The sequence below is a fragment of the Tamandua tetradactyla genome, chromosome 3, assembly GCF_023851605.1.
Source record: "Tamandua tetradactyla isolate mTamTet1 chromosome 3, mTamTet1.pri, whole genome shotgun sequence".
NCBI classification, from domain to species: Eukaryota; Metazoa; Chordata; class Mammalia; order Pilosa; family Myrmecophagidae; genus Tamandua; species Tamandua tetradactyla.
The window spans coordinates 6,249,797-6,321,885 of NC_135329.1; the positions used below are offsets into that span (position 1 = coordinate 6,249,797).

General features: G+C 42.2%; 1 long non-coding RNA gene across 2 annotated transcripts; it reads right to left on the reverse strand.

Annotated features, from left to right (window-relative positions):
• Window positions 1-15,478: 15,478 nt before the first annotated feature.
• LOC143675940 (uncharacterized) lies at window positions 15,479-28,212 on the reverse strand. 2 transcript variants are annotated; one of them, XR_013171707.1, is made up of 4 exons: window positions 28,054-28,212; window positions 26,921-27,082; window positions 24,729-24,806; window positions 15,479-15,799 (listed from the first exon to the last, which is right to left on the reverse strand). It is a non-coding gene; the product is annotated as an uncharacterized LOC143675940 (long non-coding RNA). The 2 variants fall into 2 exon arrangements; XR_013171706.1 differs by lacking the exon at window positions 24,729-24,806.
• Between the last annotated feature and the right edge of the window lie 43,877 nt (window positions 28,213-72,089).

Sequence of the window (72,089 nt, forward strand, 5' to 3'; positions counted from 1 at the left end):
TCAACATTGTGCTACAAGTTCTGATTAGGGTTCAGACAGGACAAAGCAATAAAAGGCATTCAAATTGGAAAGGAAGAAGTAAACTTCTCATTATTTGCAGATGATATGATACTATAATTGGAAGATCCTGAGAAATCTACAGCAAAGTTACTTGAGCTAATAAACAAAGTCAGTAAGGTAGTGGGATATAAAATTAATGTGCAAAAATCAGTAACATTTCTACATACAAAGCAATGACCTAGCTGAGGAGTCTGTTAAGGAAGAATTCCATTCAAAATAGCAACTAAAAGAATCAAATACTTAGGAATGAACTTAACTAGGGACATAAAGCACTTGTACACAGAAAATCCATAACATTGCTAAAAGAAATCAAATAAGTGGAAAGACATTCCCTGCTCATGGATCGGAAGGCTAAATATAGTTAAGATGTCAGTTCTCCCCAAATTGATCTACAGATTCAACACAGTACTAATCAAAATTCCAATAATCGGCTTTGAAGATTTGGAAAATCTAACTGCCAAATTCATTTCAAAGGGAAAGAGACCCTAAAAGCATCCTAAAAAAGAAGAACAGAGTCAGAGGATTAACACTCCCTGACTTTAAAACCTATTATAAAGCCACAGTGGTCAAAACAGCATAGTCCTGGCACAAAGACAGAAGCACTGACCAAGGGAATTGAATTGACAGTGCAGAAATATACCACCAACTCTATGGTCAACTGATTTTGACAAGGCCCCAAAATCTTCTTGAACTGGAACAAAATAGTCTTTTCAATAATTGGCCATGGAAGAACTGGATATCAATAGCCAAGAAAATGAAAGAGAACCCCTATCTCACACCCTGCACAAAAATTAACTCAAAGTGGATCAAACACTTAAATATAAGAACTAGCACCATAGAGTTTCTGGAAGAAAATGTATGAAACATCTTCAAGACCTTGTAACAGGAGGTAGCTTCCTATACTTTACACCCAAAGCACAAGCAACAAAAGAAAAAATAGATAAATGGGAACTCCTCAAAATTAAATGCTTCTGCATCTCAAAAGATTTTGTGAAAAAGGTGAAGGGGCAGCCAACCCAATGGGAAAAAATATTTGGAAATCACATATCAAACAAAGATTTGATTTCCTGTATATACAAAGAAATCATATAACTCAACAACAAAAGAATAAACAATCCAATTATAAAATAGGCTAAAGATATGAATAGGCATTTTTATGAAGAGCAAATACAGATGGCTCAAAAGTACTTGAAGAGATGCTCATTTTCACTGGCTATAAGGGAAATGCAGATCAAGACTACAATGAGATACCACCTCACACCTATAAGAATGGCTGCTATTAAACAAACAGGAAACTACAAATGTTGGAGAGGATGTGCAGAAACTGGGACACTTCTGCACTGCTAGTGGGAATGCATAATGGTGCAGCCTCTATGGAATACTGTTTGGCCATTCCTTAGGAAACTAAATATCAAATTGCCCCATGACCCAGCAATAGCACTCCTTGGTATATACCCAGAAGAGCTGAAAGCAATGCACAAACAGACATTTCCACACCGATGTTCACAGCAGCATTATTCACAATTGCCAAAAGATGGAAACAAACCAAATGCCCATCAACAGACAAGCGGATCAACAAAATGTGGTATATATATACAATGGAATATTATGCAGCAGTAGACAAAATGATGTCCTGAAGCACATGCCAAGATGGATGAGTCTTGAGGACATAATGCTGAGTGAAATTAGCCAGATACAAAAGGGCAGATACTGCATGATTCCACTTTTATGACCAGCATAGAGGTATAATTAGAGGCTTCTAATATAGAATATAGGGGACTTAAAAAAAAGAATATAGGGGACTTAGCCATACATAGAAGCTAGAGATGGGTGAACTGTTAGCAAATGAGGTTGAACTCCAATGTAAGGGAATAGATAGGAGTGAAGGTGACTTTCTATTGGGTCTAGAAGTAATATTACCATATTGAAGATGAATAAGATTGAAAGGGTTTGTATAGACATACACATTCCATTGATCACACTAAAAATGCGAATGAGTTCTCACAAGAATTGCTTCAAAGATATGATTCTTATATAAAGAGTGTTTAAGTCTAGGGTACAGGGGGAAAACTGCTATTGTATGCTATGAGCTATGTTCAAAAAGAAACCATCAGCACTACCACAGCAACAGCAGAGATAAGTAATGGGGGGAGGGACAAGAGTTAAGAGGAGGTTTAGATGTTGTATTTGGTGAGGGTGTGTTTGTTGGTTTTCCGTCTCTTGGGAACAATGAAATTATCTAAAATTGAGAATGTTGATGGACTGTGGACTTTGGGCCCTATACATGACACCTGATGAATGCAGGTGACTGAAGGATGCATTGACGGAGAAGTAGATTGGTGAACGATGGTGTATACTTATGAACAAAGGTTGTATTTCTACAAAAGGGAGCCAATGTCTTGAGGCATGCAACAATGTGAATGAACATGTGGGACATTTGGTGAGAAAAAATAAGCCAGAAACAAAAAAAAACAACAATGGTATGGTCACCTTTAGAAAATGTTTATAAGAAAACATGGACCTAGATTGTAAACTTTTAGAGCAGACACACTAAGTCTGGAGTGATGTTTATTATTTCTGGATTTGAAAGGCTGTTTTATATATATAACCTGATACGTAGAGGTAAGAACGAAGCCAAAAAGGGAACTATCAGCACTCCTACAGCAACAGCAGATGTAAATAATGGGTGGGGTTAAAGTAATTCAGAACAAAGGGGTAAGGAAGACAGTGTCTGTATTTTAGAACCACACATACTCTTTGAGACCAATAGAGGAAAGGCTTATTTGATTTGGAACTGAAATTTTCTGTAGACAGAATCTCATTCAATCTATCTGTATAACTCATTTGAACAACTGAAACACAGGAAGCACAGAATAAGAAAGAGGTCCTTTAATCTAGAATAGATAATTGTAAGGCCAGGAAACATCCTAGAGTATATTAAGTAGATAATCAAAAAGTATTGGCAAAGTCCCCAGAGGGAGGGGAGAAAGACTATAGAACTATTAAACCTTACCATCAGGGAATCCTCTGATACTGTGTCAAACTTTAGGGATATCCAAATCAATAGGCTATGCCCTCGATCACGAGGCTTACTCTTGTGAAGCTTATGTAGGTAGTGGAGAAACTTAGACTATTTATAGCATGTCTAAGAGTTACTTCTGGAGGACCTCTATTGTTGCTCAGATGTGGCCTCTGTCTCTCTAAGCCAAACTCTGCAAGTGAGATCATTGCCCTCCCCCTACATAAGACATGAGATCCAGGGCTGAAAGTCTCCCTGGCAATGTAGGAGAGGACTCTCAGGGATGAATCCAGACCTGGCACCATAGGATCAAGAATTCTGTCTTGACCAAAAGAGGGAAAAGAAGTGTAATTAATAAAGTATCAGTGGCAAAGAGAGTTCAAATAGAGTTGAGAGGCTTCTCTGGAGGTTGCTGTTATGCAAACTTCAGGTAGACCTTGCTACCTGCATAACCTGCCAACCCCCAACCAGGACCATTCCAGCCAATCCTAAAGAACACCTAGGGCAATCTATAAGATTCCACAAGAGTTGCAGGCACTAGAGTAACTTTCCAGAAACCTACAACCTCCAGATGGGTCCCTAGTCCAGATAAGTCCTGAAAGCTAGCCCAGACTCTCCAGAACATCAGATAGTTCCATCCCCCTACCCCATATTAGTGACAGAACCTTCCAATACCAAAAATTTAGAATTGCCATTAGCCCAAACAACCCCAAAGAGAGCTATGGAAAGATGAAAGGTGATGGTGGAATTATACGTAGAAGATAGGACTTAACAAATGAATATGAATGCTGAATCATTAAATTGATATCTCTTTTAGCTCCCAGTATTTTAGAGCAGCTAGAAGTAAAAACCTAAAATTGTAAAATTATAACCCATGTAAAAGTCTGAAATATGTTCTACAACTAATTGTGGTGCTGTGCTTTGAAATTTATAGTTTTTTTGTATATATGTTATTGTCCACAAAAAAGAGAAGGAAAAAAAGTCGATTGTGATGATAAAAAAGTATTTAAATCCTCTAGCCTCTTATATTCTGGAGCAGCTAAAAGGAAAAATAGCAGAGGATCGTATGGTAGCCCATGACAAACTCTGAGATCTGTCCTGTAACCACTTTTTGAAGAATGCTTTGAAAACTATTGCTTTTTACTTCTTTGCTTTGTATATATGTTATACTATACAATAAACAAAGTAAAAGATGTACAAGGCAGGAGATGAGAATGCAATCGCTTACACACACCGGCTTCTCCTGCAGCCTTTCCCCAGCAGGAGGGAAGAGGGTCCCTGTGTGCCACCCAGCCCTCCCCACACACGCCATTCCATCCTTTCCCTTCTCGTCCATCTCCTCAATCCCTAGCGTTATGGGCTCCTTCCTTTGAGCATTTTATTGTGCTGAAGTTTTCCTTCTTAAAAAAAAAAATGATCAGGTCACTGTCAACAGTTTGCCTCATTTGTACTTACAGTGAAAACAGAAAGCCTCAGACGGGCAGCCCCCAGTTTCCTCCCCACCCCACCAAAGCTGAGTCTCTCCTGAAAAAGCAGCATCGCCCAGGCTCTAGATCCATTCCCACCTCCAGGGCAATTAGCTTTTATGCTTAATCCTACCCTCTTTTGCATATTTAACGTTTTCCTCTGCCAGCTGCTCTTTCTCTTCCCACCTTTAAATTTGGTTCTTCGCCTGAGGTCCTCAGCTCTCCCCCACTCCTTCTCGCTCCCGTTCAAAGTCTACAGGTTAATGACTCGCATGTCTGTACCTCCAATCCGTGTCTTGTTTCTGAGCAAGTCATGGGTATAAAAAACCTCCTAAACGTTAAGAGCCTTGGAAAAAACCTACCTAGAACTAAAATTCTCAGAGCTCCTCCCCACGAAGGCTCTCTACCATAAATGCCCCATTCTAGTAAATTCACTTTTCCGTCCAGGCCAAAGACACCTGGCCGTGGGCCCTGGTGTTTACCCTCCTCCTCCCTTAACTTGTCAATCACCGTGTTCTATCCTCGTGGCTTCTGAATATCCCACAGCTCCATCTCCTTAATTGAGGCCCCTTATCTCACCTTGTCACAGTGAAACAGCTCTGCCCACCCCAGAGGGTCACCAAGCTGGGGCCAAAGCGCTCTCCAGTGCAGACGAGAGCTTGCAACTGGCTCCTTAAACCCACCTTGCCTCTAGTTACATGCCACATCCTCACGGTCCATCCTCCCGACAGAAGAAATAAACTCAGAGAAGAGAAACTGCACAGAATACAGCAAATCCAGGAACAGGGAAGTTACTGATTCACACATTTCTTCATTCGCTATAGGACACCTTCAAAACTGGAGTCAGCCCTACTGAGAGTCTCCACGCCCAAGCACTTAGTTTCCTTGTTGATTTCCTTCACAGCATTTATCTCTATTTGTTGATGCTTTATTTGGCTCACTATGGTTTTGCTTTTCAACGCATCGGTCTCCCCTTCAAGAATGTGGGCTCCTTAAAGAGCAGACACACCATCTTCCTGTTTGATGGGGGTCGCCAGCCCCTGTGACAGGGTGTGATACATACATGATAGACCCTCAAATGATTATGGGGCAAATGAAGGGATGAATGAGAGTCCAAACAGACACTTGAGGGTTTCTGGCCAGCCAGTTTCACAGCACTAGTTGGAGAACAAATGTGCCATCATCAGTCCCATGAGCACTCACCAGGGACCCACCTTGTCAAGGAACTGGTGGGCGTGGGGGCACTGAGACACCAATATAGCAGGAGCGATGCTTACACCCAGTTCCTTCTGAGATGGAGTGTTCCGAGATTCAAGGGACCAGGTGTCAACAGAGTGTGTCCGGGCTCTCCGTTGCGGAGCTGGCCAAGCCTCGGCGGGGCCCACAGGTGCCGGGCCCTGGGGCGTGCCAATGGCCACGTCTCAGGAGTATGCAGACCCCACACTCATTCAGCCTGCTTGGCACCCAGCAGGAGGGAGATATGCCTTCTGCTCCATCCCATAGGCTGAGGAGGGTGTGCAAACACATAAGGAGAGAGAGAGAGAGGAGGACAGGAGTGGGTTAATAATAGATGAAGAGAACGGGCAGGGAAAAGGGAAAAACCATCCACAATCTACATGCCACCCCTCTGTGTCCAGTCCTGATCCCAGACCCCAACACAGCTCATTGGACGATGCAATATCCTTCTCCCCAGCCGCATGCCCCTCCTCCACTCCCCTCCCAAGCTCCAGCCAATATCTGGAGTGATCTTTTAAAACCATATATTAGATGGTATCACTCCCCTGCTCGATCTTTCCTTGGCTTCTCCCACATTGGAAATAAAACCCTACTTCCATGTTCAGCTTTAGAAAGTCCTCACATGGTTCAATAGCTACCTCTTGCAGCCTGGGGAGCCCATGCTGGGCACAGTGGCCAGCTCCCTGCACCCGAAACCCACCAGGCTGGTTGCAGCCTTACAGTCTTTGCCTGGCTCCTCCATGTGTCCAGAGTTCTCTTCTCCCTGATCTTCACTGGGCAGGCTCCTTCTTGTCCTTCGGTCACCTCTGTGGGTCCTTCCTTAACCACCCACTCTAAAGCAGCCACAGTACTTGCTGGCCACGGCAGCCCTGAGTTTTGATCTTCTATACAATTCCCCACTCTTGGATTCTTTCATGTACACTTTTTCCCTATATATCCTCATGTATTTGTTTTCTATTGCTAAATCTACCCACTTAAAACAAGCCCCTGGGCGGTGCAACAGTGGCGCAGTGGTAGCGTTCTCATTTGCCATGCCAGAGACCCAGGTTCAATTACCGGTGCATGCCCATGTCAAAAAAACACAAAAACAACAACCCCTTTCTTTAGCTCACAGTGCCATAGGTCAGAAGCTCAGGCCCAAGGCAGCTGGGTTCTCTGCTCAGGGTCTCACAAAGCTGAAATCTACGCATAGGCAGGGTGCATCCTCCCTCCTCTCCAGCTCAGGGGCTTCTTCAAAGCTCACAGCGTGTGGCAGAGTCAGATTCCTGTGCAGGTAGGGCTCAGGTTTCCATTTCTTTTCTGGCTGTCAACCAGGGGCTGCCTAAACTCCTACAGGCTGCCCATATTCCTTGACATGTGGTCCCCTCCATCTTCAAAGCCCAAAACAGATAATTTTGCTCCTGTTAACTCCTTCTCATGATTCGAATTCCTTTCACTAGGAAAAGTCCCCTTTTAAGGGACTGCTTAACTAGATCAGGCTCATTCAGAATAATTTCCTTTTGGGGAGTCAAATATGCCATATAGCATCACCGAATCAATAGAGTGACTTTTCTATCATAGTTACAGCTCACATCTACATGCTAGGGGAGGGGCTTTTGCAGGACATGTGCACAAAGGGACAGGAGTCTGCCTGCCACACCTCACCAAAGTAGAATTTTGCCTGCCTTGTCATCTCTGCATCCAAAGGCTGGAACAGTGCTTCCAAGCCCAGTGGAGGACACACAGAAAATGACAAAATGATAGGGCCGCTTGCTCAGTTCTCAGAGACAACCAGGGGCCAGCAGACCTGGTCATCCCAGACTCTCTCTGTGCATCCCAAGGACTGAGGGAGTGAACATCCCCACATGCCTGTCACCCAGTCTGGTTCCTGTTGTGCCACAGCATATAAGAAGCTGCTGGTCTGCAACAAATAATTCCACCCTATAGAAGATGGTTGTGAAATATTTGTTCATTTATTGAATGAATGTAAAGGAATGGGGAAATGTCTTCTGGAAACTAGAAATGGAAATTGTTGGAAAGATTGGGGGTGGGAGTTGGGAGACCAAAACAGAATCCACAAGCCCATCAAGTGCTTCCTAGCTCCCTCTACTCAAGGCCTATCCAATGCCTCTTTATCCAATGCCAAGGCTCAGCTCATGTCCAGCCCTACCTCCTCCAGGAAGCCCCCCTGACCCCTCAGCTCGAGGTCTCTGCCTTTAATAACCCCCCAACTCATTTGACCCTTTCTGGGGGCTTTCTTTAGACATCTTCTTCTAGCATGGAATAGTAGGTCTTTGCTGTTTATAATTTGCTGTGTCTGTGTCTTAAGTCCCTGTCTCAACTACAGTCTCATTATACGAGTTGGCCGTCTCCCCCATCTTTGTCTCCACCTAGTGCAGACTGAGCACATTCTGCTATGCTGATCACTCACGTCCTGCTGGGTGGTTCGGAACCAAGAACTGCCACAAGCAGGAAAAGATTGTTGGCCTGCAGTGGGGCAGCCATGGGGCAAATGAGGAGACAGGAGGAGATAGAGGGGTCTGCTGATGACGCACAGACAGCAGGAGCACCCACGAGGGCCCTGGCACCATGAAAAGGGGAGAGAGGGGTCAGAAGTTCGGAAAGGAGAGGATAAAGCAATCAGACCAAGAGTGTTGTTCTGCCTAAGCTGGTCCTCTTGGGAGGACCTTAAAGAGGTGTGAGCAGTCACATCCAACCAAGTTGGCCCAGCTCTACAAACAGAGGTTATTTGCTCTTGTCAAAACCTGCCAAAAGGGCCACAGGCACTCAACTGTCTTCATTCTCCCTTTTCATGGCTTCAGGTTGTGGTGGTAGTCAGTGATGGTGCAGAAAATGATGCAGTGATGTTGGTGATGGGATGGGACTGGTGGTGATGCATGTGCCCTTGGCCTTCAAGGGGAGGAAAGATGAATGATCGTGGGTGCTGGCGGGCTGCAAGGTGACCCTGAGCCTACGAGCAGGGCAACTAGGTACATGAATAAGGAAGGTGAAGTTCATGCCATGTTCAAGGAAGATTCTCGCCAAATCTGAGATGGGCCATTCTGGAAACCGCACTCCCTCCCGGGGAGATGGGCATTTGGAGAGAGCTCAGAGGGCAGCCTCAGCCAGGCAGCTGGGCAGCAGGCCAGGGGGGAAATGTTAAAGGAGGTGGGATTACTTATGGAGGAAGTACAGGCAGGCAGAATTTAATACAATCTTCAGGTATCAGCAGAGTTCTTAGGCAGGGCAGGCTAAGTCCTGGCAGTGGCTACTGAGGATAGAATAAGAGGAAAAGAGCTTAATCTCCAGTATAAGGGATTTAGGATAGCTAGGGGAAAGAATTTCCTGATGGTGAAGGTGGTGAAAAGTTGCAATGAATGGCCTAGAGAGAGAGATCCAGGTCTGCTCTGGAAGCTTTTACAAGTAGAAGAGATTATCCTTTAGCAGAGGCAGTTTACTTCTAATTCTGCCTGAAGGCAGGGGAATGGCCACAATGACCTTGGGGTCTCCTTCAGACTTGTAAGACAGGCCTTTCCATCAGCAGTCCAGGAGGTGATAAGCCCTAAGGCAGACCCCAGGTGTTCCCAGGAATAAAAAGGAGCCAAATCTTGGGAGATTTCCTCCTCTTCTACTTTTTAGCCTGAGCTGCATCGCAGCAATGGCCAAGATCCTCTGTAATTTGGGGTATAATCAAGGACACCTTCTGCAAACAGCCAAGAGCAGCCACACACCACAGCAGAGAGATGCCCCTCACTCTGCAAAGCACTACAGACAAGAGGAAGACAGCACTCCACAGGCCACGTGGAAACCTTGCAGAGCCACCCAGAGAGTGGCAACAGGAAACCTGAGGGGCTTCTGACCTGCTGACGCCAGCCAAAGTGGCCAAAAGGGTTGCGCTGGCTCCAGCTTTCCCAAAATTATACTTTGCCTCCCATAAGTTAAGTGGCAAGCCTCTGAGCCCTGACCTGTGCCCAGATGTCACCAAATGGGCAAAGAGAAGAAAAACACATGATCTTATTCACAATATGGGGAGACACCCATGGGGTCTATAGGGCAGACTGAGAACATTAGCAGACACATGGAGTGCTTTGGCTGCAAGTCCTGGAATGTTTCGGGGAGAAGGTAGGGCTTGCACAGGGCTCTGTAGAAGGGTAAGAGTTGGGTAGGGGTGAGAACACAGGAGATCTCCTGAGACAGATTTCTAAAGTGCTGGCCAGGTGTGTAAAATACTTGAGGGGCCATGGTCAACTCCATGCTTCTGTAGCCAAGAGAGTCAAAAGAGACCTTAAGTTTTCTGGAAACTGGGAGTCTGAGTCTGTGCAGTGATTAAAGCTACAGATCAAGTTTGAGGTGGGCCTGTCTTTTATTTTCAGGCTGATTTACCCAGAGGAAAAAGAACAACTTAACCCCTAGCCCCACACCTTTACAGAGGTTGATCTAGAGGAGTTCTTCACCCCAGCTATTTATTTATTAAAACTCAACTGATAGGGTACATGGATGGTTCGGTGGTAGAATGCGTGCCTTCCATGCGGGAGACCCAGGTTCAATTCCTGGACCATGAACCCCTACCCCCCAAAGAATCTCAGCGGACATCCTTTTGGTCCTTTTCCTTGTCCCCATAGCTCTTTTTTGGTTCTTTTGTCTGGATTGCACCAGACCCACTGCTGCTTTCCACCACTCAGCAGGCTATAAGTCCACAGCCCTATTTCTCCACAACAAACAGGGCACTTGGGCCAGTGCCATCCCTTCCAGGATATCTTTCCTTCCAGAGGCTTAAAACACTTCTACCTAGACCCCACGGCCCCCAGTTAGTGTATGTATGTATGGAGTAGGAGCAAATTACAATGAATATATTGAAGAAAGAGCCATGGAAATGTTATTTTATCCATTGCATCCACTAGAAACAGACAGGAACTTGTTGCAAAAGCATATTAAGCATGCAATCAGCTGCATTCTCATGCCCAAATAAAGCTATTTTCATTTCATAAAGCAAGAGAGCAAGTCAAATCATTAGGGAAATAGAAATGGGGAACTTAAATGCCTAATTGGAAGCTCTATTGCACTTGCAAAGTACCTTTGGTTTTTTTCTAAAAATTCAAGGGAAACACATTGAACTTATAATTGCAGATAAATCGATGCTACATTCCTTCCTGCATTAGCACAGAAGGAGAGCCCCTTCCTGCGGACTCAGCCCAGCCCCAGTTACACTGTATAAACATCAGGGAGAGCCCAGAAGGAATCAAGTGGGCTCCTAAAACCAGGAAAATGGAGGAGAGAGCAAAAGTCCCTTTCCTTTCCACTGAAGACAAAAACATCTGCTGCATTTTGGGTTCTTTTAGTTTAACTTCTGTATCTCACCATTAGAAATTTAACATCTTTTATTTAATTATTGAGCATTTCCCAAGTGCACGGTACAATACAAAGCTAAGACATCTCTCTGACCTTCAGAGTCTTCATCTGTAAAATGTGAGGGTTAAGCTAGATTGGCGGCTTTAGTGCTAGGATTCCTTAGAAGTGCTTTGGAAGCCATGGTACTAGGGGCCATGTAGGGGATGGACAGACAAGAAGGAGACCAAGTGGACCAGGTTCTAGTCTTCCAGCCCCACTCCCACTTCCATGAACTGGCCCCACTTGTAACTGTTCAAATTATTGGGATTCTACATAAGATTATTTGGCATGGAAATGACTCCATTGCTTAAACACACCCACACACATACAGAATCCACTGAGTTAGACAATCTCCAAGGTCTCCTCCAGCTTTGAGAGATTCCATATCTAGCCCCAATCTTACTGTGGAGATGAGAGACTCCCTCATTGCCAGCTTGGTTTGAGAGCTCAGTTACACACGGGTTCTCTGGGGTATGGACCTCAGGAGTTCAGAGCATAAGAACTCAAATCCACGTTGTGTTTCCCAGGAGCTCCAGGGGACCTGTTGGTTGATCCTGCACAAATGACTGTGTGAGGTGAAGCGAGAGCAACTCCCACATCAGACATTTCTTCCTTGAGGCTATGATTTTCCCATTTGATCTCAACCATGTCTCATGAATTGGAGAAGGAAGATGTTCAGATTTATTCACATGATCAGTTGGGTCATAGGATCCATTTATAAATGAAGCATTTTAATCTAGGAGAGTCTCTATCTCAAGAGGTTGGAGGGGAATGTATCAACAGAGGATCAGCCCAAAGAACAGGAGGAGTATTATTCTCCAACCTGATGATGGTATTTCTGAAAATTCCCAATGGGCCCCAAATCCCAAAGAAATGAACCTCAATGGTTGAGTACTGGGTACTCTGGGTGCATATGGGAGGGACATCTAAAGGCTCTGAGTGCAACAAGCTGCCGTGTCCCCGTGAAGCCAACCCTACAAATGTGCAAGGGCTTAGCCTTGACCTCGTGTTCGGATCTCGAGGACAGGTTCACACTGACTGTGATGGGAGTTTTCCCCACCCGTAGGATGTGTCTACATAGAAAAGAAGACCTGCATGAAGAGGACAACAGAAAATAAAGTCACAAAGCACTTTTACCCCACTCTTAAGACATAACCTCCGGACCTATGGTTCATGAAAACAAACATTTCCAACAGCGTGATTGTGAGTAAATCATCCTGACATGCACAGGTGGACACCTCTAAGTCTGATTAGGTCCCTAATTGAATTGAAAATGAAACACAGCACATAATGGATGACCTGAGCCCAGGCCCACCCAGTGGCTTCTGAGATAACCGCTGAGCTGGGCAATCGCTTCTCCATCCTTCAGCGCATCTTCTGGGAACGCTGCCGGACATGAGACCCAGCTGCTCTCCCAGCTTAAGCAGTGGCTGCATGTGTCTGGGCAGCGAGTATTCAGTGTAAAACTAACAGAATCGTTGGTTCCCTAAAGACTCTACACCCCAAATAGAGACAATGCCTCCCTGGAGAAAGGGAAGGAGGTGGAGAGAGGAAGAGGAGAAAAACAGAAAGAGCAGAGGGAGTGATAAATGGCTAGTCTTGTTTGCTCAACTAGTTATTACTGAGCTGTTTGCCATTTGGCCCCGTGTATTTTTAAAGCACACAGTCAGGGAGCATTTATTAAAATGTTTTCAAGTTGTCCTTCTGTAAAAGAGATGCTGGCAGGCCACTCTGTATATGGCAAAGGTGGGTTAAAAACTATTACCCCCACTGCAAAGATAGGGAGAAAACAGTATAATGGATTACCTTAATTTCCTAGAGACATGCAGTGAATTCATTACTGCAGGAAAAGAAAAGGAAAATCAGGTTTAAGAGTCCAGAAGTCTGGGCTGCCTTGCTTGAGAGCCGGCCTATTTGACGATAGCAGAGACAAGTACCAAAGCTTCCGAGGGTGCTGCTCCAAAAACACAGTCCTTAGAAATACAGACACCTACAGGAGCTCGGGATGAAAATGTGCAGCAGAAACAAAAGCACCCCACACAAAACCATGATGGCTCACCCATCTGCCTCGTGCTGTGGGGTGGGGTTGGGGGGCATAAATAATCCAGATTCCCAATTTAGTTCAGGAGCTTGTTTTCTTACACTGACAAATCTTCCTAAAAATGATTTTCTTATTAGAGTCAAATGACAGAGCCCAAAACTCTTGGAGATTGTTGTGCTGTCAGCATGTTGATCGTGTTCCTTAGCAACTCCCTTCACTTTGGGGAAGAAACAGCACCTCTGCCCTCTGCTCCTCGCCCAACGATGCGGAGCTGGGGAAGCCTGGGAGCCTCTGATGGATCCCTGCGTGGGAGGGAAGGTGGGCAGCGTGGCTGGGACAGGAGGGACCCACCACTGGCCAGTGGCAGGACACAGGCAGGGGAACGCCAAGGCAGAGGGTAGAAGAGAGGTGGGCGCTGCCACCACCGTGGTTACGTGCCACTGTCACCCGCAATTTTGTAAACTGAACTGCAAAAGACACACTAGCAGTCTTTGGGATTAACTCCCCATTTCGGCGGGCACGACCCTTTCCTTTAGGACACTGGGACCCCGGCATTTGCACAGAGCTAGTCTGTCTTTTATCAATCAACAGACTTAAAGATCAAAAGGAAAAAGTGACAGCGGTCAAGCCAATGAAGAATAAGGAAAAAAGGTTTCCTGAACTGATTTTGTTTTCTTTATCGGATGCTTGAAGCATAATTTTGGAATTTGGGGAATCATCTGGAAAAAAAAGAAAAGAAAATCATGCTTTTTCACACATTGATTAAACAGTTCCTCCACTTCGGATGGGATGCTAGGTCTTGTCTTTCTGATTTTGGATCACCGCTTCTACCAGTGAGCCCTGTTAATGATGCTGGCAGAGACTATCAACTCCAACAATCTCATTTTCCAGATTAAAAAACTGAAGCCTCATGAGGCTGACTTTTCTGAGGTCATGAGTGATTTATTGACAGATCTAGATAGAGCATGAATCCAAGGATTTCTACCATGTCTGCCAATTCTCAGAACAGACACTTCAAAACTGGACTTGGATAGCTTCAGTTTAAGAAAGGGAGAAGTGAGAATCGATTTGCAATATTCACAACCGTGGGGAAAGTGATATTCTTCCCAAGCCAAAACATATTGGTAAATTCCCTAATTTAGTCAGATGATGTCTCACTTTACGTGATAAATGTTTCTAAAAAGTTGCATGCAAATCAAATTTTTGTAAATTGAATTACTTTTTTAAAAGCACAAAACAGATTGCTTTGTCAAAGAACCCTGGGCTGAAAATGAGAAATATTTCTGCAATTTAAATAATAACTACCTCCATAATTTATCTCTCCTGTAAATTCATAATTTAATATTCCTTGGTTTTTGTTTAGCATCACTTGTTTAAAATAAAATAAAGGATCTATATTTACGCAGCTTGTGTCACCAAGGAGTTGGAAGTACATCAATAATTACTAATTCTTTTCTTCTATTTTTCAGAACTAATAAGGAATGGGTATTCCCATTTGGCAGATGGGAAAAGTCAAAGCTTAGAGAAAGGATAGATTCAAGATCATGGGGAAAGTCAATGATGTAGCTAGGATGCCCAAACATTTCTGATTATAAATCCTGGGTTTTGATCTATTTTATTACCTCACACTGAAGACATTGTGAGGCGGCTAGCAAACCCCAGGGAGACATTTCTTATATCACATCTATGGATTTCAAGGAAATACATGAGCCATCTCAAAGCCATAAACTTCAGGAATCCAGGAAGAGCTTTATACCTTTCTCTCTGTCCAGTCACTTGGCTAAACTAGGAAACGTGGAGAGTTGAAAAAGAATATGCTTGATTACATCATCACAAATGACGCTATGACAATGTGTCTTGACTGAGTCCCGGATCTCATATCTAATCCTGAGCTGAACACGGTAGGGAAGAATACGGGAGAGTGTATAGGCTCTGCCCCAAGGAACTCACAGTCCAGTTAAAGAGACAAGACTCACACTCAACTTGAGTTAGAGCTACGTTTACATGGGTAGTTCCCTGTAGAATGTAGAACCTTAAGGAGATGGAACTTACTGCCGTCATCTTTGGAATTTTAGCCCCTTGCCTAGGAAAAAGTCAGTTTCCAATGGTATTTTTTGTCACATTAAATTATGAAAACTTAGAGGGATTGGGAAAGATGTTACCTGTAAATATGTAGAAGAGACATATAAATGTCTTTAAATGATATAAAAGACATTGAATAAACATTATTTGTATCTCCAGAATGAAATGATGTCATCTGCAAAGTGTGGATAACAATAGTACCTCATTCTTTGGATTGTTGTGGTGTTTAAGTGGCACAATAGATCTAAAGGGTTTAATACATCTCTGGCACAGAGTGAGCACATGATAAATGGTGCTTGTCATTTATATTATCAGGAACTCAAACTGTAGTTACAGAGGAACCGATGACAACTTAATGTGAGAAAAGATATCCCAGCAACACTAAGAGCTGTCCACTCACAGAAGCTACTACACAGGCAGTTCTCTCTATCCCAGGAACTGGACGCGAACCTCTCAATGAAAATGTCGAGAAGAGTTCTGCATTGGACAATCCAAACTTCTTTAACAGTTGTAGAAAGGTCCAGGAATCTGTAATTTAATAAGCAGCCCAAATGAATTTATGTAACTGGTCAACATGAGTCTAACAACTTAAATTTGAAAACTATTTAGAGAAATTTTATAGTCTCTTCCAAATTCTGAGGCTCTGAAATTTCCTTCTTCCATCCTTGGTCACCATCAGTAGAGTGTCATGGAAAACAGATGGGTAAGTTCAAAAGGCTGGTTTCAAATCTCTGCCCTGAAATTTCCTCTCCATATGACATATAGCAAATTGATTATCTTCCCAGAGTCTTGGCTTCCTTGTTTGGAGGTTCTTGGGGTTTTCTTGTTCAAAAATAAGTGTTCAATTAATATCTTATTAACTTAATGTAAAACTGCTTCTCAGTGTGAGAGAAATAACAGGGATTTAACAAATATCAGCTTCCTTTCTTACCACCACCCAAACTTATGCTTTAGGTAAAGTGCCCTGGGTTTACCTTAAGTGATGAGCTAAATTGAAGAGGAGAAAGAAAGCACAGCCAGGCATGGCAGGAGACACCAGAACAGCAAGAAAATAGCTTTGAGGTTCTCCAAAAGGAAAAGGAACAGGAAGAGGAAAAAAATACATGCACACACCATGTATTAAATTACAGGGGAAAAGTGAAGGAGAATGAAAGTATCATAGATCTTTATGGATTTTGTTGGTTATTCTCAATCATTAAATCTGCATTTAGAAATGTTTATATTTGCTGAAAACCAAGAGTCTTGGTGCAGAGGGAGAATGAAAAGGGCAGGGGACAGGGTCTAATTAATCATTGAGGTGCTGTCACACTGACAACTAGAAGAATTAGAAAGTTACAAAGCACCAGCACCAAACAGCATCAATCACCCAACGATGGTAAATAAATTAATCAAAAATCATTGGGTACCAAAAGGTCTGGGGAAAAATAACAGGCAGAAGAGAAAAATCATCAGGAGCACCAAGCAAACAAAATAGCAGAGCCTGACCCTGTTAAAGCCGAAACCAGTTACCCTGGCAAAACACCAACCCCAATGTCTCCAGCACCTCACCCACCCCAGAGAGCCAAACACAAGTGGGTACAAGAGCAGCCATATACGTAAGTTTCTTTACACCTATTACCTGCTCTGTATTGGATGAACAGATCCACCTAGCAACCCTACCCTCTTTCCCATATCCCTATTAAAAGGGGAAAGTAACATCCTTGACATATTATAGGTGATTCTAAATACTACTTTGCTCAAAACCATTCCTGACCCATTCCTAAACTGCCATATTTTGTGTGTTTGAGTTAAAAATCCCCGGCTAACTCCCCACCTGCTGGGTACCAGTTTATTACCAGCCCAGGCCTTGGTGGAATGCATGACTTTCCACCATGATAATCAGGACCCTCGCTGACCCAGAATTAGGAACACCTGGACCTACTTTCCCAACCCAGCCTCTAGTTCCCCAGCTAATTAACTTTTCTTTGCCTGCAAAAGACTGGCTGTGGGGGAGATGAACCAGATCACCAACTTCCCCATCGTTTTCCGATTTGGATGCACACACTTGCCCCTCTGGGTTCACACAGGACTCTGATTCATGGAGCTCAGCTATGGATTAAAGGGATTTAATGCCTGGATTTTCTGTGGGTCTACACAGGACTTTACATAATCTGGTAGACTTTAACATTTTCTAGAATTTAAGCTCCACCTTTAATTATTTTTTTTTACATTTTTTGACATACTGGATCACATATCCCTTACAATTCACCCACAAGCAATAATTTATCATTTAATTCCACTTAGCGGATATTCAGTGTGCATCCCCACAGGGTTCCAGGGGGAATGAATGAAGTTATACCCCTGCATTCTAAGAGCTTATCAACTAGAAAGAGACAGACATCATCACAAATGTCCTGGTTCCAGTGCCTGTGCCTGTGGGCACCACAGAGATGTAAGCAAAGCAAGGCAGGATGAAGGACAAAATTAACTGGCAAGTGAGACATCAGGAAAGGTGCCTAGGAGGTACAGAAATTTGGGAGAAGGTTAAGACTTGGACAATGTACCCTGGGTGGATATTTTAAGGCACAAAGATCAGCTTCTGTAAAGGCTCTGAAGTAGGTAAGTGCAGGGAATCTCAGCGTGGCTGGCATTGTTGCACAGAGAACTCAGTCATGAGTGGAGCATGCAGGAAGGAGTACTACGGTGAGTCCTAGACAGATAAAAAGGTGCCTGTGATGGCCAGGTTCATGTCAACTTGGCCAGGTGGTGGTGGCCCAGTTGTCTGGTCAGGCAAGCACTGGCCTGTCTGTTGCTGTGAGAACATTTCATGGACTTAAATCATGACCACGTTGGCTGCATCCACAGCAAATGCAATCAGCTAAGGGGCGTGTCTTCTGCAATGAGTGTTGCTTGATATTATCACCAGAAGGCTTTTAAGGAGAATTCAGAAGAGACAGTCACTCTTCCTGCTTCAGCCAGCCGCTGTCTCCTGAGAGTTCACTGAGGACCTTCTTCGGAGCTGCCAGCTTGTGATCTGCCCTACGACCTTGGACTGTACATCCCCATGGTTGTGTGAGACCCTTTAATAAATTTTATATTTACAGATATCTCCTGCTGATTCTGCTTCTCTAGAGAACTAATACAGTGCCCCTGCCCAGAAGCAACTCTGACTGCCTTGGATGCACAAGATTATCTGGATTGGGTGGGCCACGGTGGCTCAGCAGGCAGGAATGCTTGCCTGTGATGCCAGAGGACCTGGGTTCAATTCCCAGTGCCTGCCCATGTAAAAAACAAAAAAAAAAGAGATTATCTGGATGTCCCAGGAGGTCACATGGGGCCAGTATCAGGAGTTCCGGGAAGAACTACTAAGGCACCTCCGCCATCTGCTGATGGACAGGAGGCTCCAGATTAAGAGGGCAGCAGATGGCAGGGCCACATTGGAGGCCTGGAGAGGGGGGTAGCAGATAAGTAATAGCTGGGCTCAAATAGATTATATACAGATCACGGGAGCAACCCCGTGATAGGGAGGTAGGTATCAAATCAATGACACGTGGGTATATTCTGGACCATGGGGTGCTGTAAGTGCAGCTGATTAACTGAACAAGTCAGCCTCAATAGGGTACATCCAACGAGAACTGCACTCTTTGTCACAGCTGCCCCTTTCAACCTGCCCCTGATTAAAATACTCAAGTCCCGTGGCATTTTTGCTCCCTTTCAGATTAAAACTAACAATAAATAATCTCTTTAGGGTGCTTATTAAAATTTTCAGTCCTATTAAAATTCTAAAACCTCATCCAATTTACAACTTCATTGGTCAGGCCCACTGCATCTTGGAAGCCTGAGGGGAGAAGGGCAAGGTCGGCTACTTCACTATTTCTTTTCCCCCCTCCTCCCCAATTCTGCAGCTCTGCTTTGTGGCCCCACCGGGATGTGTGTGGTGGAGAGGGAGGCACATAAAGGGGCAGGAAGTGGAGCTGTTCAGTGGTGATCCAGTGTCTGTGCTCTGTGATGCAGGGACTGTGCAAAGATAATTCTTTCCCTCCTGGGGGGCTTTACGGGGCCCCCAAGCCTGCATTCTCTTGCAAGAGCAACCTTGCACTTGATGCACAATTCTCCCTCAGCTACTGGTGTCCTTCTGTCTGCCCCTCTCTGAGGTCACCTCACTTCACCTCTTGGGCAGCTTTTGCTGAGCATTTCATTCAGTCCACAAGAAACACACCTCCAGGGCCCAGCTACATGCTGGGAGAGCGCACATTCCCTTGGAGCCTGTTTTTTGCTTGTTTGCTTTTCCCTCTGCTGCCTCCTCCAGAGCTGATCAACAGACTCTGGTCCCTGTGTCTGCAAGGTCCCAAGAACACATGGAAAACTTCCTGAGTCTTGATGAGGGAAGCCTCCACCTCTTCTTCCTACCAGGGTGGGGTGGAGACACCATACACTGACAACTTTGCCCAACGGATCCTCTGTCTTGGCTTCCTCCTTTCACCTGTTTTCTTTTACACTCTGGAGGTGATGATAAACCAATGCTGGAGGAACGGGGTGGGGGCAGGTGCTTTAGAGGTGGGCTGACATGTCACTGTGAGATAGAGGGCACTTGGCATGTATTATCTCAGACTTTGGACATCTGCTGCAATTCCAATCCACCCACATGAGCCTCACTTAGCATCCTGATACATGACTACAGAGGACAGACAGAGAGAACTCAACAGGCCTTAAAATCACACAGTGCCAAACCTCATTTTATATTTTAGAAAAATAAGAGCCTTCCCCAGCCTCACCTTGTACTGGTTGTGCAACCTGTGGAGTCCACTACAAGGCTGGAAAACGACTGGACACCACCTGGCAGAAAATGGCTTTTCTCTGGGTACCCACGCAACATCTCTCTCTCCATAAGCCCCAAATAGCCCGCCTTCCCCCAGGAGGAATGGTCTGTGAGCCATTCACTGTGTGCTTCTCTCACATGGCAGGAGGGAGAGGCAATTCTGCTTTGTTAACAGGGTTGGGTTCAGGTTGGCGGCAGTAACTGAGATTCAGCGGCTTTGCCCAAGGCAGGCTTACTTCTCATTCCCTCCACGTATGTGTGGGTTGGTAGGTCTCCTGGGCAGCTTGATTCAGGGATGCAGGCTGCTCCTCTCTGGCAGCCCCACCTTGTCACGGCTTCCTGGTGGTCCCCCAAGCTTGTGAATGAGGGCCAGCACCCCATTCCTTACCCACCTTGGCCTGCAGGTGACAGGTATTACTTGCTCTCACATTTCCCTGGCCAGAGCTAGTCACATGGTGAACCTAAAAGCACCAAGTCGCTGACACCTAGGAAACCTCCATTTCCTTCTCTGGAAAAAGTCCTCCATCTGTCTTCTTTCTCTGCCCTCTTCACTCTGGCACTGAGGACCCCCTTCCTTTGCCTAAAGCTTCAGCTCTCCCCATGCTGTGATTTGATCAAGAAGAAGAATTTGGCATTCTTAATCCGAGGCAGTGTGACTCAGAGGTTCAGACACAGACTCTGGGGTCAGAAGCCAGGGATTGACCCCCTCCTCCTCCACTTGTTCGGTGAGTGGCCTGGAGAGTCATTTAGCCCTTGGCATAGGGACACTAACTGTACCTACCTCAAAGGGGTGCTGTGAGGGCTCCTTACATCTATACACTTGAGGCCTTAGACCAGTGCCCAGCTCCCAGCAACCGCCTAAGTGTTTGTTGTTACAGTTCACCTCTCCCAGGTAACTCCGGTTGCTCTTGGCTATAGATAACTCCCCATCAGCAGACAGCACCTCGCTGAAAGATGCTCAAGCACTGTAACTCATTGTTTTGGGGAACAGGATAAACCTCACTCTCTTCTAAGCCTCCAGGTCATTTTTCCAAATCAATTTCCAAGACCAGGCATGGTCAAAATAAAGTTTCCCCCGTCACAGTCCTGGATGGTAGAAACACTCCATGCTTCAACAGCTCAATGACCTCACACTGGCTTTCAGGGGCCCACAGCTCTCCAAAGAAAGAATGAAGTCCTAAGGGTGAAAAGTTATTTAGTTTCCCCGCCTGACATTCTAGCTCCTGGCCTTCCTGCCACCGAGGGGCTCTTGTCACAGTGCCAGGATATGACAAATGATGTGGCACGGGAGTTATAGTACAGCCATCCATCCGCCGTCAGAGGCCAGGTCCACAAGGGAACTGAAAATGAACAGGGAGATTGCACGGAGTGAAAGTCTGCTCGGAGGAATTTCAGAAGGAAAGGAGGTTTGCCCTCACCCACAGACAAAGTACACAGAAAGCGTTTAGGAGACATGCCACCAGCCCGGCAGGAGACAGAGTGCACAGTGGGAGGAGAGGAAAGCCACTCGTGAGACAGTAAACGCAGCAAGAGGGAGAAACTCTAAAGACGTGGTCATTGTAAAAGCATCTGGTACATTCGGAGAGAAGGATCTGCTTCCATTACACACTCTCTGAAGGACTCTGGAGTAGTCCCTCAACCACTCAGAATTCCAGAATATGTTAAATGAAAGGGATAGTATCTTCCCTCCCTAAAGGCAGGGGGCTGGCTCTCCTTGAGGTCCCTCTAGAGCCTGAGACTATGTGATTCTGTAAGCAGTTGATGCCCTTTCTTCTCTTCAATTCACTCTGCCTTGGATGTAGAGTTGCTTATTTGATAGATGTGAAATGCAGAATTTCATGGTTCTAGATTTAGTCTCATCCACAAAGGATATAAATGCAAAAACACATAAAACAAACTGTTTTGCACAAATCACCTCCTCTTTCTGGACAGTGGGCTCCACCATCACACACACAAGCATCTGCCATGCCAGTAGGCTCCAGGTCATGGGCTGGAGCTGTCTGAAATGAAAGACTAACACATGCCACATAATTTGATGCTTTCATTCTCTCTGGTACAAAACAGTGTCTCTTGAAAGGATTAACACTTTTACGCATCAAAACAACAGTGTAAAATTTCTGCTTCTGCCCAAGATGGAATCAGAGGAACCATATTTATCTTTCCACCTGAAACAAATATATATATATATGTATAAATAGGTAATTGTATATATAATACTCCTATATATAGGAGTATTGTGTGTATATATATATACATACATATTTGCATGTATGTTCATATGTATGCACGTATGAAGCAGTGGTTTTCAAGACAGTACATCAGGCAGTGAAGGACCCTGATCTCTGAGAGGGGAGGAACATAGGAGAAAAGCCTTATTGTTGGCCAACTTGCTGCCTTGAGAGACTCTCTAGGCCATGACTCAGGGAGAGGGAACCCAGTCAGAGCCCAGCAGATACTGAGTCAAGGAGGGAGGGTTGAAAGTCCTGGGATACCAAGGCAACTAGAGTTCACGGACAGAGTACATGAGGAGAGAGCTATACTCGTGAGCAGAAAGAGAGAAAACTTTCAGGGATCTGCAGAGTAACTCTCTTGAGTAATCACAAATAAGTGGATGCACGTGAGGAAATTTACAGGAAAGAAACATTTAAAGAGATTAGAAGAAAGAGTACTCAGCACTCATACCAGTACAGGACCAGTGCCTATTCCCTCTGACCAAATGGAGCACCTCATAATTCAGAGTATTGCATGAAGTCCTTGGAAAATTCTTTCTCATTAGTGAGGAACATTTAGCTCAAGACCAAATATGACTCATAAGGAGAAGAAAAACAAATTAATCAGAATCAGCACAATATTGGCATAGATATTATAATCAGAAAAGGATATTAATGGAATTATTATTATTGTATTCTATATGCTCAATAACTTAATCCAAGATGTGACAGGTATTAAAAACCATGAATCAAACTTCTTGAAATGAAAACTACTTATGAGATAAAAAAAAAAAGGACACTAGATGATATTAATAGCAGATTAGACATTACAGAAAAAATTAGTAAAGTTGAAAACAGCAATAGAAGCTACCCAAAATGAAGCACAGAGAAAATAAAAAGAACTTTTAAAAATGAACAAAGTGGGCCATGGTGGCTCAGCAGGCAGAGTTCTTACCTGCCGTGCCAGAGACCAGGTTTGATTCCCAGCGCCTGCCCATGCACACAAAAAAAATTAAATTAAATTAAAAAATAAAAAATAAATAAAAATGAACAGAGCATCAGTGGACTGTGGAACACCTACAAGTAGATCAATATATGAATGAGTGGAGTTCATGAGAAGGCAAAAACAAGAAATATATTTGAGGAAATAATGGATAAATTTTTTTCCAAATTAGACAAAAAAATAATCAAATCCACAGATCAAAGAAGTCATCACACCCAAAGTACAAAAGAAGAAGAAAACTATACCAAGGAACATAACAATCAGATTATCTAAAACTAATGATAAAAGGAAACCAGAGAATAAAAGATGTTTTACATTCAGAGGAACAGAAATAGGACTGATAGCAAAGTTCTCATCAAAAACTATGTAAGCAAGAAGACAGTGGAGAAACATCTTTAAATTTAAATGAATGAATGAAGGAAAAAAAGGTCAAACAAGAAGTCTACCCAGGGGAAAATAACTTCTAACACTGGAAGTAAAATAAAGGCATTCTTAGATATACAGAAACTGAAAGAATTCATCACCAGTAGACCAATATTACAAAACAGAGTAATTAAGTCAGAGTCCTTAAGGTAGAAGGAAAAATCATGTCAGACGGAAATATAGGTCTTCACTAAGAAATGAAGAACTCTGATATGGTAACTCCATAGGAATACAAGATTTTTTCTTACTATTTAAATATCCTTAAATTATAATTTACTTCTTATAACAATGCAATAAAAATGCAGCATATGGTCACGATAAATACAAAAGTAAAATTATGACAGAAATAGCAAAAAGGTAGGGAAGGAAAAAATAAAAGTACCCTATTTTAAGGTGTTTTAATATATAAAATGGCATAATATCACTTGAAAGTAGATTATGATAATTTAAAGATATATTCCATAAACACTAAAGAAACCACTAAAATAACTAAACAAAGCCTTATAGCTAAAAACCAACAAAGAATAAAATAGAATCATAAAGAATTATTCAATATAAAAGAAGGTAGAAAAAAGGAAAACAAACAATGGATGGGAACTAGAAAACAAAAGCAAGATGATAGATTTAAATTTAATAATATCAATAATCTCATTAAATATAAATGGTCTAAACACCCCCAATGAAAAGGCAAAGACCAACAAACCCAGATAAAGACAGTATAAAGTATAAACAAAGGACTACAAATCAATATCTCTTGTGATGCAAAAGGTGCAAAAATCCACAAAAAAATACTAGCAAATAAAATCCAAAAATGTGTAAAAAGAATTACCTGTCATCACCAAGTTGGATTCATAACACATAAATAAGGCTAGTTCAACATTTGAAAATCATTCAATGTAATTCAGGTTAAAGAAGAAAAGTCATATGATCAATCATGTCAGTTGATACAGAAAAACATTTAACAAAATCTAACACCCATTCATTATAAAAACTCTCACCAAATTAGGAACAGAAAATAATTACCTCAACTTGATACAGAGAATCTACAAAAGATGTACAGCCAACATCATACTAAATGGTAAAAGACTGAGTGTTTCCCCCCTAAGACAGAGAAAAAGACAATACAATTAATGCTCATCAGTCTTATTCAAAATAGTTTAGCTATTGCAATAATGAAAGAAAAGACATATGAATCGTAAAGCAAAAGATAAAACTTTCCAAAGGCAGATGATGTGATAATCTATGTAGAAAATCCCAAGTAAACTAAAAAATACTCTTGGAATGAATAAATGAGTTCAGCAAGGTTTTGGATTGAATAAAACTTAAAATATAAAAAAAATAAATTAAATAGGTTAAATGTAAAAGAATGGAAACTATATGCCATGATATTGTTGAAGTGTGCTTTAAAAATTACTGTTTTTTTTTTCTTTCTTTGCTTTGGATATATGTTATATTTTATCATTAAAAAAGAAAGCTGGAGTTATTAGAGTAATAGCAAAAAATATATATTTCAAAGCAAAGGATATTATCAAGGAGAAAGAAGGAATCAATTCTGTGGGATCACATAGCATTTCTACATATTTATGCAACCTACAAGAGCTTCAAAATACATGACGCAATAATTGATAAATTTTTAAGAAGAAATGGACATATCCACAATTGTAGTCAGAGATTTCAACATTTATCATCATTCAATAATTAATAGAACAAGTACAAAGAAAATCAGGAAGGATAAAGAGTACTTGAACACTATTATATACACATTCAAAGACTTGTTACGAATGCTTGTGCTAGTTTGATTTGTAAGAACTCAAAACTGGAAATAACCCAAATGTCCATTGTGCCAGTTTGAATCTGTGGTAGATGCCAGAAAAGCCATGTCCTTTAATCCTCATTCAGTATTTGCTGACTAGGAGCTTTTTAATTATTCCCATGGAGATTGTGATTCACCTGATTGTAGGTGTTAACTTCTGATGAGAGGGAGATGTGACTCCACCCATTCCAGATGCACCTTGACTGGAATCTTTTAAAAGAGGAAATATTTTGGAGAGAGAGCCCTTTTTGAGAATGAGGAGATAGCCACAGAACCTTGGAAAGGCCACGGGAGAGTCCAACAGTCAGAGAACTTTGGAAATGAGGATGGAGGGCGTTCCCAGAGAGCTTCATGAAACAAGAAGCCTGGAGAGAAAGCTGGTGGACGTCATCGCCATGTTTGCCATGTGCCTTTCCAGTTGAAAGAGAAACCCTGAACTTCATCGGCCTTTCTTGAGTGAAGGCAACCTCTTGTTGAGGCCTTATTTTGGACACTTCTAGAGACTTGCTTTAATTTGGACAATTTCACAGCCTTAGAACTGTAAACTTGCAACTTTAATAAATTCCCCCTTTTAAAAGCTGTTCCATTTCTGGTATATCACATTCTGGCAGCTAGCAAACTAGAACATCTATCAACTGACAAATGGAGAAATAAATTGTTGTATAGCTTTACAATGGAATGCTATTCAGCAATAAAAGGAATTATCTATGGATACCCATGAAAACATGGATGAATCTCAAAATAATTATGTGGTATGATAAAAGTCAGTCAAGAGAGTACATACTGTCAGATTCCATTTACATAAAATTCCCAAAACTGCAAACCAATCCATAGTGACACAAAGAAAATGACTGGTTACCTGGGGTTGGGGGGAGCAGGAAGAGGTGGGATTACAAAATAGGCTTCAAGAATCTTTTGATTATGGTGATAGCTTCATGTGTGCATATATATACGTCAAAACTCCTGAGCTCAGGGTGTTGCACTTGAAATATATGCAATTTATTGATTGTCAATTACACCCAAATAAAGCTGTTTAAAAGGAGCATGTTGTCACCTGTGTCCATTAAGGGGCATCATCCATTGTCCCCACCATGTGCCCTTATGCCCTAGCTGGACTGTATCTTCGTTGCCAGGCCAGGCACCATTCAAATGCTACTTGTCCTTCGAAGAGCAGAACAAATCCCACCTCCTCCAGGAAACTTTGCGTGACCTCTCTCACCCTTGGTTCTCACTGCACCTATGGTCTCCAGTGGCTCCATGCGAGAATAGCTTCTTTACCAAAACTGAAGCAGAGCTCCCTGAGGCCAGGAGTCCTGTCATCAGGATCCCTTCTGCCTCTGCACACACCTGGACCCCAGAAGCTTCAATTAATATTTGATTATTTTGTTGATGAATCACTCACCCAGAAATCTCCCTCATGAGGCCCCTTTCACATTATTAATTTTAAAAAGAACATCTCATGTGTCTTTTGTCTCTGCGTTTCCAGTCAGAGCTCATCTCAGGAAAGGTCCTGTGTGCTTGTTCATGGACTAACTCCCTGAAGTGGGATGCAGTACAGAGCCTGCTGAAGAAAACAGACATTTTATCTGCTGTGTGCTCCACAGACCCCAAAGATCCCGGAGACTTTGCCCTGTCATTTCCACACCCTCAGAATGTAAGGCAATGCCTGATGCCAACTTAGCTCATTGCCCAGGGAGTCAACCAAAGCCATCAAGGGTTGTGGCTGGCTCTCCATCACTCACTGAGCCTTGCTTTTTCATTCTGACTTTCCTTATGTTTGGTTTTTTCACAAGCGAAGGGATGATAAGGGAAACAAAGGAAGAATCCCCCACCCTCCTTCCCTAAGCCACAAGAGAATCATTTCAAGTGTCCCATGCCCTTCTATAGATGCTTCATTTGGTTAAAAGTAATGTCTTCTGTGCCTCCCACTCCAATCAGCTGATTTTTAAAAGAGCCCATAGGTTGACAGGCTTAGAAGTGGATAAAGATATTAGCAGGAGACCTGCTGGTTCCAACGACAAGTATCAGACAATAATGATCAATAGTTTTTATCTCTTAATGACAGGATGGTGACTGGGTGGCCTCCAGCTGAGAACTTCATTGACAGCCCCAGTGTTGTTTCAGAGAGGGCAGGGAGTCAATTTTTATGAGGCCTGAGCAGAACTGTACCCTTCAGAAACACCTGGGTCCCTGTCACTATAAATCTTAGCAGCTGATTTCAGTTTGATTCTTCTCTCTACACCTCATATCGAACACGTTCTTCTCTGAGACATGCCCCTCCCTCCATCCCTACAACCTCCACCCAGGCCAGGGATCATCTCAAATAGATCTGACAAAGGAGCCTTAGTCCGTGAAGACTACTTGCATTCTACCGACTTCCACTGATGATCATAGCACCAGCTATGTCAAGTTCAAACTCTGCAGTGAAGATGGAGTGCTCGGCATTAGCTGTGCTCCGAATTTCTCCCTTCACCTCCTTTCTCCTTTGTCAACACATCTCCCTCACGTTTCAGCCAAGATGTGGGGCACACTTACTCTCCATCCACCTTCCAATCATTAATTCCTATCTCTTGCCTTTGCTGCGCCGACTGCCTCCAGCAAACATGCTCTTTCCCTAGCTACCTGTGTCAGTCATTTTTATGAATTTTCGCTGAAGAGCTCTAGCGGATAGCATTAGGATTAACTCTACCTCATTGTGACATCTTTCCTCTGTGCTCTTTCTGGCTTTCTGACACAAACAGCCTGATGTCATCTCACCCAGGAGCCTCACTGTTACAGAGCTGGCGTAGGATATTCCCCACCACTTAACTGGAGGATAAATTCTCAAATTGCCTGCTCAATGAAAGGGAAGCCATTTTTTCTTTAGACTGCAGAGGCATGGAATGGGCACTCAGCATGTTTGTGAGTGAATGGATGGACATAAATATCCGTAGATAGGCCACATAGCTTAGCAAAGCATTTCCCATAGTATGTCAAGTTGAATGCTATTTTTCCAGTATGCTAGGTATTGTAGTTTTCTTTTCAAGGAGTAATATTACCAAATAAAGATGCTGATGGTAAATTGAAAAAAGACCCCTTTACTGCTGAGGGTTGCACAGCCTTCCTAAGGATGAGATGAAGATTTCTCTCCAAGGGGAGGGCATATTGTATGTCATTTCCAAATTATATGATCATGGAGCCCTTTATTCACAGAGCATCTCACAAAGGTACATTCTATGAAGCCCTCTCTGGAAAATATTTCCCTAAAGCATTCAGCACAAACCAATACACACAGGCTCACATTATGTCCGCAGAATGAGAATTTATTTTTCCATAGCCTCAGTTTAGCAAATCCTATCATAATGTTCTAGCAAATCCTCTAATAACATTATTAGAGGACCTAATAAAAGTCAAAACTACTGGCAAGCATTGAAATCAAAATTATCCCACAATGAAATTTTTAGTGCAAAACACCTTCCAGCATCAACAAGCCAGAACGCAGAAAACAAAAATCATATCTAAAAATCAGACTGCTCCCCTACCACCTGTTCAGCAATCAATGTGCCATTACCCTGCCCTTAGAAGTAGTTTGCAAGTAACCCTTCCCAGATTGCAACAGGGACAAAGAAAGCATTGGAGAACTGCCTTGAATTGCTTTGCAGTCCAAAATAGAAACTTAGGATTCTAGACACATGCCTGGTGGGAAGCATGGAACGTACAACCCATGGTGTAAGTAAGTATAATCGCTCCGTCCAATTAAACCACGAAGCCGGCCATGGAGCCACTAAATCGTTTTCACAGCTGAGGAGTGTGTGAGCATGACACCAAACTCAGCCCTCCACTCCCACCCTTTCCAAATTAGAGAATTTCTGTTCCTTTGCCCAAGCATTATATAGCACACAAATGGCCAAGAAAATATAATAACTATCAAGAGTTAGTGACAAGGCTGATGAAAGATCTGAATCTTAGAAGACAGTGCTGAAAGAAATAGGAGAGTTTAACTCAAAGAAGAAAAAATTCAGGGTGTCAACTGAATGCCTTCCAATGTTCAAAAAGCTCTCATGTCAGGAGTATAATTTGTATAATGTGCATCATTTTGGTGGCAGTTACAAGGAGGTAAATTTGGACTTAATATTAAGACAGCTTTCTAACTCTGAGCAGATGTCAGCAGTGGGCATCTTGCTTTTCAGGATCTAAAATGATGGCTTAGGGCAACCATTCCCAAGACGTAAAAAATCTAATTACCGTCAAGAATCAGTCATGTGTATATTCAACTGGGAAGGATACTGGATTTATACAACTCTGAGTTTCCTTCTAAAACTAAGAATATATGTATCTATAAAGCCCTGTGTGCTCAACCAAGAGAGGAAGATGTACTAGAGAATCATGCACAAGGGCATCCATAGTTATCAACTTGCCATGACAAATTTCCTAGGCTGGGATCAACAAGGTCCAAGTTAGTGGTATGTACTGGGACTCTGCTAGTCAGTGAGGGAGGAAGTAAATCCTCTCAAAGCTCTGACCTGAGAGTATATGCCAGCAGCTTCTAGAAGTTAAGAAAGTATATTCTTCACTACTGGAAGGTTACTCTGCTTATTGGAAATAGGAAACTTTCAATCAATCAAGGTAGCTCAGTAAGTTCACACTTTGACACTTTTCCCTGGCTCAAAACATGTAGCAATGTTAGATTCAAAACAAAACTACACAAATAAATTTCTTAATGGACCAGAAATGGAACAGCAAGTTAAAAACAAAAGCAGCTCTGAAACCAGAAGACATGAGCAGTGTGTATTAGTTTGTTAATGATGCCGGATGCAAGATACCAGAAATGGAATGGCTTTTATAAAGAAAATTTATTGAGTAGCAAGTTTATACTTTTAAAGCCACAAAAACTGTCCAGACTAAGGCATCCAGAGAAAGATACCTTGACTCAAGAAAGGCCAATGTCTGTCCCATGGGAAGGCACATGGCTAGCATCTGCTGGTCCTTGTTCCCAGTTCTGTTGCTTCCAGCTTCTGATGCCACTGGTTTCCTCTATAAGCACCTGTGGGCCTTCACTTGGCTCCTTCTGGACACAACTCTGGGTTCTGCATGCTTAGCATTTCAAGAGAAGGCACGTGGTAATGTCTGCAGAGCTCTGCATCTCCAAACGTCGTGGCTAGGCACCTGCTCTCTCTGAAGTGCTCCAAGTACCTTCAAATGTCTTCCTCTCTGTCATCTATGAAGCAACTGTTTTCCCAAAATACCTCCCCTTTTAAAGGGCTCCAGTAAACTAATCAAGCCCTACCTTGAATGAGTAGAGTCACATCTCCATCCAATCAAAAGACCACACCCATAGCTGAGTGCACCACATCTCCATGGAAGTAATCTAATCAAAAGGCCACACCCACATTGGGTGGGTCAATCTCCATGGAAACAAAGATTTCCACCCTAAATAAGAGGTCTGCCCCACAGGATTGGATTAGGAAGAAAACATGGCTTTTCTGGAGTACATCGCAATTTTAAATCAGCAAACAGAGTAACCTGGAATTCCCCTGGGAAAACTGGAGGCTAGAAGCAGATTCACTGCTTAAAACCAGGGGACAGATGCCCCTCAGACACCACCCCTCATCCCTCGAGAAAGGAAATAGAAAATAACTGTTCCAAGTGCTTCAGGGCACTGTGACATGTAGTAGTAGGGTTCAGGCCTACAGAGTCTGGACATACAAATCCAGCCAAGGCTCCCACTAGCTCAGGGGAAAGATCTATCATTTCCCTGATTAAATGATTGGGTATAAAACAAAAACAACCACTAAAAGATCTATTCAGGATGAGGGGGCTATGTGTGACCGCATAACCACTCGATAGGAGTAAACATACATGGAAGAAAAGAGAGAGAAGAGCAGACAACAAGTTAGCAAAATCTCCCTTCAAAATAAAGACATAAACCAAAATTCCAAAGCATGGGGAAAAATAGCGAGATGAACAATAAAAATACAAAATCAATCCAGAGACTTTCATAAAAGAGTGTAGAAATACGCACATTTAGGTAGATGCATGAAAGAATAACATCCTCTAAATGAGTAAAGTTCGAAGGCAAAAAAGGCAAAAATTAAACAAGAAAATGATATAAAATGAGCCAGTGAGAAATCTTAGAAATGGAAACTACAGAAATGGATTTTAATGATTTTTACATCAATAAATGGGATAAACTCTAGTCTGAAAATGGAGCTGAAAGCAATCTAGTGAAGCAGGAGACAGTACTGAAAAGTTCCTTGGGAAGCTGCTCAGAGATACTTGGAAGATGAGAAATAATAAGAGATAAATTAAGAAAGACGGGGAGTAAGTGGAGAGGCACAAACACAGGTCTACTGAGAGCTGCAGAAGAAGCAAATGTGGAGCATGGCATGAAAAGAATATTTGGAAACTAAAATTTCCTAGAATTGGAGAAGTATAGAAATCCTGTGCACAAAACACCCTCAGTTCTCAGACAGGGTAAAATAAAAATAAATCTACACTTAGAAATTTCAGAGTAAAACTACAGAACATTAAGGATAATAAGAAAAATCTTAAAAATCCATCTGTAGAAACCTGATATTTAGAGATAAGAACAAAGCAAATCAGGTCTGGACTAAAGTAATTCAGAACCCAGGGGTAAGGAAGACAGTGTCCATGTTTTAGAACCTCACCTACTCCTTGAGACTAAAGAAAGAAAGGTTTATTTTGTCCAGAAACTAAAATTTTCTGTAGCCCATATCTAAAAACAAAACAAACAAACAAAAACACCCCAAAACTATCTCTAGCAAAGTTAGGTGGACAGCTATTAAAATTAGGCTCCCCATAATAACATTAGATTCCAGAAGAGAAAGAGGTAATGTTCTCAAAATGCTAAAGGGAAAATTACTTTCAGCCTAGAATATGATAGCCAGCTGAACAATTATTCAAGAGAAAAGCAAAACAAAGTCATTTTCAGACATGTAAAATTGAAACCAGATGAAAGATATATAAGAAACCATTATAATAAGTTGATAATCAAAAAGTATTGGCAAAGTCCCTTGAGGGATGGGAGAAAAATATGGAGTCATTAAACTTTTTTTAAATTTTATAATATATATATTTTTAAACTTTTTCATTGTGAAATATATACAAAAAACAGTGAATTTCAACATACATTTTAACAAGTAGTTATGAAACAGATTTCATAGTTTGGTATGGGTCACAGTTCCACAATTTCAGGTATTTCCTTCTAGCGCCTCTGAGATACTGGAGACCGACAGAAATGTCAATATATTGACTCAGCAATCATACTCATTTGTTAAATCCTATCTTCTCTGTTATACTCCTTCTCTTTAAATAGCATATATACCTAAAAGTAATACATTTCAAAGTACATCACAACAAATAGTTGTACAACAGATTTCACAGTTTGGTATGCGTTACAATTCCTCAATATTAGGTTTTTATTTCTAGCTGCTCAAAGGTACTGGAGGCTAAAAGAAATATCAGTAAAATGATTCAGCACTCATCTATTAAACTCAACTTTCTCTGTATAACTCCACCATCACCTCTGATCTTTCTCAAACTCTGTAGGGGTATTTGGGCTATGCCCATTCTAACTTTTTTTAACTTGTTTTATTGTATAGTATAACATACATACAAAGCAAAGAAATAAAAAAGCAATAGCTTTCAAAGCACTCTTCAAAAAGTGGTTACAGGATAGATCTCAGAGTTTGTCATGGGCTACCATACGATCCTCTCCTATTTTTCCTTCTAGCTGCTCCAGAATATGGGAGGCTAGAGAGCTTAAATACTTTTTTATCATCACAATCGACTTTTTTCCCCTTCTTTTTAGTGACTGATAACATATATACAAAAAAAACTATAAATTTCCAAGCACAGCACCATAATTAGTTGTAGAACATATTTCAGATTTTTACATGGGTTACAACTTCACAATTTTAGGTTCTAACTTCTAGCTGTTCTAAAATACTGGAAAGTAAAAGAGATATCAATTTAATGATTCAGCATTCATATTCATTTGTTAAGTCCTATCTTCTACGTATAATTCCACCATCACCTTTGATCTTTCCATAGCTCTCTTTGGTGTTGTTTGGGCTAATGACAATTCTAAATTTTTGGTATTGGAAGGTTCTGTCACTAACATGGGGTAGGGGGATGGAACTATCTGATGTTCTGGAGAGGCTAGGCTAGGTTTCAGGACTAGGCTAGGTTATCTGGACCAGGGACCATCTGGAGGTTGCAGGTTTCCGGAAAGTTACTCTAGTACCTAGAACCCTTGTGGAATCTTATATATTGCCCTAGGTGTCCTTTAGGATTGGCTGGAATGGTCCTGGTTGGGGGTTGGCAGGTTATGATAGGTAGCAAGGTCTACCTGAAGCTTGCATAACAGCAACCTCCAGAGAAGCCTCTCGACTCTGTTTGAACTCTCTCTGCTACTGATACTTTATTAATTACACTTATTTTCACCCTTTTGGTCAAAATGGAATTGTTGATCCCACGGTGCCAGGTCTAGATTCATCCCTGGGAGTCCTCTCCCACGTTGCCAGGGAGACTTTCACCCCCTCGATGTCATGTCCCACGTAGTGGAGAGGGCAATGATTTCACTTGCAGAATTGGGCTTAGAGACTGAGGCCACATCTGAGCAACAACAGAGGTCTTCCAGACCTAATTCTTAGGCATGCCTAAAGGTAGTCTAAGCTTCTCCACTACCTACCTGAGCTTCACAAGAGTAAGCCTCATGATCGAGGGCATGGCCTATTGATTTGGGTATCCCTAAAGTTTGACACAGTATCAGGAGACTCCCTGAGGTAAGGTTTAATAGTTCCATAGTCTTTCTCCCATCCCTCTGGGGACTTTGCCAATACTTTTTGATTATCTACTTAATATACTCTAGGATGTTTCCAGGCTTTGCAATAATCTATACAGGATTAAAGGACCTCTTTCTTATTCTGTGCTTTCTGTGCTTCAGTTGTTCAAATGCGCTATACAGATAGGTTGAATGAGATTTTGCCTACAGAAAATTTCAGTTCCAGATCAAATAAACCTTTCTTCCATTGGTCTCAAAGAGTATGTGTGGTTCTCAAATACAGACACTGTCTTCCTTACCCCTGTGTTCTGAGTTACTTTAACCCCAACCTGCTTGGCTTTGTTCTCATCTCTAAATATCAGGTTATAGATAGAAAACAGCCTCTCAAAATACAGAAATAATAATCACCACTCCAGATTTAGTGTGTCTGCTCTAAAAACTTGCAATCTAGGCCCCTTTTTTCTTATAAGCATTTTCTAAAGGTCACCATACCATTGTTGTTGTTTTTTGGTTTCTGGCTTATTTTTTCTCACCAAATGCCACACGTGTTCTTTCGCATCATTGCATGCCTCACAGCATTCTTCCCTTTTGTAGCAGCCTTCTTGTCTCTTATGATGTCTTTACATTTAAAGTCCATTTTGTCTGATATTAGTATAGCCACTCCAGCTTTCTTTTGGTTACAACTTGCATGGAAAATCTTTTCCATTCTTTCACTTTCAATCCATTTATATCATTGTGTCTAAGATGAATCTCAAATACTAGGGACCCCCAAGTCAATAGGCCAAGTCACTGATCTTGGGGCTTGCTCTCATAAAGCTTAATGTAACAGATAACTTAGGCATTACTACCTAATGTTATGCCTAAGAGTTACTTCTGGAGGTCCTCTTTTGTTGCTCAGATGTGGCCTCTCTTTTTCTAAGCCCAACTCTGCAAGTGAAATCATTACCTCCCCCACTGCATAGAACATGACATCCAGAGGTAAAAGCCTCCCTGGCGATGTGGGATATAACTCCCAGGGATGAGACTGGCCCTGGTACTGTGGGATCAACAATGTCATCCTGACAAAAACGGGGGAAAGAATTATAACAAATAAGGTATCAGTGGCTGAAAGAGTTCAAATAGAGTCAAGAAGCTACTCTGGAGGCTACTTTTATGCAAGCTTCTGCTGGACATTGCTACCTATCACAGTTTTCCAAACACCAATAAAAGTCATTCCTGCCAACCCTAAAGAATACCTAGGGCTTTATATGAGATTCTACAAAGGCTCCAGGCACTAGGATTACTTTCCAGAAACCTACAACCTCCAAATGGGATCTAGGCCATATAAGTCTTGAAACCACAGAGGGGCCAGCCTCTCCAAGAACATCAACTAATTCCATCCCCCATTCCATATTATCAACAGCCCCTTCCAACACAAAAAAGTTAGACTGGGCATAGCCCAAATAACCATGAAGATTAGGAGTAAGATCAAAGGAGATGGTGGGGTTATACAGAGAAGGTAGGGTTTAACAAATGGGTATGATTGCTAAATCATTATATTGATAATTATTTTAGTCTCCATTGTCTTGGAGCAGCTAGTAGTGAAAACCTAAAATAGTGAAATTGTAGCACATACCAAACTCTAAAACCTGTTCTATAACTAATTGTTGCGGTGTGCTTTTAAATTTATTGCTTTTTTTGAATATGTTATTTTCCACAAAAAAAGGAAAAAAGTCAATTGCAATGATGAATGCAAAGTTATATTATGATACTCTGAACCACTGATTGTATACTTTGGATGATTATATGGTATGTGAATATATAATATATATCAATAAAATTGCATTAAAATAAAAAGTTAAAGAAAAACTATTGTGAATACAGAAAAAAAATGTATAAAATTTATTTTTAACAATTATTAACAATTCTGCCCCCTAGTACCCCAAAATGAAATTTATGGATAACATGACCTCTCCTTTACACATAATTTCAAAAGTATTGGTGTAGGAACAAACTTTCTGGTACAAGCCACCAGGGCTGAAGGAGAGAGGGTATTCTCAGTGGGGTGGGACAGCATGAGTTGGCAGAGCCTGGCTAAACAGAGTGCTCCTGAGGGCAGATTAGTTACATACAAGATGAAGAAAATAAGTAAATTAAATAGAGACCATGCAAGCCAGTTTCATCACTATTGGCAAAAGAGCACAAATACAGAAAGGAGAAAGGCTTGAATGAGTCATTTGAAATTGAACTGTGTTTATATGTGACACACCAGTACCAGTGAACACACCCAGCCCCCATATACTGGTGTGTAAAAGGGAAACAGGGATTCCTGAAGAAATGGCTGATTCTAGAGTCAGGGCAGGGAGCAAATAGTCCTGGCCCATGTTGTGCCAGAAAAAAAGGAATTCTTGATTACGGTGAGAACAAGTCCAAAAGGCAAACGATCCAGTTAAAGGGAATCCCACTAGCCAAATCTGGGAAAATTTGAGCATCAATAAATGATAATGGCAAAGGATTGGATCCCATTGGGTAAAATAGGAAACCACGAGTCTATATTGAAATAAATAAACAAATTAATGAAAGCTTTTCCTGACAGAAGAATCCCAACTCATAAGCGTAGAAGAATGAAGGAATTAGGAAATTGCCATCTGACAGTCATCGGAGTAGTGACTGTTACAGGCAAAAATCGTCTGTAGATACTAATGCTATATGGGGTGGAGTTTTGATGAGGAAGAAGTTAGTTAAGTTGTTACAAAGTATCTTCTCTTCTAAATACTTGTTAATTAACTCTACAATGGAGAAACCTGGCAGGCACCATCTTAATCAAGTGGTAAAATTTAGTTTTGGTAATAGGAAAAATGACATCATGTGTGTGCTGGTTTGAAAGGATTTAAGTACCTAGAAAAGCCATGATTTAACCTTAAACAATCTAGTGGGAGCAACTGTTTCTTTTAATCTCTATCCAGTACTATAGGTTGGGTTATCTCCATTGACTGGGTTATCTCCATGGAAATTTGACTCAATCAAGAGTGGCTGTTAAACTGGATTAGGTGGAGATGTGTCTCCACCCATTTGGATGGGTCTTGATTAGGTTATTGGAGTCCTATAAAAGAGGAAACATTTTGGAGAATGTGAGAGATTCTAAGAGAGCAGAATGACATAGCCACGAGAAGCAGAGTCCCCCAGCCAGCAACCTTTGGAGATGAAGAAGGAAAATGCCTCCCGGGGAGCATCATGAAACAGGAAGCCAGGAGAGAAAGCTAACAGAGGATGCCATGTTTGCCTTGTGCCCTTCCAGCTGAGAGAGAAACCCTGACTGTGTTCGCCATGTGCCTTCTCACTTGAGAGAGAAACCCTGAACTTCATTGGCCTACTTGAACCAAGGTATCTTTCCCTAGATGCCTTTGATTGGACATTTCTATAAACTTGCTTTAATTGGGACATTATCTTGGCCTTAGAACTATAAACTAGCAACTTATTAAATTCCCCTTTTTAAAAGTCGTTCCAATTCTGGTATATTGCATTCTGGCAGCCAGCAAACTAGAACGATGTGTATGGTGGTTTGAAGTAGTGTGTAGACCAGAAAAACACTTTCTTAAATCTAATTCATTCTTGTGAGGGGAAACCCATTATAAGTAGAACCTTCTGATGAATTACTTCAGTTAATGTGTTTCCCCCCTCATTCAAGATGGGTCTTAATCCTCTTACCGGAGTCCTTTATAAGAGAATAAAATTCAGAAAGAGAGAAAATCACAAAAGCAAGAAGCTGATCTGAACGAAGCCTGGAAGGGAAGGGAGAGACCAGCAGATGCCACCAGGTACCTTGCCAGGATCCCCGGCAGCCAGTGGGGAGAAAGCATCGTGTTGGTGATGCCTTGATCTGGACAATTCCCTGGCCTCAAACCTGTGAATGAATAAATTCCCACTGCTTAAACCTGACCCATGTCACGATATTTGCCTGGAGCACCCTAGGAAACTAAATCAATGTGCCTGAGCAATCCCCTGAGAAGAACGCAAGCCCCTTCTGTGACATTCCTGCCAAAAAATGCATAACCAAAATCTACTGATGAGTAAACATCAGACAAGCACAAAGTGGGGAATAGTCAACTAAGTAACCGGCCTCTACCTTTAGGAAAAATGACATAATAAAAGAAAATAGAGGAACTGAGGAAACTGAAGAAAGCTGAGGAACTACTCCATAATGAGGGAAATAGAAAGGCATGGCAACCAAATGCAAAGCGTGACACCAAACTAGATCCTGGACCTATAAAAAATATTATTGGAATAATCAAAGTGTGTGAAGGGGGACTGTATGATGATTGTGTCAATTTCCTGACTTGTGGCTTTATGGAATGGGTTCTTGTTATCAGGAAATACACACTTCAGTGCTTCAGGGCAATAGGGCATCACTCTCCAGTACTTTAGAAAATAAAGTGTGCTTTAATTAATAATTTAATTATTATTAATTATTGAATTAATGTGTGTATATATTTACTAAAAGACAGAGATAAGGCAAATGTGTTATGTGTGTGTGTTTTAATACAGAAGGAATATAGAACATCTGAATAGAAATGAAAATGCCTAAACAGAAGCTGACTTTCAGATAAACTAATCAGTAGATAAACTTCCAATTTGTCTTTGTTGCATTGACCTCGAGCCGAGTCATGTGGCCATCTAAGGAAAAAGCCTAATATGGAAAGCCCTTGCCCTTGCTTACCCGTAAGCAGTTTGAGGCAGAGGGACTAGTTTTAAGCCAGGTACTCACTGCCCTAAAGATTTCCCTATCAGATCCTTTTTAGAGCAAACTTTTGATGAAATCCTTTTACTATCTTGTACTGCTAGCCATGGATAATATACTCTACTGGCATAATTTTTTAATTGAAATACAATGCCCTAACTATAAGTTAAAGGAGAGATGAGAAGAAATCATTTGTAATAAAAAACACATTTCAATTTGTAAATAAGCACAAGTACACTAAAAGACAATAAAATCATGAGATGTTCAAACCTCTATTTGGAGGAATCACCATTAAATCTGACACTTAAAAATGCAAGCTGACTCAAGTGTCTTGTATTGGTGACTCAAATTTTCATAGGCATCATTTTTGCCCATGAGCTGATTTTTTAAAATGAAAACAACTCTTGCTAAGGTTCTATGCAAAATCAAGTACAACCTTACCTCAATCAACAATACAATTACATTCCTAGAAAAAACGTACAAATCAAAAATATGAAAAACAAACACCAACACCCTAAATGCAATATTTTGGAGAAATGCATGGAAAAGAATGCACAAAATACTGTAGTTTTCCATCTGGGAATGCACAAAAGGATGGCTAGCCTAAAAGACATAATGAAGTGGACAGATGCTTTGTATCTTCACACAGACGTACCAGGAAGAGGCAGCTATGACTGCACATCATCATACACATATTGTAGGGCAACTCAGGTACATGAGATGTTGCCATAGGTGATAATGATTTTCCATGATCAGAATAATGTGAACGACTCCTAGAGAATTTCTGAACATCATAAAATGCAGGCTTCTGTGTTTGTCACACAGTAGATGTTCCCTGGAAAAGTCAGCACCCATCGGAATTGTGCAAAAGACCCTTGGTGTTGAAATGGAGAACAGTTGGCATCCAGGCTCAGTTAATTGCCAAAATGTTTTCAGCTAGACCAGTGCCCACTGAGACAACTGAAACGCATGCAGGACGTGGGAGAATTCTTCGTGAATAGGACCAATCCCTGTCCCTGCTGCCCACATCGCTGTGGCAACCAGAGAGCCTCATGCTTTTCCCGATATGCCTCAGAGATGGAGCATCCCAGAGTGTTCCACCGGGAATGGGATCATGAGCAGATGGGCCAACCCCTGGCAGACGGTGCCAACCCCTTCCCCAGCAGATGTCATCACTAGTGAAGGCTGGGGGTTTCGGCTGAGGACGTTTGCTTTAAGCCCTCCTACGATGATGCATTGATCACAGGCAAGTGGTGGAACTATGAACGAGTGAACAGGATACAATGCTGATTTGCTGAAATGAACGATACAGATGCTGCCTGAAAAGAGGTCGGTAAATTCTAATGATGGAAAGTGTAAATAAGAAAGCAGACATCCCTGTACGTGCACAGTTAGAGATGGTCAAGTATTGCAGCTGGGGATCCAAGCCAAGTTCGAAAGGTCCCCTGGCCCCTGCCATGGTGGTCATTTTTATGCTATTTTGCGGCTCCAACTTTCTCAGGTTTGAGGATCGTGACAGTTCTGTGGGCTTGCAGGCTGAGAGGTCTCCAAACCCTCTGTGTTCAGCTTTCTCCTCAGGTGTGGCAACCAAGAACAACCAAAAAGAATCTCTGAGCAGAGAGACCCGAGTCTCCTCACAGTGGAGGTGTGAGGAAGGACTCTTTCTGGAACTTTCCATATCATCTATGGATGGGCTTCCCTGGGCACCCTGAGTGATCTCAGAGGATCAAGTGCTTCGATTCACAGAATCCCCCAGGGACAGAATCACCGTCACTGCCATCTTTGTTCAACTTAATGTAAAATTCCGAGGGCTTAACACATTGTAGGTGTTTGAAAGAGCGTAACTCCTATTTTTATTTCTATTGTTTTCTGTTCATGAACAAAGGAAAAACCAACAGATTTTCAGCTATTTCCTGAACCTCCTGATTCAGTACTTACAAGATGAAATTGGGTTGGTGAATCTGTGAAGATTATTTTCACCTGAGAAACATTTTGCTGTCAATCTTTCCACATTTCCTTTACTGAATTTTTTAAAATGCAGCAAACCCTCAGCAATTTAAGCAATTAAGGGCACTAAATAGAAGTAATTTCCCAAAGATAGAGCCAAGCAGATTATGTGCATAAATAAAAGATCACAAATTGGAACCCCCTTGAGACGCGCTCCGCAGTGAGGGTGGGTGGGTAGGCACTTGCCTTCTGTCTTTTCTAGAAATACATAGATCATTCAAAAGTACACTCACAAAACTGGCCTCTCTTCCTCCCTATTTCCAAACTCTGCTCTTATCCACCCCGGGCATAAGACCCCTGAGGGCCAGTGGAGAAGGCCCAGGACCAAAGTCTTTTTTGCCTGATCTGCTAGTGCAGCTCAACCTCACGGAGGTCCAGAGACTACTGCCCCTCTGCCAGACAGAAGGAGCTTCATGATTCAAAGTTATCTACTCAGTCCTCTAACCCCTCCATTCCCACATGTCTCCCCACCTAGTAGCATCTGTACTAGGCACCATTGCAGTGGAATCAGAGCTCCTTCCTGAAATTGCAGTTCCCTCAGAGGGCGGGAGTCACATGGCACCAGGTAAACTGAGGCCATCTATTGCTTTTATTTGGAAACTAAGTTATTAGCAGCAAATACATCTTTTGTTGGACCAAAGCCCCAGAAACTGCAGGAGACATTCAAAAGGCTTTCAGCAGAGACACGCCTGAATTTTGCATTATTGATGCAAAAACCTATGGACTGCTGTTTTCTGAATTCCAGGATCTTGGTATCTGACATAAGCATAAAAACATTCATTTTCCTTCTTCGAGCTGATTTCTGCTCACAGCTAGAGCAGTTAGAATGAATATAGGGCTGCAGACTCACTCGTGGCAGTATCCAGGGGCTTAGCTGTATAGACCGGTGGCACCCCTCACCCAGCCTGATAAGCCTCTGGGGCTGTTTTCTTCTTGTTCATGCCACTATTTTATTGGGTGTGTGATGAGTGTGTAGTATGTGTGTGAGAATGTGTGAGAATATGTATGTGTATGTGTGCGTATTTTCCTTCAAGACTTAAGGGTGGAAATGTCTAATAAAACCCCATCTTTGCTACCCACTCCCATACCTTTCACACACATTAGCACCCTAAATCACATCGAACAAAGGAATGAATGAAATAAAGTACTTCTGGCTCTATTCCCAACTCTGGAAAAATAGTTCCAAGCATATGTCTCCCCGGCACACTTGCTGAAACATCTCCATGAGATTCAAATGCTCAGGGCTGAGCCCACAGACACTTGTGCCTCTCTCCAGGCTGAACAGGAAAAACTAACATCTTTACCAATTTCCTCCAGTGACAGGAAATAGGGGCTATTTTCTCCACAGCTATGCCAACTGACCCTGAGAGGAAGGGGCAATTATTGAATTAAAGGCTAATTTTGAAAAGCATCTCGCAAATGCAGAAATAGGTTCATCTACCCAGCAAGCTTCCAGCATATACTGTCATTATCGCAGACCATTCGTGCACACATGTGACAACTCCTGGGCAAAGGAAGGGCACTGATGCAAGTGCCACACCAGCCCCAAATCTTTGAGACACAAACAGAGCAGAAGTCCATGTCTGGAATTTGTCTTCTTCGACCTCTGGCTAGAACTGGAAAGCAATCCAGACAGATTGTTGTGACTGCTTCAGAAAAGTCCATTGTGAAAGAGATAGTCCTGTAGTCTACTCAGTATTAGCCCTTCCATCAGAGAGAGAACCTCGTGGCATGAAAACTATCGAGAACCTCGTGGCATGAAAACTATCAGACCAGATAAAATACAATCATAGGCATCTCTTTCCAAGCTCTGAACTCACACTGAACTCGAAGAGGAAACTTCTTAGGGCACCATGTGCGCAGAAGTCCTGAGGGAGGGTTACGACTTTTAAGAACTAGAGACAAAAGAAAGAGATGAACAAATCCAGGCAGGAAGACAAGCAAAGGAGCATCAAGGCCAGTTAGTCACGGGAAAGTCAGCCAGCAAAACCAAGAAGCATATTTATTTGACCCACTGCAAATGAACCCACAAAACATACATGATATATTTAAATTCCATTGGTGGATCAGCTTAGACTCAACTATGACTCCACCACATACCATAAGGTCATATTCAGTATTGGACATTGATTCCCAGCCTTCAGAAATCAGGCATTCATTAAATACAGAATAAACCAGATATGAGTCAAGCCAAGACATTTGTAACAAGCACTATTGACATTATAAGCCACCTTTGTCACTGTTGACGGTGAGCCTGTCAAGCCAAGTCTACCGTGGAATTTATGCCAAACGACTGATTAGAACAGAGATTTAAAGGATGGTGGGGAAGAATGAATATGATGGAGAATGGACAGTCTGAAGTTTTCTGTATTTGGGGGAAGATACTAAACGTTCAGCAGCAGCCAAACAATATCTTCAAGCTTGTGCTTTTTCACAAACCAGGAAATGGCTTCTTAGGAAGCAGGCAAACTGACATGGATGTGTCCTGAAGCAAAACCACTAAACACAACCCACAGAGACCAGATGTTGTCCTGGAGAGACAATAAGCAAACAGATGCTCAAGAAGAGGACTGGGAAAGTAGAAGACTGGGTATATAATTCCTATATATAATTGTATAAGAGAACAACAGAAATGAAGTATTCCTTTAAAACTGTAACCAACCTGTAGCTGCCCAGAGTTGCTCAGATACAAAGAATTACCTTATCTAGTACATGCCCCATGCAGGAAAGGGTGTACAGGGTTTTTCTGTGCATGTGTGAACCTGCATATGTAAAGGATGTCTAAGAAAAAAATGTCACTGTGAATGCATCAATTGAAAGTAGAATTCCATTCTTGAGCTCTAGGTGTTGCTGACTCCCTCCCACAATCAGAACCATCAAATCCACAGAAGCATTTGAGAAACCCATGCATACCAAAGAGGGGAAAAAAGTGCCCAGAGCATGAGAGAAGGTCAGTTTGTAGTATTTAATGAAAGGTGAGCTACAGGGTTATGGGAAGATATTTTGTCTTAAACACCCTGGCCCTGAACTCATGTCTCCACAATAATCTTTTTATTAATCTTTTTTATTATTCTCACCATGGCCTCCTAATGTTGGCTCTGGGTGTGTGGTTCTAAATATTTACTTCTGTGGCTTCCCAACTTCCTCCACAGCCCAAAATGAAAACTTCTCCCTTGTATGAACAGACATCTGGTCAACCCACCCTACTACCCTACCAAGTATATATACGATACATGTGAATTCCGTTGGTGAGCAAAGATCGACTCAAATTATGGCCCCACCACACACCACACAGTGTTGACTAATGTTGGCTGAGTTTAGACTTGGGGAGCAGGAGGAAGGGGTGAGAAGGATGTGTCTTGAAGTATATCCCCTAATACCCCATAGAAATCAAAGAGACAATAAGGAAGAAGAGGGGGGGGAGCAGGCCTCTTTTCTCTGAAAATTCACAAATGAAGGGGAAAGTTGCATTTGTGAGAGCAAAACAATCCAGAGCTGAGTGTTAGATATAAACCTGGGGTTAGTTGCCCTGGCTGCACACTAGAATCACTGGAGAGCTTTTATAACACACAGTCTTCTTGACCCCATCCCAAGCCATCTTAATTCCATTGTTCTGAGGTGGGACACAGGCAACAATATCGTTTACAAGCTCCCTGGGTGTTTGTGATGTGCAGCCAAAATAGAGATTCATTGACTGTGACTCCTGAATCTCTAAGGTTGAGATGAGAAGGACACTCATGAGGGTAGAAGCCATCAAGGAAGGCTTCCTGGAGGAATGGGTAGTTAAGGAAAAGAGGGTTGTAAAAACCAGGATTGTAAGGGGAAAGGTTGTGAGGAAGTCTAGAAAGTACCTGATTATGAAAGACCTTGAATGCCAGGCCCAAAAGTATGTACTTAATCAGAGAGAGGAAGAAATGAGTGTTTCTAAGAGTGGTTGATATATGGCTCGTAGACACAATGGTTTCCCATTCACAGGGCACTTTAACAACCAGGGTCTTATTTGATTCTTTCAACAACAATGTGAAGAAGGCAAACAGGGAAAACATAAACACATCCATTTGTCAGAGAGGAAGCATAGACTCTGAGAGTCTTTGAGCGACTCGGTAAGAGTAGTATTTTCAGAAAATTAGTCCAGTGGTAGCATGCAGTGTGAATTACAGTGTGGGAGATAGAATTCCAGGAGGTCCCTGAGAAGACTGGTGCCTTCCTATAAGTGGGAGGTAATGTCAGACCACAGGGTAGCAAAGGCCTAAGGAATCACAGCAGAGAGAGGATGTAAGAGCCACCTTCCTGCTCATAGGGCTCTGTTTGCATTTGGTCCTGGGGACCAGTGTTTAACACAGTAGCTTGAAGTTGGAGCAGCCCTGTTGGCTTGAAGAATCAAGGAGGCGAGAGAACCAAGTGCCCCTGATCAGAGATAGCTGACAATTTGGCCTACTGTCAACGGGTACCTTCCCACACAAGTTGATTTGAGAGGCAGAGGACATTTTTTTTCTCTATTCATGACATTTTTCTTCAAAAGAAGGGAATTCCACTATTAAGACACTTTGGTTTCTCTCCCTGTCCCACCACTTTGCTTATTTGGTTGGGGAATTTGGCAAAAATAATTGAGCATGCTTGGCCAAACTCTCCGTTATTTGCTTGTGGAGCTGGTCTATCCATGGAGAGCAGGAGTTCTCCCCAAACTCTTTCCTGGATGGCCCTTTCCCTGCAGAAAGCCTTGCTCCATTCAGCACTGCTTGGCCTGAATAAATGATTCTGCCTCACTCAAGCCCACTTGGCTCACAGAACAAAATCCCTGACCTCCAATTTAGCTGTTACCAGTAACAAAGGTGATGTTTTAGAACCCATCCCTTCTCTTCAGTTGATAGCTTATTCAGACCCCAGGCAGAGAAGAGGAGTACTATCCACAGGGAGCTTCCTTGAGTACACCAATCATTGACAATATTTTTAGAGAGGAAAACAAAGAGCTTCTTGGCACAAACTGCATGACCCTGGCAACCCTGGCAACCCCCGAGTGAGTCTTCACCTCTACCATCGTGAAAAGAAAGAGACTGGCAATGACTTCCCAGAGGATCTGGGAAGCTGTACTAATGTGTCCACATGCCCAGTGGGTGAAGCCGCCTCAGACTCAGCTCTGGGATTCACTCTGCGAAACAACATCAGGCCATGGAGAGTCCAAATTTTACAAGCATCTTGTTTTGTTACAGACTATTGGCTCAATCAAACTCCCTCAACCAAACAGCCCAATAGGTGACTGGCAGGCTCTATTCTGTGATTTTTATAGTGCTGAAAAAGTACAAAAACAAGGCAAATGCTTTAATATCCAAAACCATATTAAACAGCCTAACAAGCCAGCTGAATGCACAGTGTACCTCTAAAAGGGAAAAACACTGCTAAGGACTTTTATCTAGATGTTATGATTTTGAAATTCAAGTTCTTTCAATAAGGCCAAAGTCTATGCCTTTTAGGAAACAAGGGCCAATATCCATTCTCTATTTTCTTTTGCTCTCAGGATTAAGAAATTAAGCTAAATATAATCTTCTTTGAGGGTGAGGCTTGGACTAAGTCAATCTTGATCATTAAAAGACTGAAACTATGCACCAGCACTAGTTGCTGAGTCTTTTTGGCATGAGACCAAAAGCTCATTTATTGATTCCCCCTTCCACTTATCCAAGACTTCTAGGTTGCTTTCTGACTTGGAGAAGTTGTGAGCAAATGCTCATCTTCAGCCCAAAAGTTGTGACTTCACGGGTAGAAAAAGCAGAAATTCAAATTTTTATTTCATGTGAATTGTTTTGTCTACAATTTTCACTTTCCAGATTTGTTTCAGCAGTTTGCTGTCAGTGTAACCCAGTTGCATTTCCAAGCCCTGACTTTCTTTAAACCCACCTCTGTTGGCTGCAGTTCAAATTCTTACCAATGTGTCGCTTTTGTCCTTCTCTCCCTTTCTATGCTTTAAGGCAAAAGGGGCAGGATAAGGTGGTCAGAGGTAGGGTTTTGGCAGCTCAGGAGATTTGAATTTGGTTTAAGGAAGTGCTCGGAGTGCTCGCTGGGAGTGTGTAAGACCGCATGACTTAGCATGAAGCTTGGAGCCACGTAGGAAGGCCCTACTGTCCTACTTACCACTTCCATACAAATTATGTGTCTCCTAGACAGAAGACTTTATTTCATAGCAGGAAAGGTAGGAGGGGAACAGTTCGTACAACCACATTCGGGGCTTTCCACTGGCTGCTGTACTTGACTTCCCTCCCCTCCATCTGTATTTTCAAGTGTAGCCATCTGTCTATGTCTGGATCAAGCCCCACCTCTTCCAGGAAGCCATCCCTGACCACACCCACCAGAAGCATTCATCCCCTCGAGAATAATGTTTAATACAGCCAAGAAGCACCTACCACCTGCTCAGCCCTCTAGAGGATACCAATAACTGATTTAGTTTGAGGAATGTTTGCCAGACATTAATACTACAAAATATAACAGAAGTTCAAACTATGATGCTTTCAGATAAAAACAAGGGAATAGAAAGAGCTGAGAGCTGTGGGGGACATTGGGGTTCATCTTGCCCTGACTCTATTTGACAAGTAAATATCAATTCTCCTAAAAAAGAAAAACTTTCTACCAACTCCTCCATACAAGGTCTCCTTTAAGCCTTGTAGAGTTAGTGAATGCAGTTCCTCTCCCAATTGACTTTTAGAAACTCTCTAAGAGTTGAGAACAATCCCTTAGTTTGGCCTGCAGTTTATTCTTTGTGCGATGAATGGAAAGATGGAAAGCTGCCACTGAAATGACTTCTTTCATTTATCCAATCTATCCATCTATCTGTCTATCTCTCTCTCTCTGTGGTAGTTTGAAGTTGTAGGTCCCCAGAAAAGGTCAAATCTTATAATCCATTGCTGTGGATTTAGACTTAATGTGGGTAGGGCATTTTGATTAGGTTATTTCTATGGAGACGTGGCCCACCTCACTCAAAGTGGGTCGGGATCCTCTTACTGAAGTCCTTTATGAAAGGATAAAATACATACAGAAGTTAAGAAATGAAATTAAGAGAAGCTCACAGAAAAAGCCACAGACAGAGAAATCAGAGGCTGAAGCAACAAAACCTGGGAGAGAAGGACCAGCGGACGAGAGGAGTCCAAGCTTATGGTTAAGCAGTCTTCAGAGAAGGTACAGTCCTGTTGATACCCTAACTGGGACTTTTCATGGCCTGAGAACTATAAATTTGTAAGCTAATAAATCCCCATTGTTAAAAAAAAAAATAGTCCATTTCTGTATACTAAATTTCATCAGCTTTACGAAACAAAGCACTATCATCTACCTATGATCTCTCTATCATCCATTTATCTACTGAGCACCTGCTTAGTGCAAGCATTCATCCAGTTGAGGGAAATTCAAATAAGCCAAGTACTACCAAGCACATGTAGTTTGGAGGCTTACAACGAGACACTGACACTATTTGTTCATTCGTTCATTCAAGACCCTATCTAGGGACCATCGTCAATGTTCCAGGCATTATTCCTGAAACTGAGCATACCGCAGAGAACAAAGCAGGCCCAGTTCCTGCCCTCAAGGAGCCTGCATTCTAATAGAGAGACAAACTAACAAGAAACAAAATAATTATATGCATAATGTGAAGACGTGGTGAGAACTTTGAAGGAAAATGAAGTCCTATCAATGGGCAGATGGTGATGGAGGAAGCTCCATGCACCTGCGGAGATGACATTTGGGCAGAGGCCCAGGTGAGAAGGAGAGCGACGTGAGGGTCTGGAGGAGTGGTTTCGAGGGGGAGGGGCAGCCGGAGCCAAGGTCCAGGCAGGTGTTGGTACATCAGGCAAACCCAGCCGAGGCCTGTGCACCTGGAAAGCAGTGAGCAAAGAGGAAATGAGGTCAGAGACAAGCCTGGGCGAGACCTGAGGGCCATGTGGACCATGACGAGCCCAGGGCCTTTATTTCTGGTGAGATGGGAAACCACTGAGGAGTTCTGGGAGAGTCTTAGCCTGCTTTGAGTTTGTCAGTGCGCCGCTGTCTGCGCCACGGAGACCAGACTGTTCGGGGCCCAGCGTGGCGGCCGGGCGCCAGCAGGAGGAAAAGCTCTTCCTTGAGCCTGCTGCTTCCTGTGCAGCATCTTCCCAGCTCAGGCACCGTCTGTGCAGGGCACACTGTTCTGGTCTGTCTGGAAACCCCACTGCTTGGCTCCTGGGCTCCTTCTAGCACCCAAAACAATTCCCTTCACACTGCCCACCGTGTTCTCCCTTCCTTTGTAAACCAACCAGGAATGCCCGTAGCACTGTTTCCCTGGCATCCTACCCGTCCCTGACCAGACCCATGGGCCAAACCTGTGCAGACACTGCCGGGACCGGCTCTAAGGCCGGGAACCTCACCAGGGCGTAGGTGGCCGGGCGGTCTGCATATGTTACCTGCGTGAGGGGTACTTCCTCGGGCCCTATTCCAGGAGAAGGGCCCTCTTACAATTTTGTTTCCAAAACCACAACAGACTTGGCGCAAAGAATTGGCTGGCTGTCAGGCTTGCTTGGAATCTTACAAAAATTATGAAAAAAAAAAAATGAGACTATTTCAACCTTGACTTTACTTAAAATTAGACCACGAACATGGAATTCACTCAATGCCTGGGGTGGAAAGGGCCTAAGAGACTATCTAATAGAGACCATCCATTTTAAAGATGAGAGAATTGAGGCCCCAAGACTGGAAGAAATTGGCAGAGAAACCACAGGATTAGTTCATCCTAAACTCTGAAAATTGTAAAACATTTTTGGAATGATGGGATGATGACATCTTTTTATCACCATTATTATTTGCTTTATTTTTGCTGGAGGCTGTCTCTTGCACCACGTCCTTTGCCCCCTTCCCCTCTCAGAGTCTGCATCCCGTGGGTCACAGCTCACTCGGAATCCAGAATCAAGTCCCAGGGGCATGAGTGGATACAAACCCACAGGTCTCCACTTTGACACACCCCTCCAGTGGGCCCAGTTCCAATAGGAAAGGTGACGTGGAAAAAATAGATGGCCTTGGGCATGGGTCCCTAACACAGGTCATTGAGTAGTTCACTCATGCTATGTTATCCGAGAACATTCGCGAAGAGAGCATATATTCACCCAAAAACAGCCAAGAAAGAAGGGGAGGTTCTTTACTTGCCACTCACTGAGCTCAGATACAATTTGGTGCTGACTTTTCAGCAGATCCTGGCCGTCTCGGAGAATCATGTCCTTCCAGTACACCCAGACAGAAAAGGATGCATCATATGGTCTACAACCTGAGTGGAGATGACACCACTGAAGCAGCAGATTAAATATTTTTGTGATTCCATAAGCAGAAAACAAACAGCTCGATGAATGACAGGCGCTGCACAGATGCCACCTATTAAATAATTAAAATAAAGTAGAAATTAAAAATAAACAGTGGGGAATGATTTGAAACACACACAACCAAAAGAAGCTGAAAGAGGAACTTGGGAATGAAGAAGTGAGTAAAATTAGTTTTGAGTTATTTCTAAATTCAATTGCATCTAGATTAACTGGCTGCCTTTCTCCCATCGTCAGCATGAAATAAATGATATAAGTTGAGAAACGCTAAAAGTAAGGGCAGTACAAATGCCACAGCCACAGTGCCTCTTCTTATGGGCAGGTAAGCTCCCCGTCATTGCTAATGGACAAGGTGGCAGGTATAAGGTTAGCTATAAAGGAAGGGGAATGAACATAGAATATGTAGTGGTCAGCAAATGCTGTGTAATAAAGATGGAATAAACATTTATTCCTCTCGTACTCATGTATCCATTGTGCATTGGCTGACCTATACTGGCCATGGCTAGGTTATTCAGCTTCCAGCTGCACAACAGGCTGGGCTTGGCATCTCTTGCTGCCATTTGGGTTCTGGTTTGTTCCATGCAGGGAGCCAGGCTGAAAGGGCAACAGACACCAGAAGAAGCTCGTTTCATGGGAATGACAGAAATTTAAGAAACTTCAGGAAGGTGTGTGAAAACACACAATGTCTTTTGAAGCTTCAGCCATGAACTGACACACTGTCACTTCTACTTACTTTCCACCAGCCCGTGCAAGTTCAACAGTGAAGCCCACTCTCAATGGGGTGGGGAAATAGACTCTGTCCAGTCTAGTAGCTGGCACTGCAGAGTCACATGAGAAAATGTACATAAGTAATTCTAATGCAGGAGACCATGAATAGCCACAAAAAGTGGCTCAGTCTACCATGGGGTTTATTTAATGTGATACTTTCCAAAGCAAATTGCTGAAGTCCTTGGAATCTAATGGCTCTTCCAGGGTTTGGCCAACTACAGCCTGCAGGCCAAATCCAGCCTGCCACCTGCTTGCTCATGGCCTGCAAACTAAGAATGTGTTTTCTATTTTCAAATGACTGGGGAGAAAAGTGAAAAGAATGATGTTTTATGACACACAAAAATTATATGAAATTCAAATTTCAGTATCTATAAATTAAAAGGTTTCATTGTAACACAGTACAATTTTCATTGTAACACACTCAGTTATGTATTACCCACACTGCTTTCACCCTACAATGGCAGAGTTGAATAGTTACAACAGAGACTGTGCATCCTGCAAAGCCCAAAGCAGTTACTACCTGACCCTTTAAAGAAAAAGTTTGCTGACCCTTAGCCTAAGTCTGTGCTAGCCAGTGGAAAAAATGATGCCAGCCACATGTGAAGTTTTAAATTTTCTGGTAGGCACCTTAAAAAAGTAAAAGGAAGCAGGTGAAATGGATTTAATAGTACCGTCTTCTTAACCTAATATATCCAAAATAGTATCGTTTCAAAAAATTATTGACTTGATTCATAGCATTCCTTTTCTCATACTTCAAAATCTGGTGTGTATTTTACACTGACAGCACTTCTCAGTTCAGACATATTTCCAGCACTCACTAGCTGCATGTGGCTGGGGGGTGTCACACAGGAAAGGACAAATATGAACACTCCCCTCCCCCTTCAAGAAGCCTAATCCTGGTTAGTGCTTTTGTTTATTTTCGCTTTTTTTAAGTCAGCTTATTCCAAAAGCCACACAGCTTGCAGGTTGAATGACTACAGAATGTACATCTATAGTCAACATTATGTATTGTGTTGTGTCAGTAGATGCTCAATAACTGCTTGTTTTATAAACAAATAAAGGCACAACTGGGGTGCTGCGAGGGTAACTCAGTGGTAGAATTCTCACCTGCCATGCGGGAGACCCAGGTTCGATTCCCAGACCCTGCACTTGCCCCACCACCAAAGAAAAAGGCATGCATGAATAATGCACTTGATCACATCCTATTTCTGAAGTCCTTCTTTGGCTTCTCCTGAGTTTGATTTCTGTCCCTATAATTGTAGAGTTTGCTTCATAATCATGATGATCATCTGTCTCTTATTGGACCACCTCTCCTGCCGGTAACACCATAAACGAGAAAAATGTGTTAAAAATAACGGCCCGAAGGCACTGGGGAACCATCGAAAGTGAGAGGAGATGCGAAGGGCGACCGGTTGGAGGAAGGGGATGGGGCCGATTCTTAGGTTTTTCTAATCCAAAGGCTTCAGTCAGCAGCAAAAAAAGGCAGCTGAGACTTGACAGAATTCCCACAGCCTTCCAGCTCCAGGAGCCCAGGACAGGGCTCAGAGTGCCCTACGGGGAGGGTGGGAGGACCCCAAAGAGACCGAGCTCAGCAGGGGAGCCCCATTCTGATAAATTCTGCCCAACTCTCCAGTTGTCTGCTGGACAGTGCACACATGGGACAAGTCGAAGCAGCCCAGCCGAGGCCAGAACTGGGCAGGGACTTGTGCAGCTGCCTGCCAGCGGAGGCACAGACAGAGTTTAGGATTTCAGTTCAGTTCAACTAGACTCCCTGCTTGAAGAGGAAAAATAAAAACGGCACCTTTCTGAGGAATATAACAGACTATTCAAAAGTGCCTCCCACGTATCTTGGAGAATGTCCTGGAAACCATCCAAAAGGACTAGATGTGTTAAAAAGCAGCAAAACTGGTACACGGGTCATTCGGTAGTAGAATGCCCGCCTTCCATATGGGAGACCCGGGTTCGATTCCCAGACCGTGTACCCAAAAAAGCAAACAACAAAAGCAGCAAAACCAAGGCTTACCTTGAGTAACCCAGATGTTGGTATTAGAAGAAAAGGATTTTAAATTAGCTGCTATAACTATGTTTAGAACATAAAGGAAAGTTCGCCAAAATAAATACAAATACAGAAAATCTCAGCAGAGAATAGAAACTATAAAAAAGAACAAAATGGAATTCTAGAACTGAAAATTAAAATTACCTGAAACAAAATATTCATCAGATAGAGGTAATGTGATCATTTGTTGGGAAACCCTAAGAAATCTACAAATAAAAAAGCTACTAGAACTTCTAAGTGAGCTTAGCAAGACTGCAGAACACAAACTCAATATCATAAAACCAAATGTATGTATATATACGGGCAGTAAATGATCAAAAACTAGCGTTTTTAAGCACAATATTTTTACATTAGCAACAAAAAAATATGAAAGATTTAGGGATAAATAAGATGAAACATGCAATACCTGGACATTGCAAACTATAAAACAGCAGTAAAGGAAATCAAAGAAGACCTAAGCAAATGGAGAACTAGACTGTTTCCTGGGTGCAAAGACTCAGTACTGGTAAAATATCAGTTCTGTCCAAACTGATGGATAGCTTCCACATAATCACAGCAATTTTTTAAATTGAAAAGCTGATTCTAAGATGTCTATGGCTATGTAAAGGTCATAGAATATTAAAAAAAAAAAACTTGAGAAAGAGAAGCTGGAGGATTTACCCTTCTTAACTTCAAGATTTGTTATAAGGCAACAGTCATCAAGACAGGATGGTAATGGCCTGAGACAGACAAACACGCCTAAAGAACAGACTAGAGACCCCAGAAGTAGTCTATTCACATAGACTGTCAATTGAATTTTGGCAAAAGTCAAAGTCAATTCAGTAGAGGAAGAATAGTGTTATCAACAAATAGTACTGGAACAATTAGACATCCATATGCAAATAAATTAATTCAATAAATAATTTGCTAATAATCTTATGGACTAAAATCATATGGATTTACATATACAAAATTTAATATACAAAAATTAATCCAGTGGATCATATCATATACTTAAATGTAAAAACTGAAATCATAACACTTCTAGACAAAAATGTAGGACAAAATCTTTTATACCTTAGGTTAGGCAAAGAGATCTTAGATTTGACACCAATATAGGATTCAATAAGGGAAAGACCTTACAAATTGGACTTCAACAAAATTTAAAACTTCTGTTTTTCAAAAGACTGTTATGAGAATATAAAGATAAGCCACAGATTATGAGAAAATGTCTGCACATATATAATACATATATATATATGATAAAATATATAGAATACATATATACGATAAAGGAGTTGTATCAGAACATGTAAAGAACTCTCAAGACTCAATATTAAGATAAAAAACAACACAATTAAAAGTGGCAGATGATTTGAACAGAAAATCCACTGAAGAAACTATATGGCTAGCAAATAAGCCCATTAAAAGATGCTCAACATTATCAGTCGCTAGAGAGTTACAAATTCAGACTACAATGAAGTCCCTCCATGTATCCTCTAGGAGGGCTAAAAGTAAAAATACTGACCAGACCAGACCAAGTGTTAATGAGGACACAGAGCAACTGGAACTCTCTCTCATACACTGCTGATGGGTATAAATGGTATAACCACTTCAGAAAACAGTCTGATAATCCTTAAAAAATTAAACATACACCTGCCATGGAACCCAGCCATTCGGCTTCTAGACATTTATCCGTGAGAAATTAAAGCATTTGTCCATTCAAAGACATATACTTTTATACATAAATATTAATAATATTTTCATATATAATAGCCATAAACTGGAAACAACCTGTTCTTCAACAAATGAATGCATAAACAAACTGTGGCATATCCTTACAGCAGAATACTATTGCGCCATGAAAATGAATGTAGTACTGAAACCCAACAACGTGGTTGAATCTCATGCCTGTTGACCATGGTCTGCTCCACTCAACTCATGGGCAGTTGAGGTTTTGAATACAAGTGGAGAAGTCATCTTTCCAAGTTGAATGCCATTCTGCTCCCATCAATGCTTCCACTGCCAAGACCCCCTAAGATCCTGCTCCTGGCTACAACCAGTCCTCACATCCTCTTTTATGTGAAGAACACAAGTGTCTAGTGGTCTTTCCTAGCTCAGAGTCTTTATAATTGCTAAAATTCTGCCCACTCCACAGAGCTAAAATCCTGATCATCCTCCTCCATGCATGTGTTCTCTCCCTCCCCTGAGCCAGGGCTCTGTTTCCACTCTGTCAAACGTGTCCTTCCTTCCTCTGTATCTTCATGGACAAGTCTTCAAGACCTCGTACAAACATTTACGTTATGAAGAATCCTTCCTCACCTCCATCCTCTACCATGCTCTCCTTTGTCCAATCTCTGAGCTCAGGGTCTTCCTCTGTCGTAGAAGGCATCACAGTTTAGAACAATTCATGTCCTTATTCATCTCACCTTCCCTCTAGACTATGAGCTCTTCGAAAGCGAGGAAGGAGCCGGTCTAGTCCCTCTGGTATTCCCAGTGCTGAGCCCCATGTTAGCCTCCAATAAACGCGTCCTTCATGGAAAGAAGGAACGAAGAAGAGACACATGTGGACCACAGTAACAAAAAGAGGCCTCAGGGAGGGGGAGGTGTGAGATGAGCCTTGGCAGGTGGTTAAGTGGATACACAGAGAGGAATGTGGAAAGTGTCAGAAGCAGAAAGAGTTTGTGAAACAAAATTGCCAAGGTGGGAAAGTCAATAGTTGCCCTTTGAGGTTTATAGAGACTTGCCCCAGTGGGGTTATAATGGGTTAAAGAAACCCCCCCACACCCGCACCCACACCCACCACCACTCTTTCTTTCCAACAGGTGTCTCCCATTCACCTTGGAGATGACCCTGAGCATGACTTTTCTCAAACAGGCAGCTTTGGAGAACAAGGATGATGCCTCCAGCTGTTGATTCAAGGTCAGAGGAGGGCTCTGGTTTCACCCTTGTGTAAGAAGCTCCCTGTGGCACCTGCACAAGTGCCTGCCTGAGTGTCCTAGTGAGTAACAGGGCACGCTTGGTCCAAAAGTGAGCCCCCAAACTGCACGGCACATTGTGGACTGCTTAGTCATTTTTGGAAAACGTCTGTCTGGGCCCTGTGACCTGCCTGCGTCAGAATCACCATGGCAGTTTAAAAATACATAGTTTCTCATGTCTTTTCTTGGGGTAATTCTGATTCCATAGGAACACACCAGCCAAATCACAATGACCTAGAAAGGGGGATGGGAATTGGTGTTTGTAAAACTCTTCCCCAGTGGCTCGACAGCCTGGTTGAGAACTGCTGAGTTGGAATATTATATTTTCCAGCGCAAGTCTCCATCTGGTCCCCTGGGCCTATCTGTCCCTGCCCCACTCCCTGCAGTCGCCACAGCACGGAGGACTTGCTCCTCCGGACAGCTGCTCAGTGTTTGAAAAATAAAAGCCATCATTTTCCCTTAAGTCTTTTCTTTTCAAGACTAAAAGGCACATCACAGCAAGAAAAAGAGTGATTTGCCTGCTAGGAGCCTCGAGAAATTAGTCCCAGAATAGTATCTGCTTCAGGGACTGTTTTTTTTATTATTATTCAGAAACAAAGTGTTGAAAGCATAGGGCGAATTCAGACTGGCTTGTTTCACCCATGTACTAATGTGCACAAAGGGCTGGCTTTTTTTCCAGAGTCACTTTTGTTTTGGCAAGTGGCCCTGTAGAAAATCAAATAAGGAAGTGATTCTGGCAACTCCACGAATTGCCCCCAAGTGAAGCCATCATTTGCTGGGGACTGGCTCTTCCCGGCAGGAAGGGACTCTGTCCTTCAGAGGCAGCCTCGGTAGAGAGCTGCAGTGGCACAAGGTGAGATGTCCAGTTTCATTAGGACTCAGCTCTGCATCTCGGACAAGGGCTCGTTGGTAGACTCTTATCCTGAAAACCTAACTGGAGTGGAAAGCTGAGAAGGAAAGCCATGGGCTGCAATTTACAAATCTCATCCCTCAGTCAGAGCCGGGCATGTGAAAATTTACTAGGACACAGAAGGGAAGACCAGAAGCTGGGTTATTTAGGGGCAGCAGCTGAAGTCACAGTGGTACCATGTTAAAAGCAGACGGCACTTTTGACTGGGTTTACAGGTCATCATTCATGCACGGGTCGCATTGGTCCCAAATGGGGAGGTGCATTTCCCTCTGGGTGCTGCCACATTTCTTTACAGCAAGCTTGATGTTTAGCAGGGACTTAATACCAAACATAGGAGAAATAAAGAAGGGTGTTAGAGTGAATCATGAAACATAAATAAGGCCCCTTTTTGTGACCTTGGAGAAGATAGTCCAAAATTACAGGAAAGAGGAGGGGCGGGGACAGGTGAAGACCTCCTGCCATGGTATGGGGCCTAGAATCTGCATTTTTGAGAAACCCGTTCTGTTCCGATGGAATCAGAATCACCCCAAGTAAACACGTGGGAAATGAAGCTTCTTTCACCTAATATTTTTACAATTCCCGAAACTTTCCCATGCTTTATCCCAGCTTGGCCTCATAAAAATCCTGCTCTGTAGGTAAATAAACCCCATTGTCACACGTCACGGATGAGAAATTCAAGGTTCACAAATGGCATCGCCACCAAAGGGGGCACAGGCGGAAAGCTGCAGAGCCGGGACACAGCGCCAGCTCTCTGGTGGGGGTAGAGGGGCATGCGTCAGGGCACACCCAGGGCGCTGAGCCTCGTGCCTTCTTGGAGTGCTCCTCCTGAGAAGCTCCCCTCACCTGGTCACGACGCCTATGCCGGTGGCAGTTGCAGGGCACGTGGCGGCCGAGGACACAGGCCGGCACCTCCTCCCAAGGTCAGCAAGCCTCGTCCCAGCCTTCCTGGTGCAACAGGTGCATGCAGGCACTCGAGAGAGCCTTCCTCTCCCTTCTGGACGCAGGGGACAAGAGGTACAGAAATGGGGAGCCTTCCTTCTGGAAGCGGAGGAGACTTGGTCCTCCAATCCCAGGAATGCGTGGCGGCTAAGCTGTGTGGGGAAGGGGGCACCAACTCCCAGAACCAGCAAGAGCAGAGTTCAGAAATGAAGACTAAGACCGTCAAGGACGGGACTCAGCTCCATCACATCCCAACTGCCACGGGGTGTTTATTCTTCCTGTAGCTGGGTGCTTTCCCCGGCACCTGCTCATCTTGCCTCTCTGATCCCTGCAATTACTAAGTGGAAACCCCATAGTGAGCTAATCCACTCACTATGGGGAGGAGATGCTGTGCCATAGGTCCTGGAGAGGGCAAGGGGGTGCACAGGGAGGGTGGCCACAGAAGGAGGTCATCCCAGAGTGCAGTTGGCAGCCCCTTGCTGCCAAAACAGTGACAGTGTGCACATAGGAAAGAAGAAAAGGACCTGGCTTCCTCAAGACACTTTATGGCCGTCTGCAGGACAGGTGTCATAATGGTGATGAGAACTTAGGTTGACTGCAACTGTGCATGGTGTCCCTGGGGTTGTACCAAGCTCAACTTGCATAATCCACCAGGGCACTGCCTTTTGGGGTTCAGGGTTGCACCAGCCAGGGGTAAGCCCGCCAGGGCATGGCTGCTTTATTGCTTAGGGACGGCCCCTGAATCTTGGGACTCTCCTTTTAGGTTCTCTCCAGGTCTTCTTCAGACAAGGGCCCCTCATGCCATGACATAGGAGGGGAAGGGATATTAGGACAATGAACCAGGACCTGGAATTCTGGGGCGCCCACCTCTGTTTCTGATCATCTTGGTTTTTGCCAACTCCTCCCTCTGCTGGCCTGCTCTGCTGTTTCAGGTTCTTGCCTCCAGATTCACCCCAATGTCCAGTTTCCATTGCACTTGTAGAGCAGAGAGATGCACAGAGGGTAGGGCACACTTCACCTGGATTTAAGATTCCCCAGAGCCTATGCCATTCATTCATTCTTTCCTGCCTGGGCAGCTAGCCTTCTCTTCTAGGGGTATGGAAGAGTGGGAATAGGGAAAGTGCAGAAAAAAGAAAACAGAAATGCATAGAAACTTAGGCACCACAGAACCAACAAGTGGCAGAGCTGCGAGGGACCTGGGGTTCATTTAGTTCTCCCCCTGCTTTTACAGATGGTGAAACTAAAACACATTATGCAGAAGCACCTCATCCCATCCCCCATTTCCCCCAGGGAGAGCCAGGATCAACTCAGGTCTCTTCACTCCCTGGCCAAGACTCTCCCCTGAGAACTGCATTTTCAGAGCTTCAGGGTATACCAGCAGCTCAACTCCAGGACAGACAGAAGCGGAGCCCAAAGGGCCCAAATGCCAAACCTCCACAACCACATGGAACACACCAGACACAAGCAGCACACGGCATGCACACAGATACAGGAGGCACATGTCTGCACGGGCTTATTAATAACAGCTCCCATGTATTGAGCTTCTTCAACGTGCCAGCCTCGGTACTGGATAATTTCTATTCATTATCCGCACAGCCACCACAGTTGTTGGCTCCACTTCACAGATAGGAAACTGAGACTCAGAGAGACTGAGTGATCTACCAAAAATCACATGTATACTAAGTGTCAGAGGGAGGTCTCACACTGCCTGCCTCCAAAGTCAGTTCCTTCCATTGCATGTGATAACTCATAACTAACTTTCTAAAGTATTGCTGTAAACCACTCATTGTTCTAAGTCCATTCCATGAATTAACTCATTTAATCCTTATGGTAACACTAAAAATTAGGTGCTATTTTATAGGTGAGAAAACTGCAACCAGAGTTGCAGGTAAAATTCCCAAGGTCCCACAGCTGTAAGTGTGAAAGCCTCGGCGTGACCTGAGTTCTGCAGCTTCAAGGTGGCTGAGAAGAAGGAGCTGGAGTCGGGCCCACCCTAGACCTGGGCTAAACTCTGGGGCTCATCCCTTCCATCCTTCAAGGTGGCCTCCCTTGGAGACCCCTCTGTCCATGGCCCCTGCTCACCTTTGCTGAATCTGCGGTTCTACTAGACCCCCCTCATGGGCGGAGCTCTTCTTCTCCTAGGAAGGGAGTGGTGAAGGCAGCCAGCAAAGACAGCACTGCGGTCTCGGCTTCCCCCGGGAAGGGAGTCAGCGCTGCTTGTTCACACCTGAGAGCTTTGGCTCCCCAGGGGACAGAGCACGAGGCCTTTTCCAGGTGGCTGAGCCCAGGGCCCGGAGAAGGCAAGGCTGCTGACTGAGCTGTCCTGGGCACCTGGTCCCACACTCCCCAGCCTCCTCCCACCTCTCCCACTCAGTCCTTGCACCTGGCCTCCCAGGCTTTTTGTTTGCATGCCATCCCCTTTCCTCCGGAGACAGCCCCCTCCTGGTCCCTCTCTTTCAGCAGGTCAATCCATTTTGTATGAGCAGAAGAGTGAGGAAGAGATCAGACTACAGAGACTGCATGTACAGCCCCGATAAGAGAAGCAAGAAGAGCCATCTGTGGCACAAGGGGGTATAGAGGGAATAATAGTCCAGGCCCCGTGCTCCGTTGACCACACAAAGGGCCGCATTCAGGAGGAGCCCTCCTGGTCTCTAATCTAGCGGGAAGGGCACATGTGCAGTCTATTAGCATTTATTTTCCCTTTCTGCATTGTACTGATAACCCAGTTTCTGACCCAACCTCTCGCTTTTCTTTTCATTCCGCATTGTAATTCTGCTTTCTTAAAATCCTATTCAGCTACATTAAAAAAAATAATAAAAGACTCAAACTCTCTCTGTACCTTTTGCAAAGCACATCGGTAATTTTTTTTTCCTGGCTGAACCAAGGTGACTCCTACAAAGGATTTACCATTCTGGATTGCAACGACGGTTCAAGAGCTAAGGGACAGGTTGCATTCCTCAGGCTGTATTTATCAATTCTCTAATAGAAATCAGCATAAAAGATGAGCCTTGGCAATGAAACGCACAGCTGTGGCAGAAACCAGGTTCTCAGGGCAGGCAAGGGGTTCACCATCAGCTCTGCTCTCCAAAGAGCCTGCAACTGAGCACATACCTCAGACAAGCTCAGGCCAGGCCACCCTGGGATGACCCAGTGGCCAGCTCTATCCTTCACCCAGTTACATGGGTTTTTTTTGTTTGTTTTTGTTTTGTTTTGTTTTTTTCAGTTACTGGTTTTTAATAGACTTTACCCAAAGGAAAATGGAGAGTTTAATCAATGGTTAATGATTCTGAAAGCAGGTATTTCATTAAACACTCATAAACTCTTCTTCTGAGAAAGCAAGCAAGTGGCTTGCCATCGTGGAAAGCGGCAGCCTCCGCAGCGAATGCCTTTTGCTCATTACTGGAGCTTCCCAGACGGGAGTTAAGCATATTGATCATTGAAACATCATAAAACAATCATTGGATAAATGAGAAGACAAATGGGATGTGAGCAACTGTGTGGAAAGATGCAGAGGTTGCAGCCTGAGCTTGGGCCTTATGCTGTGCATGCCCTGGTTTTATGTTGTGTATTTATATTCCTTCTGTAATTTAAAACTAACCCACCGACAGAGCAAAATGAATAGGCATTTCTGACCCAAGGGAAATCTGCTGGCCTCCATGGCCATGCTGTGTGGTTGTAGAAACATGAAGAGAAATTCTGCTTCACAACTTCACCTTAGTGAATAATTTCTCACAGAAGTCTCACCCTCTGCCATCCTTGAGAGAGCTAAACATCTGCAAGAGCTTGTCCATATCCAGGAAAGAACATGGGCATGAGATGAACGACATCTCAATGCTGAACCAGGTAGGCTTTTCCTTACCTGGAAGGGTCCCAGCTTCCTAAGTATGAAGGTGTGGAAAGGGGCAGAGGGGACTTGGAAGAGCCCCTGCCCAACACTAGCATCGTGTTGGCTCAGGGGAATGGAGAATAAAATGCTTTGGCCATGAGGACAAAGAAGGGCACGGCACTTGGGCCACCACTTTTCCATTCTATATATTCCTAGGCAGATAACCCTGAAAACCAAACCAGTCAGGCTTAAATTTTGAGTCATTTCTCTAGGAATGGAGACTATGTTTGAACATGATTTCATGGAACTGTCTGGGAACAAGTCAGAGAACCAAAAAGGTTCTTGATTTTGGCATGAAATTGCCAGGACCAGATAGGGACTGAGCACTGGCTTTCAAATCCCATATGCCCATTTAGAACTGGACATTGAGCGTAGGTTGGTGATAAGTGAAGGATGCCAGTGAAGCAAGTGTCCCTGCCATATACAAATCCAGACTGACCAGTGTCTCAAGCTCAGAGACCTCTAGGGGGCAGGTAGGTAATCAAATGGCTGAGAAAGGACCTTCTGTGGCCAACTGGAGAGTACAGGCTTGGCTAAGGGCAGCCAGTTCATAGCTGTAGTATCTGTATGTTGCTAGACAAGAACGCAAGTTCTGTGCAGCCACGATCCAGACTTTCAAGAGGTGCAGAAAAATCTATTTTTAAAATGTTTTCAAGTAACTCAAAATTGTTAAAACACTGTGCAGGACATTTCTGTACCTCGGGCCGCCACCATGCAACTTTGTTTCAGACAGCATTAAAACCCATGTCCTATATCTCTACCAGGCATCTCTCCAGTAGCCCTTTGGATCAAGAACTTATTTCTTCAGTGAAATTGGGTAAATCATTCTGCTTCTCTGGAGCTTGGTGTTCCATGGTAGAATATACTTAATTCCCAACTGCAATCCCAGATGTTTACTTTGAAGGTATTAATAGTGCCCTAAGCGGTGTGGGGAGGAGAAGGGGGTGAAGAGCTGAGCAGGACAGCTGAGGTCCTTGCTCTCATGATGCTCACATTGTAGTGGGGAGAGTGGCAAGAGAGGCATAAAACATACATACATGCATGTGCATAAATACGTGCACACAAAAATCCATGCACACATTGTGAGTGGATCGGGGTGGATGTGGCAGATAAAGTCAATAGTCAATAGGGTTTGCAAATGGTTTGTATATGGAGAATAAAGGGAAGAAGGAAACCAAACTGGGCTTTGAAACAGGTGGATGAGAGATACCAGGGCACAAAGAGATTTAGAGAAGAATCAAGAGTTCTTCTCTAAAGAACTTGTCTGTTGAACTTGTCTGGTGGAGACATCAAGTAGAGCCCTGAAAACCATGCCCACGAAAGCAGAAACATGGTTGATGGTTCCCTGAAAGGTTGGTGGAGGTGGGTGGAAAATCTGCTGCTTGTAATAACAAAGCTGCTTGTAATAGCAGCGACAATCATCATATCTGGTGGCAAAATTGACTCAGGGGTAGGGAATGCATCCTCTGTCTCATCACTGTTCCAATCATGTCCTAACAATCTCAGAACAATTATTTTTATGATTTTATGAGAAAGTTGTAGGAGATATGCCTATTTAAGCTTTTATGAATCTGTTCAGATACCTTACCAAAGAAAGTGTTTCTATCCTTTGCGAGACACAGGACCTGGGCTTAGTTTTCCCTGCTTCACAGTCCCAGGCTCCACCCAAGTCACTGAGGGTGCCCTTGACATCATGAGCCACAGATCAAAGGAGTGTAAATGGGAAGCCCCTCCAGCTTCTTCTCTCCAGATGTACCCTCTCCTACGGTCTGGGGGAAAGGTCGTATCTGTGAGCATGCAGAGCTGCACATTGATCGTTAATAATTAAAATTAGTATTACTCTGCTAAGAAAAAGTGGCTCATTAGTTCTGGCATCGTAACCATGCCTACAGTGTTTCTACCTAACAGAGTTCAGGGATTTGCAGTAAGTGCAGTACTCCTGGCAGTGGCTGCTATTTTTGACAAAGTGCCCACCCACCATGTCCCCCTAATGTACAAAGCCCCTTGCCCTCCAAGTACCTCCAAGTAGATAGTGGTTTCTCTGCACTCTTCCCAAAGGAAGTTGTGGGATGTCAAAGCACACTGGGGAGTAGATCTCTAAGCCCAGACAATGGCTGATTGAGCCTTCAGGAGAAACTGAACCCCAGAGTAGAAGGTTGGTGAATATTGCAGATCATTAGAACCAAATGTCACTCATCATGAGCAGATAAAAATAGAAGGAGACCTAGCTCACTCTTCTACTTTGGGAACTGCCCTCCTCCTTCCCGAGAATAGTCCTAGCCTTAGCAGAAAGGGGTAATGGGGATGCTCCGATCTCTACTTGATGCAGAACTGGTTCAAATCACTGCTCAAAGTCATAGAGAAAGTATTTGCCTTATCAATCCCCTCCCCCAACCCAAATCAGCCCATGCATACTAATAGTGCTCTTTAATGTTACCTTCCAAACATTAAGATCAATGACCTAGAAAAGTGACCATTTATGTAGGAGTGTTGATGTCTGCATTGATATGGATGGTTGTGGGATGTTGGAAAACAGCAACCATTGCTTGGAGTTTAATAATCTTTCACCGTCCATGTATGAAACTTGTTATTGCCGAGTGAAGGCTTCGAGAGAGCACAGCTATAAACTACAGATGGTCTGTTTAGGATGTAGAAAGTCTCAAGAGAATGTCACTCCCATTCTACCATTAGAAGAAGCCAGACAAGCTACAAAATTAGAGTGCTTTTTTTTCAACCCATCAGAGAGATGAGGATGTCAATAAACCTAAATGAATTAAATTCCAGAAAGCCATGAGCCCATCCTTGGAGAAAAGAGACCCACAGCTGCTCTCATCTCTGGTGCAGTGGTAGGAAAAGGAAGAATTCAGCATAAACAAAGGTAAGGAAAAACCAGACATGATACAAAATTTTCATATCCGTGTGTGGTCACTTGAGAAAGGAACCTCATAGGATCCCAGCCAAAGAATAACTGTACTCATTCCTCAACTCTTTCCCTTAGGCCTTTACCAAGGATATGGAAGTATTACATAAAAAGCTAGAGGCAGGACAGAAGTCTAAAAGAGATTGCCTCCAACTCCCAAGGCATGCAGGTCTTGTCCTAAATGGAAGGCTGCAACCCATTGTGGGGCGGGCAAGACAGCTGAGAAAAGTTTCCCTGAGACATCGTAAACCTTCATCAAGTAAACAGCCCAAGTCCATTGAAGGCTAGGAGTGGGGCAGGAGGGCCAGGAAAAACCCTTTCAAGGCTCTCTGGGGCTTTTCTTAGTGCACTGGAGTAGTCTCCTGAAAAGAGTGGGAGCAGGGCAGCAGGGTGGAAAAAGGAACACCAAAGAACACCAAACCAGGGACAGGACCCAAGAAAATAGAAAATTCATCACTGACTGCAAAAAATTGTCAGACATAATTTTACTTTCTTGAGAATGTCCTCTGACACACGAAAGTTTTTAATTTTGATAAAATACATTTTTATCTATTTTTTTTATTTTGTACTCATGTTTTTGGTGTCATATCTAAGAAATCACTACCAAATCAAGGTTATGAACGTGCCCCGCTCCACTATGTTTTCTTCTAAGAGTTTATGGTTTCAACTCTTCTGTTTATTCTGTTAAAACATATAGAGTTAACTTTTGCATATGGTATGAGGTTGGGGTCAAACCACGTTCAAAAATTTTGCAATGGTTAATCTGTTTTTCCAGCGCTATTTGTTGAAGAGACTGTTGTTTCCCCAATTAACGTATTTGCCATTCTTATCAAAAATCAGCTGGCCATGGTTTAATGGGTCTGTTTCTGAACTCTCCATCCTAGTCTATTGATCTGTGTGTCAGGCTTTCTACCAGTACCATCCCGTTTTGATCACTGTTGCTTTGTAGTAGGGTTTTAAACCAGTAAGTGTGAGACCTCCAGCTTTGTTCTACTGCAGTGTTGATTTGGGTATCCAGGGCACCTTGTAATTCCATGTGATGAACACCTGCTTCCTCTCATTTGATCTTTCTCTCAATCTTCAGAGATATGTGGGCAATGATCATTTTAGCTTCTGCATGCTGCTAAGGGGGTGTCAACCTTATGGGGCAGAAAAATGAACTTCTTGATATCCTTGGGGAGACTGGTACCTCAGGGTTTCAGGGTTTGCTGGCATAGGAACAATCTGGAGGCCTCAAGTTTCTGAAAAAAATAAACTTTACTAAGTAAAATATTGGTAGAGTCTTAGATAGACCACAGGGTATTCTTTAGGGTTTTCAGGAATACTGTTGGTTGGGGCTTGGCATACTGTGGAAATTCGCAGTAACTGGCTGAAGCTTGCAAAGAGGAACCTCCAAAATGACCTCTTAACTCTATCTGAAATCTCTCAGCCACTGAAACTTTATTTTGTTTCATTTGTTTTCCTGCTTTTAGCCAAGAAGGTATTCTCAGTCCCACAATTCCAGCCCACGCTTATCCTTGGGAGTCATGTCCCACATTTCCAGGGAGACTTGCATCCCTGAGAATCATGTCCCATATAGGGGGAGGGTAGTCAGTTTCTTTGCATAGCATAGAGAGAGAGGCCACATCTGCACAACAAAAAGGGTTCTCTGGGAATGAGTCTAAGGCATCATTATAAGTAGGCTTAGCTTCACCATCTCAAAAATAAGTTTCATAAGGGCAAAACTGAGGACTTGGCTATTAAATTGGGAGTCCCGAATGCTTGAGAGAATATCAAGCATTCCCCAGGTGAGGAAATTTAATAGCTCCACTTTTTTTTTTCCAATCCTCAAGGGACTTTGCAAGTACTTTTTTACTTTCTGCACAAGATACTCTGGAATGTATCAGGGTATTACAATAATCTGTACAGAATAACACGATCTCATTTCCTAGTCTAGGTTCCATGTAATCAGGCTGCTTAAACAAGCAGAAAGGTTAAATTAGGCAGTGTGCTAACAAAAAAAAATGTAAGTTTTGAATAAAATAAACATCTCTTCCTTTGTCACACAGAAGTTGAAATTTTAAAATACAGACAGTATCATCCTTTACCCTGTATTCTGATTTCCTTACTTCTTTCCAGTTCAGCTTCATTCAAATCTCTAAGTGAAGTCTGGTCTCTTTTTCATCTTCTTTAGTAGTTGCTGTATGGAGTGATGCTGACCTTTAGAGTCACAGAGCTCTAACTCTGAGTTTCAGGTGTCACAAAAATACCCAAAGTTCCAGGAAACTACCAAGTCATACACAAAAAGCTCATCATCTTAGAATTTGGAGATAACAGTTAAAACTCAGGAATGAAAGTGACTGCTGTAAGGGCTTACAATCTAGGAACCTTTACAATGAGCCTTATAGAACATTCTGTACTTTTTGGTTGCCCTACTCTCTGCCCACTTTCTATCTCCTGATAACCTATACTATGAAATTTAATTCTCAGAGTTTGCTCATTATAGTCTACTTTGTATTAGTGAGACTATACAATATTTGTCTTTTCATTTCTGGCTTATTTTGCTCAACATTTTGCACACAACTAATTTTTACGTGTTACTTGTGTAGGCTGCAACTTTGCAGAATTGATTTTTTGAGATCTAGTACTTTTTGTGGATTACATGGGTTTCTCTAAACAAGGAACCTTGTCATCTGCAAACAGAGATATTTTAACTTCTTCATTCTGACTTGGGTGCCTTTATTTCTTTTGCTTGGCTGAATTGCTCTGGCAAGGACTTCCAGAACAATATTGAATTGCAGTGGTGAAAGCAATTCTCATCTTGTCCCTTGACCTCAGGCAAAGTTTTTCAGACTTTCACCATTGTGTATAATAGCTGTGGAATTTTCCTATATGTCCTTTATCATTTTCAAGAAGTTCTTTTTTACTCCTAGTTTTCAAGTGTTTTTATCATGAAAGAATGTTGGATTTTGTCAAATGCATTTTCCATATCAATTGAGATGATCATGTGATTTTTTTTTCCCTCCATTCTGTTAATATGGTATATCACATTAATTGATTTTCTCGTGTTGAACTATACTTGCATTCTGGTGATAAAATCCACTTGCTCATGGTGTATATAATCTTTTTAATATGGCTGTTGGATTCAATTTGCAGTGCTTTATTGAGTGATTTCATATCTATATTCATAAAGGAAATTGGTCTGTGGTCTTCCTTTCTTGTGATGTCTTCATATGGCTTTGGCATTAGGATAATAGTGGCTTCACAGAAAGAGTAACAAAGATATCTCCTTCAAATTGTTCGATAAGTATTGGTGCTAATTCTTCTTTCAAAGTTATGAGAAAATAATAGCTAATAAATATATCCAGATGTATAAAGAACTGCTACAACTCAACAAGAAAAAGACAAACAACCCAATTTAAAAAAAATAGGCACAGGACTTGAATAGGCATTTGTCTAAAGAAGATACACAAATGGCCAATAAGTACATGAAAAGATGCTCACCATCACTGATCATTAGAAGAATTCAAATCAAAACCACACTGAGATACCACTTCACACCCTATGGAATGGCTGTTAAAAAAAAACAGAAAATAATAAGTTTTGGTGAGAATGCAGAGAAATGAAAACTCTTCTCTGTTGATTATGGTATTGTAAAATGCAGCCACTGCAGAAATCAGTTTGGAAGTTCCTCAGGAAGTTGAACATAGAAGTACCATCCCAATTCTTGGTATATAACCAAAAGAATTGAAAACAGGGACTTAGACATTTGTACACTGATGCTTATATCAGTAGTATCCACAATAATCAAAGGATGGAAGCAACCCAAGCATCCATTAACAGATGAATGGACAAAAAAAATGGTATATATATGCAAGGGAATATTATTCAGCCATAAAAAAATAAAATATCTATGCGATATCATGGACGAACCTTGAATGATATCATGTTGAGTGAAATAAGCCAGAACCCAAAGAACAAATACTGTAAAATCTGACTTATATGAAATACCTAGAATAAGAAAATTTCATAAAGACAGATGATAGGTCACCAGTTACCCAGGACCAGGGGAGGGGAAGAGGAGGGGGAGTTATTGCTTACTGAGGGTACAGTTTCTGTTTGAGGTGATGGGAATTTTGTGTAATGGATGTTGGTGATGACCCCTCCCCTGGTCCTGGGGAACTGGTGACCTACCATGTGTCTTTATGAAATTTTCTTATTCTAGGTATTCCATATAAGTGAAATTTTATAGGATTTATTCTTTGGGTTCTGGCTTATTTCACTCAACATACATACAATGAAGCATATTGTATACTTCAAAGTAGTTGAAAGGGAGGCTGTTGTGTTGTATATATAAAAAAACACAATAAAAGTTTTTTTAAAAAAAAGTACAAATATCTCCCATTGTTCAGAAAGTTATAAAGCTTAAGGAGATTTCCCAAGCCCTGCTGAAGGGAAAGTCTTAAATGAGGACACATTTAAAACTAGAGCTAAATTGAATCTCACCAAAGCTATAACAAAGCTCAGGCGCACCACAACTACAGATTGGATTAATTCATTCTTTTATGCTGTCAGCCTGACAGGAGAAGGGGCTTGCCCTTTACTGGAGTTAAATTTTATTTACTTTGACCTCTTCAGTCCTTTCATATATCTTTTCTGTCTTGCTGCAAGAAAAATTAGTAGATGCACAAAGAACCAAGAAAACATGAAACACGGTCAAAGAAGACATAAGCGATGGAATCAGACCCAGAAGGACCAGCTGTTTGATTTGTCATATAGAGAATTTGAAACAAACAAAAAAATCTATGATAAATATATAAAAGGAGCTAAAATAAAGTGTAAACAATATAGATTAAAAGATGAGGGATTTGATTACAGCTATGAAAATTATAAAGGTGAAGAAACTAGAAATGCTGAAATTAAGTAATAAATGTCAGAAATGAAGGATTAATTTGATAGGTTAGAAACAAACTGGACTAGTAGAAAAAAGGATTCGTGAACTTGAAAACAAGGCAATATAAATAACCTGAATGAAAACATCAGAGAGGCGATTAGAGGAAAAAGAATTAGAGCATCTGAGATCTGTGAAATAATATCAAGTGGTCTATTCCAACGTGAAAAAGTTAGAATGGGCATAGCCCAAATACCCCTAAAGAATGGAAGAAGGATCAAAGGTCTTATACAGAGAAGGTAGTGTTTAACAAGTGAGTATGATTGCTGAATCATTATACTGATATTTCTTTTAGTTTCCAGTATCTTAGAGCAGCCAGAAGGAAAAGCCTAAAACTGTGGAATTGTAATCCATACCAAACTCTGTCCTGTGTTATGAAATTTATTGCTTTTTTGTGTATGTGTTATTTTTTCACAAAAACAAGGGGAAAAGTCGATTGTGATGATAAAAAAATATATATTTATTCTTTCTAGCCTCCAATGTTCTGGAGCAGCTAGAAGGAAAAATCTGAGATGATGGTATGGTAGCCCATGACAAACTCTGGGATCTGTCCTGTAAGTACGAGTTGCAGAGTGCTTTGAAAACTATTGCTCTTTTCTTTCTTTGCTTTGTTTATATGTTATACAACAAAAAAAGTGAAAAAGAAAAATAAAACTCGGTTCATTTGCACCCCCCCCCAAAAAAAAATCAACTGGTCTAACATATAGGTAAATTAGAATGCCAAAGGAAGAAAAGACATGGAATGCAGCAAAAGAAATTTTAGAAAAGATAATGGCCAAGAATTTTTCAAATTTGATGAAAGATCTCAACTCAAAGATCGAAAAAAAAAAAACAGCAAATTGCAAACACAATAAAATCAGAACCATCATCTTGACTCATCAAAGTCAAAATACTGACAACCAAAGTTAAGTATAAAAGCTTAAAAGCAACCAAAGAAAAAAAAATACAAAAAAAAAGAAGAAGAAAAGAGATTAAACAATGACTGACTTCTCATTAGAACTAATGCAGGCCAAGAGACAAAGCAATGACATGTTTAAAATGAGATGCTAAAATAAAAAATGGAAAAAAGAAAGAAAGCTGGTGTCTAGAATCCTAACATCCAGCAAAATATCCTTGAAAATTTAAGGAGAAATACAAACTTTTCCATACGTAGTCAGAGAGAATTTTTTGCCAGCAGACTTGTACTATAATAAATAGTAAAAGAAGGTTCTTCTGGATGTCAGGCTGTAGAAAGGTGGTAACATATGGAAACTTGAATATTTCAAAGGAATAAAAAAGTAAAAAATGTGTATGTAAACATTTTAAAGCTTTTTTATTAAGACTTTCTCTCTTCTATACATACTCATACACACACACACACACACATTTCTTTAACAACCCTACAGGCTGCTTAAGTGAAAATAATAAGAATGTATTGTGAGGCTTATAACATATACAGAAGTAAACAATACGTAGGCATAAAGAGAAGGAGGGGTAAATGGAACTATACAGTGGTAAGTTTCTCACATTACCCATAATATAATATAATATAATATAATATAATATAATATAATATAATATAATATAATATAATATTATTTTCAGGTAGACCGTGATAAAGGAAAAAGAGAAAAAGAAACAAACAACAGAATGGAAAAATGCTAAATAACAAGATGGTAAAAATTTATCCAACCATAGTGATAATTGTGGTGACTAAACATTCTAATTAAAAGGCAGAAATTATCAGACTGGAAAAATCAGGGCAAAACTATAAAATGTTTACAGTAAACATTCTTTAAATATAAAGACACAGTCAGGTTGAAAATAAAAAGATAGAAAATTATATATGATACAAACACTAAGCAAAAAAAAAAAACTAGTGTAGTGTAGTATTAAGACAAATTAGAATTCAAGCAAATAATTTACTGGTGATGAAGAGAGACATTTCACAATTATAAAAGGGTCAATTCAACAAGAAGACAAAAAGCATAAATGGATTTGTGCCTAAGAACAGAACTTCAAAAAATGTGCAGCAAAATATGGCTGTACATAAAGGATAAATAGAAAAACCCTCACAAATAAATGGAGGTTGTTTTTCCCCCTACCTTTCAATACTTGATAGAAATGCTGGCAATTAACAGAGAGCCTTTGGAAAATTTAAACAACCCAATCAACCAAGCTGATGTAGATGACATTACAAGACTCTACGCCAAAAACTGTAAAATACATGTATTTCTGCACATTCACAGAAAATGTTCAAAAAAATCATATTCTGGGCTATAGAAAAAGCATAAAAAATTTCAAAAGGTCAATAACATACAGTGTATGTTTGATGGCAATAATATTAAATACCAAAACAATAAGATATCAAGAAAATCCCCCAAATATTAAAAAATATGA